We start from the raw sequence: 72,089 nt of genomic DNA, 5'->3' as shown, positions 1-72,089 counted from the left end.
AATGACTTCTTCTACTTCATTCGCTTCCTCTCTTTCCAGGATGAGTACCAATCCGAACCGATGATCTTCCAGATAATCATTTAAGGGCCTACTAGTCGTTATATGCAGCAATCTTTCCAGACTTGGAATATCCAATTGAGTTTGGATTCCTCTCACAATGGACTCTAGTTTCCAATTCCAAACCTCACATCTCCATAGAATTCTCTAACTAGGTTGGGATAAGTAGGAAGGTCAAGTGAACACATAAAGTCTCAACCCATCTCCCTCAACTTGCTTCCAAGCGAGAAGTTCTCTCGCTCCAAGAAATCAAAATCAACTTTTCAGCCGATAGTGACCACTCTAGTGGAGAGAGGAACCTGAGTTAGAGCGGTCTAAGGAGGAGTAGGTCACGTTGCTTTAGTTTGAGAAGGCATATTGTCCATTCGAGCTTTTGTCCTTCTCTCGGACGAAACTAGGGTTTCTATTCTCTTCAACTGCTATGCAACTTGCTTCTTGGGGGCCATCAAGAATCCAATCAACCCAAAAGGAGGAAAAACTAGGTTGAGGGTGGATGAATTTTGGAGGAGAAAGAGACAGAGCAGGGTTTTGAACGGAATGAAGAAGAGATGAGATGAAACAAAATAGGAAATGTTCGGATTTATCATCCGTCTCCTGACACATGGGTCGGCTCAAACTTATTTTCGAGTCGACTCCAGAGTGGTGAGGTTGTTCCCTTATTTCTGAGAGTTGACTCCTCTACTCCCATAGAGCTTTGAGTCGACTCAAAGCTCTTCTTTACTCCGAGGGGTCGGCTCCTCATTATCTGGAGCCGACTCCTCAGGTTAAAGATTGGCACACAAAGTGACAGAATTCAGGATTTTCAATGGAATGCCATTGAAATAGAATAGATTTAATATAATAATCTAGAGTTCAATAGAGAGAAGTAAACACAAGCGATTATAAATTCTCAAATCATCTTTAATCGCAAAAATTTTATTTTTATTTAGAGGTTTTGCAAAGATGTCAGCCAAATAATTTTCAGAACATACAAATTTAATTATTTTGCACATGATGTTTTATGAAGTGATGTCTTATTCCAGTGTGCTTGATTTTTGAGTGCTGATTAGGATTCTCAGTTAAATTTATAGCACTTGTTATATTTTGTGATTGCCAAATACATATGTTCTACATTTAAATGTGATTCTTTTGAATTAAACACGTAAGTAAATATTTAACACAATATCAGGTCTACAAAGAATCTATCAAGCCTCTATAATGCTTTGAATCAATACTTTTATCATGCTAAACTTTCCCTAATTTATAGGAGGGGCTTAAAGGAGTACCGAAATATTTTGCATTCTTCATGCTAAATTTCTTCAAGATTTCTTCCATATGCTTTCTTTGGTTAATGAAGATCCCATCTCTTGTTTGTTTGATTTGAAGATCGAGTAATAATGTGAGTTCACCTATTACGTTCATCTCGAATTCTTTCTGTATGAGCTTAGTAAAATCTTTACATAGCATTTCATTAGTAGCACCTTATCAACATAATTCTATGCAAATAATGTATTATAATCCTCTCAGCTATGAATAGGGTTATATCAAAAGTTTCTTTTGAAAGATCATTTTCAAATAAGAATTTGCTTAATCCTTCATGCCAAGCTCTAAGAGATTGCTTTAAACCAAATAAAGCCTTATTTAATTTAAATGCATACTTGGAAATTTATCATTTTCAATTACCACAAAAGTTTGCTTAGTAATAAACCATTCCGAAAAAGCACTTTTGACAACCAATGAAATACTTTAAATTTCATGGAGCAAGTAGATGCAAATAATATTTAGATATCTTTTATTCTTGCTATAGCTGGAAAAGTTGTTATCAGAAATAATGTCTTCTTCTTAGTTATGCCTTTTAATAATCAAACTAACTTTGTTTCATATGACAACTTTATTTTCATTTAATTTGCTCCTGTAATCCCATTCTGTTTCAATTTTAAGATAGTCCTTGGGTCTATTTCCAAGTTTTCAAACAACCAATGTTTCTTTTAAAAAGGTTTAGTCTTTCTTGCATAGAATTTAACTAATTATGATCTTGTTGAGTTTCTTCAAATGACTTAGGTTCTACTAGTGAAACAAGAGCTAAACAATTTTATGTATCTTTAATGAATGATCTAGTTCTTACCCCATGCGAAGGATCACCTACAATTAATTCTTTAGGATGATTATGTACATACCTCCATTCTTCTAGCTAAGTCATGTCTACCTTGAGGTTGTTGTGGCTAATTCTCTTCTTCTTCTTGATCATTATTATCTTTTTATTCATTGTCCATTGTATCTTGTGTAGATGTGTCCTTTAAGTTGAGGTTCTTTACTTCTTGGCTCAGAGACCTGCCTCATCATTAAAATCTTTTTTCTTTCCTGAAGAAAGATCATTAGCTTCATCAAAAATAACATGAATGGGCTCTTCTACAACTAAAATTTTTTATTGAACACTTTATATGCTTTGCTGGATGAGGAGTATCAAAAAAAGATGTTTTCATAAGATTTGGCATCAAATTTACCTAAACTATCTTTTTTCATTATTAAGTGCAAAGCATTTACACCCAAAAATATGAAAATATTTAATTTTAGATTTTCTATTTTTTCAAAGTTTATAGGGTGTTTTCTTCGAAATAGATCTTATAGAAATTCTGTTTAAAATATGACAAGATGTATTGATTGCCCCAGCCCAAAAATATTTTGGTAGATGGCTTTCACATAACATCTGATGATCTATTGGATTGGAACCGAGACCAATATCAAGAACCGTATGTGAAATCAAGTTGGGTCGGGATCAAGCATGCCCTAGTCCTACCTGACCTATTTGCAGCTCTGAGTTAGTGGTGATATAATGTGTTGCCCAGATAGACAACCCAAGAGGGGGGGTGAATTGGGTTTTAAAATAATTATTACAATTAAATGGTTTGTGAAATACTAATTAATACTTTTCGCAAGTTGATTAATTAGATGCTATGTGCAGTGAATGAAATAAAAGTAAGAGACACAAAGGCAATCACAAACACAATGATTTTATAGTGGTTCGGAGCTAACCCTTGCTCCTACGTCCACTCCCCAAGCCTCACTTGGGAATTCACTATAACCCCTCGGATTACAGCCGGTTGTTTTACAAGCTCACAACCCAACTTGTTGTTTTACGAGATCACAACGAACTCGGTCGGTTTTCCCAGGCTCACCGACTAGAACCACCCGATTATTTTTCCGGGATCACAATCAAACCCTCACACGTTGGTTTCAACCTAGGCTCACCAACAAACCTTTACACCCTTGATTCAATCCCCTGATTGAATCAAGTAAAGATCAAATGGATAGAAGGAACAAAGAGAAAAAATACAGCTTCTAAGAAAGCAGATATTCAGCAATATAAACAATAGAGAAGTTAAGAGCCCTCAAACTAGTTTATGACGATGTAGAGGAGGGCTTCTCGAACTCTGAGTCTCCTCTGAAATGTCTTGAAGACTTGAAGGCTGAAGGAGACTTCTTTAATGCTGGGAAGAGTTGGTTGAATGGAGTTAATGGCCCTCTTCCTTCTTTTCCGTTGAAATTACTTTGTAGATGAAGATTTCTTGTTATCTTAGAGTGGAATGTTACTTCTCTGCCGTGCTACAGTTCTCTGTGGCTATTTAAGCCATTTCCTACGGAAACTAGCCGTTAGACACAATCTTCTAGCCGTTCTACACATTCTGCACATCCTGACAATATTTCCATTGGGATCGGAGTCGACTCGCGCGATCCGGAGTCGACTCGGCTGCAGCAGGAGTCGACTCATGCTTTTCTGGAGTCGGCTCGGCAACTGTTCCGGATTTGAATTAAAGTACTCTTCTCGACTGGGAGTCAACTCGACTTAACCCGGAGTCGACTCCCCAAACTCTGGAGCTGACCTGGCACTTTTGGAGTCGACTCATTCCAAGGAATCCATAGAGGTATTCTTCAACTTTGCTCACTCGAGTCGACTCGGAAATTCTGGGAGTCGACTCAGCGCTCAGAGTCCGAGCTCCCGATCTTCTGTCTTTTGGCTCGTGCAGTCTTGGAGTCGACTCGGCTCTCAGTATCCGAAAATCAGTCTTCTGTCTTTTTGGGGTAGCGCTGCCTTGGAGTCGACTCGAACTGTCTTGGAGTCGACTCGCCTCTCAGAGACAAAAATATTGTCTTCTGTCTTTTTGGGGTCGCGCTGTCTCGGAGTCGACTCGGGCTTTGCGGGAGTCGACTCGGCTCTCAGTGTCCGAAAGTTGCTCTCTGACTTTTGCCTTATATAACACTGAGAGTCGACTCTCGCTACCGTTGGAGTCGACCTGCCAACCATCGGAGTCGACTCGCGTTCCTTCGGAGTCGGCTTGGCTCTCAGGGTCCAAAATAACTTCTCTGTCTTTCTGTCTGTAACTCCCTGGAGTCGACTCATACTTTTCTGGAGTCGACTCGGCAAGCATCGGAGTCGACTCGCGCTCTTCAGGAGTCGACTCGCTGACAGGTTTTGAGTTGGGTCTTTCTGATCGTCTGTCTGTTCTCAGTCGGAGTCGACTCGTAATGTTCCGGAGTTGACTCGAGCTTGTGCCAGTGCTTCTGATACGCTTGGAGTCGACTCGTAATATCCCGGAGTCGACTCGAGTCTCAGACTTTGGTTCATATTGACTTCTTAACTTATCCAAAATGTCTTGAACCAAATCTAGAGACACTTAACCATAAATTTAAGAGAATTTCACTGAAACACTAGATTGAATTCATTAGTAAACATAAGATATACTCAAATGTTTTGAGCTCATCAAAATCAAATAGGGTTATAATCAATCACTCCACAATCTCTCCCTTTTTGATGATGACAAAACATTGAGTATATGTAAAGTGAATTGCTCAACAAACAAGGAGATTTATAATAAAATTTTAAAATGAATTCAAGTGTCTGGTTATTTAATTTATCCAAACTTGAAAGGTGTGAAACAATAAATTTTGAAGTTAATATATAAGCCTTCATGTCATGCAATCAATTGTTTGGCTTATATATATTTAATGATTTTGCTTTCTTAAAAATTCAGATTCTCCCCCTCAACACATGCATTCAACTTTGTTTTGATTCTCAGAATTTTCTTTTAGTGCATTGAAGCTTTTGAACTTAATTTTTTGGTTTTTAGAGAAAAAATCTGCCAATTTGTTCTTGAGTATGATTCAACTAATCTCCGAATATTTCTTGAATAGATTCTGGAGATTACTCCATTAGGAGCCCCAACAGAGAGATAATGAGCCTCGAGGTATCGAATCCACTAAGAACAAATTATTGAGTGTTTTAAAAGTTTTCTTTTTATTGATTTTCATTGATTCCTTTTACATATCTATTAAATATATTTCTCCCCCTTTTTGTCATCGTATCAAAAAGAAAGAAATCACATCACACAAGCAATTAGAGATGAAATTTGCACAAGATTGAAGAAAATTGTCTACTCATTGTATTGATGTATATGTAGGTACACCTGTGAATACAAGAAGTAAAGCAATAAATACATGTCTAAAAACAAAAAAAGTAAGCTAGGGCTTCTTTGAGGAGGATGTGGCTCCCTTGGTCAGTCTTGATTGTTCCATGAGTAGACTGACCCCATCAGTGACGTTCCCTATGTTGGGAACCCGCCCATGCCGCTGATATTTCAAAAATTTTTCAGATGGCAGCGGAATCGGCATACACGGGTTCGACGTTCATCGCATGAACGCTTGTTTCGAGACCTTTCGTAATTAGGTAAGAATTAAAGCTTTTAAAACAATAGGAAGATCAAATCTTCACCTTGCGCGGGTAGACGATCACCGCGAATCTGAATTCGTGGTTATGGGAGAGGGTTCGCTTGAAGCCGTTCAAACGTCCGGCCTCTACGGGTATCCACACGAAGTAGAGAACCGATCAAAGCTTTCTTGTCTTCCCGGGGTGCTAGCTCCCTTGCAAAGACTCCTTTGATGGCTGATCTCTTCTCTTTCTTTCAACTCTTGAAAGTGCTTGAGAGGAGGAAGAAGAAGGTTGAAGAAGAGGAAGAAGAAGAATCCCCACGCAGCCTTCTTTCTTTTCCCTGCGTTGGAAGGAAGAAGGGAGGAAGAGGATGCCGCCAACCTTTGGCCTTGGTCTTCCTTGCTTGCGGCTGATCACAAGAAGAGAGGAGAGGGAGGCTCACGGCAAGGAGAAGGAGGAGTTCTTCTATGCCTAGGGCGCCGGCCTCACACCTCCTTTTATAGCCATCTAGGGTTCCTACTAAGTAGGAACCCTAGACGTCTTTCCAAAGAGGGGGCGCCGGCCCCCTCTCTTGTGCCGCACCAATGGATCAAGGGGGAGGGGCTTGCGCCCCTCCCTCTTGGTAAACCCTAGTCCACATTAGGGTTTGCATTGCCCTAATGTGGTCAAGCCCTAATCCTATTAGGTTTAGCCCAAGGGTGAACCAATGGATCCAATCTAGGTAAGTCCTAATCCAATTAGAACTTGAATCAATTTTGACTCAATTGAACTCTTCAATCCTAATCCAATTAGGAGTCTTATTGATTCATTAGATTAATAATTAATTGTGACTTAAGAAACCCTAATCCATATTAGGATGTATTTAGTCCTAATCCAATTAGGATTAGATTTGAATCCGAAGTCCTAATCCAATTAGGATTCCTAGGAATCCTACTCCAAGTAGGAATCCAATTTTAATTCAAAATTCCTAATCTCATTAGGATTGTAGGAATCCTATTCCAAGTAGGAATTCCAGTCCTATTCCAACTAGGATTCCCAGCCCTAATCCAATTAGGACTCTAGGAATCCCTTCCGAAGTAGGATTTGTGTTTAAGTCTAATTAATTAATTCCCTTTGTTTCTTCTTCAACTTCTTATCAATCAAATTGATTTCTTGTGATTCCTAATCACGATTTCAACCATCGGATCGGTCAATACTTCTAGTGTGTGTGACCCCATAGGTTCTATTCTGACTGGTAGTGAGATATATTGTGATCTCTATCACTATATCATTGAAAACTCCTTTCAATGGGTTGGAACGATTCCAACTCAACTCATTAGGGTTTATCGATCATCAAGATAATCCCTATAAGTCCCACCATCCACCAGTGACACCTAGCAGCATGTAGTGGCTACCCAGCAGAATGGAATGATGAACCTCTAGGTGCAGTTAACATGTGATACAGTCCTACTATCGTGGATCCCTACAGGACGGAGGTCATGGACAACTCGTCAAACCCCATCGTCTGTCATATGTCAAGATTTATTTGACTCGAGTTCGATAGTGAAAAACTCTTTCTCCACTGTGTATACTGCCCCGGCCGAGGTCTTACGAACTCAGTCTTATAAATCACATAGGATCTCTCCTTATCTATCAAGGTCGATAGATTCCATATAGGTGCATACCCTACTCCTACAGTGAACTTACTGCAGCCAATCTACACTGCATGGACCCATATGGCTAGAGACCATGTATGTGTGCAGTCAAACTACAATAACCTCACTGTGAGTAGCCGAAGCACCGCAGGTCAAAGGACCAGTCACACTACTGCAACATCAAGCAAGTCACTGACGAGTGGATAGACATCCAAGTGACTTCTTGTATTGGTCACGCTCAGTACCCTTGTTCTCTAACAAGCACCTGCACTATCACTTCAGTGTCCCTACACTGTGGACTCAAGTCTCGTCCATCCAGAAGGAGAGTGATCTGTGCACTGATCGGATCGATCACCGTCCTCGTGATGATCCTTTGATCAGGAGCATTTAGAAATTAATCACCAATGATACATGGCTCAAATTCTCAACTCTTGAGAATATGTATCATCATCTTATTAATTTCTTGGACGATTCATAGACACATAAACAATATGAATGAAAAAGATGCCTTTTATTTATTCAATAATAAATAGTCAAGTACAAAATTATGTCCCTAGAATCAACAATGTGTCAGCCAAATTGGCTTCTAGGGCATACATCTAACAATCTCCCACTTGCACTAAAGCCAATTGGTCATATATCTTAGGCCCATCTTCTCAAGGTGGGCTTCAGTCTTTTGCTGACTCAGCTGCTTAGTGAAAGGGTCTGCCACGTTATCCGCGGAGTCTACTCTCTGCACCTCTACATATTTCTTCTCCACATAGTCGCGTATGAGGTGAAAGCGCCGCTCTATATGCTTAGACTTCTGATGAGACCTTGGCTCCTTAGCAAGGGCTATGGCGCCATTATTATCGCAGTAGAGTGTTATGGCATCTGATGTCATCACATCCAACTCTGCAATGAATTTCTTGAACCAGAAGCCTTCCTTAGCAGCTTCAGAGGCGGCGATGTATTCGGCTTCCATAGTAGAATCAGCAATGATCGGTTGTTTAGAACTCTTCCAATTCACCGTACCACCATTGCACAAGAACACGTATCCAGATGTTGACTTCCTGTCATCGACATCAGTCATGAAGTCTGAATCTGTGTACCCTTCTACCTTTAACTCTGATGATCCTCCAAAAACCAAGAATAAATCTTTAGTTCTTCTTAAGTACTTAAGAATATTCTTCACAGCTGTCCAGTGTTCTTCACCTGGATTCGACTGATATCTGCTTGTGACACTTACAGCAAGAGCTATATCAGGTCGTGTACATAGCATGGCATACATGAGGCTTCCTATTGCCGATGCATAAGGAATCTTGCTCATGCGCTGAATCTCCTCAGGTGTGTCGGGGCACATCTTTTTGGAGAGATGAATTCCATGCCTTAGGGGTAAAAGACCCCTCTTGGAGTTTTCCATGCTGAATCTCTTCAGCACCTCCTCTATGTACATTTTCTGTGACAGGCCAAGCATCCTTTTAGATCTATCTCTATAGACCTTTATTCCCAAAATATAGGATGCTTCCCCAAGGTCTTTCATGGAGAATTCTTTTGACAACCAGACCTTGACCGAGGTTAGCATGGGAATATCATTCCCAATCAGGAGAATGTCATCTACGTACAGTACGAGAAAAGCGACAGCACTCCCACTAACCTTTTTATAAACACATGGTTCCTCCTCGTTTTTGATGAAATCAAACGTTTTGATTGTATCATCGAAACGAGTGTTCCAACTCCGAGATGCTTGCTTTAGTCCATAGATGGACCTTTGCAGCTTGCAGACCTTGTGATCTCTATCACTGGAAGTGAAACCCAAAGGCTGTTCCATATAGATATCTTCATCAAGATATCCATTCAGGAAAGCAGTTTTCACATCCATCTACCAGATTTCATAGTCATGAAATGCTGCAATGGCAAGCAATGTCCGGATGGATTTTAGCATGGCTACAGGTGAAAAGGTCTCCTGATAGTCAATACCTTCGCGCTGACTATACCCTTTCGCCACAAGCCTTGCCTTATAGGTCTCTACCTCTCCATCCGAACCTATTTTTCTTTTGTAGATCCATTTGCATCCAATAGGTACAATACCTTCTGGTGGATCTACTAAGGTCCAGACTTGGTTGGAATGCATGGAGTCTATCTCTGACTTCATAGCTTTCAGCCATTTCTCGGAATCGATATCAGATATCGCCTCGTTGTAGGTCTTGGGATCCTGTATGTGATCCCTATCTCCCACTAGGAACATTTCCTCGGTATCCTCTTCTAGTATACCTAAGTATCTATCGGGAGGATGGGAGACCCTACTAGATCTACGAGGTGGTTGAGGGACATCGTGTACTGGCTCTGTATGAATGGGTTCTATAGGATCCATGACTCGTTGCTTTTCAGAGACTTTCTCTTAAAGCTCAATTTTCCTCCCACTGCCTCTATCAAGGATAAACTGATTTTCCAAGAAGATGGCATGACGGCTCACAAACACATTGTGATCCTCTGAGACGTAAAAATTGTATCCTAATGACTCTTTAGGATATCCTATAAAACGAGCACTTATGGTCCTAGCCTCTAACTTGTCCGCCTGTAGTCGCTTGACGTGGGCCGGACATCCCCAAATCTTGAGATGACCCAGACTTGGTTTCTTACCATGCCATATCTCATACGGTGTGGTAGGAACGGATTTAGAGGGAACTCTATTCAATAAATAAATCGCTGTGAGTAAGGCATCTCCCCAAAGGAACATAGGTAAATCAGTGAAGCTCATCATGGACCTGACCATATCCAATAGGGTCCGATTTCTCCTCTCTGACACCCCGTTGAGTTGAGGTGTACCCGGAGGTGTCCATTGTGAGACTATGCCGTTTTCTTTGAGATAGTCTCGGAATTCCCCACTAAGGTATTCTCCTCCCCGATCTGATCGAAGAGCCTTAAGAGGTTTTCCAGTTTGTTTTTCTACTTCATTCTTGAACTCTTTGAACTTTTCAAAAGATTCAGACTTGTGTCTCATAAGATACACATACCCATACCGTGAATAATCATCGGTAAAGGTAATGAAGTAAGAATAACGTCCCCTGGCTAGCACATCGAATGGGCCACATACATCTGTATGTACTAGGGTAAGTATTTCAGTGGTCCTCTCCCCATGTCCTACAAAGGGTAGTCTAGCCATCTTTCCTTGAAGACAGGACTCGCAAACTGGATATGACTCGGAAGTCAATGAACCTAAAAGCCCATCTTTATCCATTTTGTTCATTCTATCTTCTCCAATATGGCCAAGTCTGAGGTGCCACAAATATTTTTGGTTTATCTCATCTCTGGATCTTTTGGATCCTTTGGCACTCACATCTTGCTCGGTAACATTCACAGATACATCCATATGTAAATGGTAGAGACTGTCAATCATAAAACCACGTGCGACTATTTTATTTCTCAAATAAATAGAACAGCAGTCTTTGTCAAATGTAAAAACATGACCTTCCTGTGCTAGACATGAAACAGAAATCAAATTTCTGCTAGCAACAGGTACATAATAGCAGTCTCTAAGTATTAAACTAAATCCAGACGGTAGTCGCAGATGGTAGGTGCCCACAGCCACAGCAGCAACTTTTGCCCCGTTGCCAACCCGAAGGGTTACCGCACCTTCCGCCAGCCTTCTACTTTCCTTTAGACCCTGCATGGTAGTGCACAAATGAGCACTAGAACCAGAATCTATAACCCAACTAGAAGTAGAAGAAACCGTTAGATTAGTTTCAATAATGAGCAAGTCTATACCTTCTGAAGGTGTGTCACCTTTCTTGTTCTTCAGGCTCTCGAGGTAGGAAGGACAGTTTCTCTTCCAGTGGCCTTCGACATTGCAGTGGAAACATTTTCCTTTGTCGTTAGCCTTTTTCTTTTGAACTTCCTTCTTTGGCTTCTTGTCTTTCTTCTGCTTCTTTGCAGGCTTCTTTTTCTTCCAAGTAGACTTTCTCTTGGAACCAGAAGTCAACTCAGCAGCGAGGACATTGCCCCTTGAACCTTTCAAGGCTCCCTCAGCAGTTACCAACATGTTGATTAGTTCAGTCTTAGTGCATTCAATCTTATTCATGTGGTAGTTTACTATAAACTGACCAAATGAATCAGGAAGTGACTGTAGGATCAAATCCACTTGCAATTCCTTGTGCATGTCCATACCGAGCTTCTCAAGCTCCTCTAGGTCCTTAATCATGGTCAGACCGTGATCATGGACAGACTGCCCTTTCGCGCATCTTCGCTTTGAAAAGCCTCTTGGACACTTCAAAACGAGCTGTGCGACTCTGCTCACCATACAACTCTTGTAGGTGTGCCAGTATGTCCCTAGCAGTCTTTATATTTTCATGCTGGCATTGGAGTTCATTAGACATAGATGCCATCATATAGCATTTTACTCTAATGTCATCATCCAACACTTTTTATGCATCTCACGCTGAACATCAGTGGGACGTGCTGGTAATGTGGGGGATATCTGAATCGAGTATATAGCCTATCTTCTCACAGTCCAAAACTATTTTGAGATTTCTAAGCCAGTCCCTTGTAATTGGTTCCGGTCAGTCGGTTGGTCTCAAGAATACGGGTCAAAGGGTTTGAAGCCGACATTGTATCTGCAGAGAGTAAAGATTCTAGTTAGACTTTTGTACTTGATCCTAATCTGTCCTAAGGTCTTTTTAGAACAAATGTGACTCCCACTATTTTCTCGAATTCCTCACACTCCCCTGGTAGGAAAACGGAAATCCCACACGACTAGGGTTTCTAGTGGGTACTGCGGTCCCACCAATTCACATGCCACCTCACCTAACAGTTATTGGTGACACATAGATGGATGAGTGTACAACTCTTGTACAATGCTTCTCAAGCATGTTGCAGTGCAACTTGGTCTCTAAGCCATGAAGACCTCACCTAACAGTTATTGGTCCATTTCTTAGTTAAGTCTGACCCACCGTATAACCGTAGGAATAAAGTCGTCATTGGGTCCTCACCCTAACAGTTATTGGTGCCCAACCCCACCTTTACCCTACAACATCTCATGTCTATAGAGAGGTCCAGCCCCCCAATGCAACTTGGACCACTGTATCCAGCCGAGACAAGTCAACATCAGAAAGGCCTTAGCAGCTCTACTACAGTGGAAGACCTATTGACTTAATATTGGTTAATCAGGTCTTAGTGTTTGCAACTTGAGCCTTTCATAAGAGGTAATTGAACAATTGGCCAGGTAAGCAGGTGGGAGGCTCCCCTTACTCAGAGAGTAAGGTCCTAATTAAGTAACCACCTTTTCATGCTTTCCTAGACACCAATTAGATCAATTAATCTAATATGACTTGCTCATGTCGGTTTCACTCTCGACTTGATTGAGGAGGTTTTAATTTAGGTCTCAATTTGGTTTGCTACATCACATGTAGACCTATCTACCCGACTCTCATTCACATCACATGCAAAACGGCGCATTGCAGGCAGTTATAATCGCGCATCAAATTAAAGCTAAACTTTAACTAGGTGATGATCATGGATTCTAATTAGGTCGTATTACAAGCACATGCACATCAATCGATCAAGTGGTCTTCAACTCTTGAATTGGATCCAAGCTTCCTTGATTCGATCCTTGATCAACTCTTGATCCCATCGCCATCAACCGCTTAGACCCCTGTTCATCTCATGCATCGTCTTCGACTTGATCGTTGATGTACATCACATCACAGAAATACAACCAGATGTAAAATAAAAATAAAATAATTTACATCTCCTTTTAGGAGGCACGCAGGCCTCTCAAAACATCAAATAAGATGCATGCAAGCATCTGAAAAATTACATGACATCGCAGATCACATCGCAGGTCATTACATTTGATACCAAAGGGGTTGAATCCTATGATCATCACCGTATGCTACAATTATAATTTCAGATCTGAAAACTAACTGATTATATCATGACATAGGTCGCTGATCATGCTAATCATGATTCTAAACTTTGTAATCCCATTAACAATGCAATTAGAATCATCTTTTTATCACATAAAAATCAGCATGTAAAAAATCAGCACCCCTGAAAAAATCTGCATGCAGAATTTTTCAGCATGCATGATCATTTAATTTTCAGATCTAATATGCCTTTAGATATTTAATTCTTACCTTAATCTACGAAGCCTAGGCTCTGATACCACTGTTGGGAACCCGCCCATGCCGCTGATATTTCAAAAATTTTTCAGATGGCAGCGGAATCGGCATACACGGGTTCGACGTTCATCGCATGAACGCTTGTTTCGAGACCTTTCGTAATTAGGTAAGAATTAAAGCTTTTAAAACAATAGGAAGATCAATCTTCACCTTGCGCGGGTAGACGATCACCGCGAATCTGAATTCGTGGTTATGGGAGAGGGTTCGCTTGAAGCCGTCTCAACGTCCGGCCTCTACGGGTATCCACACGAAGTAGAGAACCGATCAAAGCTTTTCTTGTCTTCCCGGGGTGCTAGCTCCCTTGCAAAGACTCCTTTGATGGCTGATCTCTTCTCTTTCTTTCAACTCTTGAAAGTGCTTGAGAGGAGGAAGAAGAAGGTTGAAGAAGAGGAAGAAGAAGAATCCCCACGCAGCCTTCTTTCTTTTCCCTGCGTTGGAAGGAAGAAGGGAGGAAGAGGATGCCGCCAACCTTTGGCCTTGGTCTTCCTTGCTTGCGGCTGATCACAAGAAGAGAGGAGAGGGAGGCTCACTGGCAAGGAGAAGGAGGAGTTCTTTCTATGCCTAGGGCGCCGGCCTCACACCTCCTTTTATAGCCATCTAGGGTTCCTACTAAGTAGGAACCCTAGACGTCTTTCCAAAGAGGGGGCGCCGGCCCCCTCTCTTGTGCCGCACCAATGGATCAAGGGGAGGGGCTTGCGCCCCTCCCTCTTGGTAAACCCTAGTCCCACATTAGGGTTTGCATTGCCCTAATGTGGTCAAGCCCTAATCCTATTAGGTTTAGGCCCAAGGGTGAACCAATGGATCCAATCTAGGTAAGTCCTAATCCAATTAGAACTTGAATCAATTTTGACTCAAATTGAACTCTTCAATTCCTAATCCAATTAGGAGTCTTAATTGATTCATTAGATTAATAATTAATTGTGACTTAAGAAACCCTAATCCATATTAGGATGTATTTAGTCCTAATCCAATTAGGATTAGATTTGAATCCGAAGTCCTAATCCAATTAGGATTCCTAGGAATCCTACTCCAAGTAGGAAATCCAATTTTAATTCAAATTCCTAATCTCATTAGGATTGTAGGAATCCTATTCCAAGTAGGAATTCCAGTCCTATTCCAACTAGGATTCCCAGCCCTAATCCAATTAGGACTCTAGAATCCCTTCCGAAGTAGGATTTGTGTTTAAGTCTAATTAATTAATTCCCTTTGTTTCTTCTTCAACTTCTTATCAATCAAATTGATTTCTTGTGATTCCTAATCACGATTTCAACCATCGGATCGGTCAATACTTCTAGTGTGTGTGACCCCATAGGTTCTATTCTGACTGGTAGTGAGATATATTGTGATCCTCTATCACTATATCATTGGAAAACTCCTTTCAATGGGTTGGAACGATTCCAACTCAACTCATTAGGGTTTATCGATCATCAAGATAATCCCTATAAGTCCCACCATCACCAGTGACACCCTAGCAGCATGTAGTGCTACCCAGCAGAATGGAATGATGAACCTCTAGGTCAGGTTAACATGTGATACAGTCCTACTATCTGGGATCCCTACAGACGGAGGTCATGGACAACTCGTCAAACCCCATCGTCTGTCATATTCAAGATTTATTTGACTCGAGTCGATAGTGAAAAAAACTCTTTCTCCACTGTGTATACTGCCCCGGCCGAGGTCTTACGAACTCAGTCTTATAATCACATAGGATCTCTCCTATCTATCAAGGTCGATAGATTCCATATAGGTTGCATACCTACTCCTACAGTGAACTTACTCAGCCAATCTACACTGCATGGACCCATATGGCTAGAGACCATGTATGTGTGCAGTCAAACTACAATAACCTCACTGTGAGTACCGAAGCACCGCAGGTCAAGGACCAGTCACACTACTGCAACATCAAGCAGTCACTGACGAGTGGATAGACTCCAAGTGACTTCTTGTATTGGTCACGCTCAGTACCCTTGTTCTCTAACAAGCACCTGCACTATCACTTCAGTTGTCCCTACACTGTGGACTCAAGTCTCGTCCATCCAGAAGGAGAGTGATCTGTGCACTGATCGGATCGATCACCGTCCTCGTGATGATCCTTGATCAGGAAGCATTTAGAAATTAATCACCAATGGATACATGGCTCAAATTCTCAACTCTTGAGAATAGTATCATCATCTTATTAATTCTTGGACGATTCATAGACACATAAACAATATGAATGAAAAAGATGCCTTTTATTTATTCAATAGAATAAATAGTCAAGTACAAAATTATGTCCCTAGAATCAACAAATGTGTCAGCCAAATTGGCTTCTAGGCATACATTAACACCCTAGCTGTGTGATGATCGCCGAGGTGGCCCTATTGTGCATCGTGGAAAGCTTCAGTCAGAGCGTCTCCTGGACGTTTGTCCAACTTGGGCGATCAACAAATTCGCCAGTCCTCGGCCCCTGACTCTGAGTGCCCATGTCATGTCGGATGTCATCTCGCATCTTCGTGTGTTGCTTGTGACATCGCTCATGCTTGAGAATTGGGCTTGAATAAGGCTTCTGACAATTGGAAGATCTCTCTCCCTCAGATGAGCCGTCATCTCGGTCACGGCTGATAAGGAGGGAACTAATGCAGAAGATGGGCAGTGGCTGGACCTCGGAGCTCCCTCAGTAGGTCGTCCGAAGATCCCGTACAATCTCTTGCGCAACTTCCGGAGCTGCTCAGGAGAGATCCTGACCTCTGTCGGCTGAGTGGTGGTGCTGAAGAGGAGGGGTTCCGGCTGAGGTGGATGGTGCTGAGGTGGAGGGATAGGTGGGATAGTCAGAATCAGGATCAGGACTGGGGGAGCGTCGAGTGGTAGGTGTGGAAGAGGATTTTCTAACCCAGACGCCCTCTACCTTATCAAAACCCATCCTGTGAAGGGTTTCCTCTCCCATGCGATCAGTGTATCGCAGTGCGCGAGAGGATTCCCCCTCAGGAATGGGGATCTCAGACTCTCTAAAAATCAAAGTGTATAGCATCCCATATAGAAGGGTGAGCCTAGGTTTGTCTAGTGGCTCACATAGGTATTTGTAGATCATCTTGGAAAAGTTAATAGGGGTGTCTTGGAGAATGTAATACATGAGGGCTAGGTCCCTCTCGGACACAAAGTCAAACGGCCGGTTTTAGGAAATAGGTCCTAGATATAATACTCAGGAGGAGCCGCATCTCAACAGAGAGTGAACCAGCGGACACCTCATCTAGTGGGACTGGGGTGGACTCCCTAAAATGGCCGTAAGGGCCTCAGTCCTATCCTCTGGGTGTGTAGGAAATACCCCAACTTGGGGAAGATGTAGGATTTGTGCTATTAAATCCTCAGAAATGAATAGAGGACACCCGCTACGTTTCCTGTATTCCACCATTACCCCTAGACACAGTCCCATAGAACTCTCTGACTAGCCCTGGGTATGTGGGGAGATCTAGTGAACAAAAGAACTCTAGGCCTTGGGCCCTCAACCTATCTCCTATGGTGAAGCCTTCCCGGGAGAGATAGTCGAAGTTGACATATCTCCCGGTGGAGACCGCTTTCCCGGCGCACGGTCGCGAGGGAACCGGCCTCGGCGGAGAACGAACCGGAGGTTGTGGCCTCACGGGATCGTTCCGAGCCTTGGATCGTCGCTCGGCACCGCTCGCGGGTGGGGCCTCTCCGGCTTGGGACAACCATCTTACGGGCATTTTGACCTAGAGATGGGGTAAAAACCTAATGGACGGAAGAAGGTCGACGGAAAAACCCTAACGACGATCGGAGACGATGTCGAGACGGCTCTAGGGTTTGTGAACAGTGGAGTGGTGAATAAAGTGTTGATTAAACGTTGGATTAGGGTTAAAACCTCGGATCCCGACCGCGAGTCGACTCCAGTAAGTCGCGAGTCGACTCGACCTCGAGTCGACCCCCCTATGCTGCCATTGACCTCGATCGACTCCCGTCTATGTGCGAGTCGACTTCCCGTCATGACGACCTCTGAAACGTATCCGAGTCGACTCGAACTCTGGCATGCACCTAAAAATTATGCTATTTCGTACCAAACAGGGACAATCACTAAGTTATAATCTGATTTGATGATCATAAATGAGAAACTCTATCTTTACCACAATCTAATCATCAAAATCAATGAACTAGAAGAGAACATCACTAGGATGGATCAATCACCCTAATCCTCTCCTAAGCACACTAAATCGCTCTTCACTCAAGGATTTTGGAAGATGTCTGCTAGTTGATCATCTGTGCAAATAAATTGAAGTGTAACATCACCATTCAATACATATCTCTTATGAATGATGTCTTATTCAATGTGTTTGGTTCTTGAGTGCTGAATTGGATTCTTAGTTAAGTTAATAGCACTTGTTATCACAATTAATGAAAATTTTATCTTGTTAATTCCATAATCTTCCAGTGTTGTTTGATCCACATGATTGAGCACAACAACTCCGGCTGCAACATATTCAGCTTCAGCAGTAGATAATGCAACCGAGTTTGTTTCTTGCTAAACCATGAGATTAAATTTCTCCTAAGAATTGACACGACCCGCTGGTGCTTTTTTAATCAAGTTTACAACCAGCAAAGTCTGAATCTGTGTATCCTATTAAGTTCAGGCTAGATTCTTTAGAATACCATAAACCTATATTTTTGTTCCTATTAGGTATTTAAAGATTCTCTGACTGCAATTAGATGAGATTCCTAGGATTAGACTGATATCTAGCACACATGCATACACTAAACATGATATCAGGTCTACTTGCAGTGAGATAAATAAGGATCCTATCATACCTCTATACATCTTTGATCTACAGATTTACCTGATTCATCTTGGTCAGTTTGCATGATGAGCTAGGGGTGCTGATTGACTTGTTTCCCTCCAATCAAACTTCTTAAGCATCTCCTTGATTATTAGCTTGATTGATGAAGATCCTCTCAGATGTGTTTGAAGCCCAGGAATAGTTCAGCTCTCTCATCATGCTCATTCAAACTCACTCTACATCAAGTCAGCAATCTTCACAGAGGTGATTGTTAGTAGCACCAAAAATAATATCATCAACATAAATCTGCACTACTAACATATCTTTGTTTTTCTTTTAAAAAACAGTGTGTATTACATTTTCCTAGGAACTCATGTCTAATAGAAATTGCTAAGCTTCATACCATGCTCTAGGTGCTTGTTCAAACCATAAAGTCTTTGTTCAATTAATACACATGATTAGGATTTGATGATTTTCAAAACCAGGAGGTTGTCTACATACACCCCTCATTAATAACCCATTAAAAATGCACTTTTACATCCATTTGAAATAATTGAAATCCTTAGAGCATGCAAATGCTATAATAATCTAATGCCTCAAGTCTAGCTACAGGAGCAAGGTTTCATCAAAATCTATACTTCTTCTGATTATAGCCCTTGCTACTAGTCTAGCCTATTCTAATACAATCCATTTCATCAAGTTTATTTTATATATCCATTTGGTAACTATAATTGAATATTCAGAGGTCGTCAACTAGTCCATACCTTGTTCTAGTAAATTGGTTTAATTCTCTTGCATTGCATTATCCAATTACATCTTTTCAGCTTCTTCTATGTTGGGTTCAAATGTGAACAAAAGCTAGATGATTATTAAGTTCCTAAGGATGCCTAGTCCTAACAGGTTGAAAGGATCATCTAAATATTTCTTAGGATGCCGGAGCATACCTCCAAGCTTAGCCATCCCATGATCCACAATAGCCCTTGGCTTGATGAGCATTCCAATAATTTTGTTCATCATCTTGTAATGCATCTCATCAATTTTTCTCAAGAATTTCAGCATCACATCAAGATAACCCTGCAAAGAGAATCACAGAATCACAAAACAATATTATAGATTCTCTATAACTAAGTTTTATAAAAACTCTATAGCTTACATTTAAGTACCCAAAAATATACCCTCATAGATTAGAGTCAAATTTTCTAATATCTTCCCATATTATGAACAAAACACCAACACCAAAACATGAAAATAGTTACTTGGTTCTGTTTTCCAAAGTTCATAAGGTGTTTCGTATAATGGGTCAATAAAACTCTATTAATAAATGACATGAGTATGATGGCTTCTCCCCAAAAATACTAGGAAGGTTACTTTCACATAACATGTTCTAGCATTCCTCTAGAGTTCTATTTTTTCTTTCTACAACTCCATTTGTTGTGGTGTCCTAGGTGCAGAAAATAATGAGTTATTCCCTTTTTACTACAAAACTCATCAAATAAATGATTTTCAAATTCGGTTACATGGTCACTTCTAAGGCTATGACGAATATCTCTAGCATTGTACTCCTTATAAATTCTTAAACACTGAAAATGCTGACTTTATGAGCTAAAACATGACCCAAGTATACTAGAAAATCATCTACAATAACTAGACCATATTTATTTCTCCTAGACTTGTGGTTCTAGTTGGTTCGAATAGATCCATGTGTATAGTTCTAGAGACTAGAGGTAGAGACACAATTTATGGATTTAAAGGATTTCTGATTGTTTGCCATAATTGACAAGCTCACAATTTTTTCTTTTCAAACTTAGTTTGGCAAACCTACACGGAATCTCTTAACTAGTTTGATATTGTCCATACTTGCATGACCTAACTTACGGCGCCATAACCAACTAGCATCATTACCTTAGTTTCATAACAACTAAACATGGGTTATGTTTGGCAAGATCCTCAAGATCTACTACATATACATTCCACGTCTTATTCCTTAAAAACTAAACATTGTCATTTGAGTTGTTATGATGCATAAGATGGTTGAACATAACATCAAAACCTCTATTACACAATTGACTAATGCTAAGTAGATTATGTTAAGACCATCAACATATCGAACATTATCAATAAAGTGAAGGAATAATTGTACTTTACCTATACTAATGATGTACCTTGTATTGTCTCCAAAAGTCACAGTACCTCCCTTCTTAGCTCAAGGGTGAAGAATTGATCCTTGTCACCCGTCATGTGTCTTGAGCAGCCACTATCCAAGTACCAACAATTTTGTCGACCTAGCTGCAAGACACTCCTACACAAGTAAATCATACAATTTAGGTACCCAATTTTCTTGGGTCCTTCATGGTTAGTAAGTTGGTTCCTTTTGGAACCCAAACCCTTTTAATTTTTCTTTAGTTTTTCTTTTCTATAATCACACACATTTGCTTTATGTCCTAATGTTCCACAGCAAAAACATGTTATTTCTTAGTTTACTTTTCCCTGCTTAACAAAGAAATTACTAAGAGTTTTTGCTTATTTTTAGGTTTATACCCTAAACCAGCCCTATGAATACAGCTCGTTGACTATTAAGTATCATCTCTAATTTTTCTGAGCTATATGTAAATTTTTCTACAAAAGGCTTGTACTTTTCAAGTTCTAGTGTCAATTTTGTTTTTCTGTTTTAGTTCATTTAGGTTTTTTATGAGACTCTCTTAAGATATGTTTTATTTTTAAGTTCTAATATTTCTTTGTTCAGCCTTTCGTTATCTTTAGTTAAGGTATTAGTCTTTTGAATTAAGATTTGGTTCTTGTCTTAATTCTGAATTTCTTTACTAAAAACATCTTTATCCTTAACTAATGTATCATACTTACGGAGGTGAGTTGTTAGTTAGTTTTAATTCTTTATTTTAAGGTTTATGTCTTGTACTCGTCCATTAACTCATTGAAGGCATCATATAATTCATCAAAGTAAAATCTAAATGGTTCCAGATGTTACCTCATTGTCGTTAGCCATAAAACAAAGGTTGGCCTTTCTTCTTGTTCCTCATCCGATGATGATGATGATATGTCGGAGTCCGATAGGTGGAGACAAGGACTTTTTTTTTCTTGTACTTGCTCCCCTTCTTCAGCAAAGGACACTCAGCTCTGAAGTGCCCCGGCTTCTTACACTCATAACATCCGATCCCCTCATTTTCCCTTTCTTAACTTTATCCTTGTGATAGGAACTTGAGGGGCCTCTCCTTTGATGTGAGGACTTCTTCCGGTGATGAATCTTCTGAATTTCTTACAAGGAGTGCCTCATCATCATCTCCCTCATTGTCTTCTTCTTCACCGCTACTGCTGCAAGACACATCTTGTTAGTGAAAACCGATTTTAGTGCTATTACCTTTTTCTTGTGAGAAGATTCTCTTCATGGTGTTGTTTCATTGTTAGCTCATGCGTCATGAGGATCCAATAGCTCCTCGAGTGGCAGCTTATTAAATCCTTAGCCTTTGGATTGCCGTCACCTGGCTTCCCATGACCTTGGTAACACCGAAGAATCTTCCTGACAAGCTCACTGTTATAATTTGCCAAGGCTTTTTAGGCCATGACAATATCAGTAAATCTAGTGAACATGCAAGTGATTGTTTCGTTAGAGTCCATTTTAAATAATTCATACTTATGAACTAATATATTTATTTTGGATTCTTTCACTTGATTTTGCCCTCGTGGTCACTTCAAGTCTATCCCAAATCTCTTTTGCAGAATTGCAAGTAGAGACTCTATTGAATTCATTTCTATCTAAAGCACAATAAAGACACATTCATCTGCTTTGGCATTTAGTTGTGCCTTCCTAATGTCATTGTCATCCCAATCTTTTCAAGTTGGGTACAGTGACACCCTCTACATAAATGGATGAGATGAATGGTTCCATTTATATTAATGGTCCACATCTCATAGTCTTGGGCTTGGGATAAATATTCTCATCCTAGCCTTCCAATATGAGTAGTCGGATCCATTAAAGAATGGGGGTCTTTGGGTGGGACTGGCGCCTCAAATGTGGGAAGATCCAAATGGGGTTTGTCATTTTGATCTTTTTACTCTTTTGGGTAAACGAGTTCCGGCTCTGATACCACTTGTTGCCTCAGATAGACAACCCAAGAGGGGGGGTGAATTGGGTTTAAATAATTATTACAATTAAATGGTTTGTGAAATACTAATTATATACTTTTTGCAAGTGATTAATTAGATGCTATGGTGCAGGTGAATGAAATGAAAGTAAGAGACACAAAGGCAATCACAAACACAATGATTTTATAGTTGGTTCGGAGCTAACCCTTGCTCCTACGTCCACTCCCCAAGCCTCACTTGGGAATTCACTATAACCCCTCGGATTACAGCCGGTTGTTTTACAAGCTCACAACCAACTTGTTATTTTACGAGATCACAATGAACTCGGTCGGTTTTTTCAGGCTCACCGACTGAGAACCACCCGATTGTTTTTTCCGGGATCACAATCCAAACCCTTACACATTGGTTTCAACCTAGGCTCACCAACAAACCTTTACACCCTTGATTCAATCCCCTGATTGAATCAAGTAAAGATCAAATGGATAGAAGGAACAAAGAGAAAAAATACAGCTTCTAAGAAAGCAGATATTCAGCAATATAAACAATAGAGAAGTTAAGAGCTCCCAAACTAGTTTATGACGATGTAGAGGAGGGCTTCTCGAACTCTGAGTCTCCTCTGAAATGTCTTGAAGACTTGAAGGCTGAAGGAGACTTCTTTAATGCTGGGAAGAGTTGGTTGAATGGAGTTAATGGCCCTCTTCCTTCTTTTCCGTTGAAAATCACTTTGCAGATGAAGATTTCTTGTTATCTTAGAGTGGAATGTTTACTTCTCTGCCGTGCTACAGTTCTCTGTGGCTATTTTAGCCATTCCCTACGGAAATAGCCGTTAGACACAATCTTCTAGCCGTTCTGCACATTCTGCACATCCTGACAATGTTTCCGTTGGGATCGGAGTCGACTTCGCGCGATCTGGAGTCGACTCGGCTGCAGCAGGAGTCGACTCATGCTTTTCTGGAGTCGGCTCGGCAACTGTTCTGGATTTGAATTAAAGTGCTCTTCTCGACTGGAAGTCGACTCAACTTAACCCGGAGTCGACTCCCCAAACTCTGGAGCTGACCTGGCACTTTTGAGTCGAACTCATTCCAAGGAATCCAAAGAGTATTCTTCAACTTTGCTCACTCGAGTCGACTCGAAAATTCTGGAAGTCGACTCGGCGCTCAGAGTCCGAGCTCCGATCTTCTGTCTTTTGGCTCGTGCAGTCTTGAAGTCGACTCGGACTGTTTCGGAGTCGACTCGGCTCTCAGTATCCGAAAATCCAGGTCTTCTGTCTTTTTGGGGTAGCGCTGCCCTTGGAGTCGACTCGAACTGTCTTGGAGTCGACTCGCCTCTCAGAGACAAAAATACTGTCTTCTGTCTTTTTGGGGTCGCGCTGTCTCGGAGTCGACTCGGGCTTTGCGGGAGTCGACTCGGCTCTCAGTGTCCGAAAGTTGCTCTCTGACTTTTGCCTTGTATAACACTGAGAGTCGGCTCTCGCTACCTTTGGAGTCGACCTGCCAACCATCGGAGTCGACTCGCGTTTCTTCGGAGTCGGCTCGGCTCTCAGGGTCCAAAATAACTTCTCTGTCTTTCTGTCTGTAACTCCCTGGAGTCGACTCATACTTTTCTGGAGTCGACTCGGCAAGCATCGGAGTCGACTCGCGCTCTTCAGGAGTCGACTCGCTGACAGATTTTGAGTTGGGTCTTTCTGTTTGTCTGTCTGTTCTCAGTCGGAGTCGACTCGTAATGTTCCGGAGTCGACTCGAGCCTGTGCCAGTGCTTCTGATACGCTTGGAGTCGACTCGTAATATCCCGGAGTCGACTCGAGTCTCAGACTTTGGTTCATATTGACTTCTTAAACTTATCCAAAATGTCTTGAACCAAATCTAGAGACACTTAACCATAAATTTAAGAGGAATTTTACTGAAACACTAGATTGAATTCATTAGTAAACATAAGATATACTCAAATGCTTTGAGCTCATCAAAATCAAATAGGGTTATAATCAATCACTCTACATAATGGCTATCTCCTTTATACATGTAGTCATAAACAGTATTAGGTTATGCAACACATCAGCCTTAGAGCTAGAAACGTCCGCAACTAATATTATTTGGGGAGAATGACCAAGCAGGCAAAGTTGTCTTTTCTTTCTACACATATAAAACCTAAATTGGTTTAGATAGGAGAGGAAAAAACCCAACTAAATAGGGGAGAGAGATACGGAGAAGGTTTTCTTACTAGTTTTGTGCACAAAATTGTGGAAGATGGAAAAAGAAGGGCGAAAAAGGCTGCATTAAGAGAGATGACAGAAGGGTGGAGGTGCTAGGATGCGTGAGTGAGAGAGGGAGAGGAGAGAAATAGAGATACGAGGAGGTCGGAAAAATGTCGATAGGAGGAAGTAAGAGGTGGTGGGTGCCGGGAGCACTCGAGAGAGGAGAGCATGAGAGAATGAGTTGGTGAGCATCAGGAGCATGTGAGAAGGCAGAGAGAATGTGAGAGACATGAGGCGGTGGGGAGAGAAACTCCAGCTAAGTTGTGGAGAGGTGTGTAAAAGATAGTGGCAGGCTCGAATAGTGCATTTTATTTATTTTAATCTCGAGTAATAGCAACACTTTATAGGTAGACTTTGACGAAGTCTATTTTTTAATAAAATTAGATATTTCTTTATATTTAATTATATAACTACTTTCAATATATTATGTATGAAATTTTTTATAATTTCTGTTTCTAAAAGGGTGCTTCTTTTCTTCTTTCTTTTGATTGTTACAACGAATTATGATCTTCACAAGCATTTATTTACCTTGTGTTGCTAGTTGCTACAGATTCTCTTAAGCAAGTTGAGTGAAACTTTAGAAGAATTGAAATTGAAATCTTGAAAATGCCATATTTTGATTATTGTTTAGAACGAGTAGGTGGGTACGGGAGATAAAGTCAGCAGCCATATATGGTGTAAAGATTCTATTCACAGGAGTTACACAAGATAGGGAAAGCACAAAGGGAGTGGGATATAAATGCTGCTATGGCAACCATGGAGCCCAAAAGTTCAGTATGACGGAGGTAGGGATACACCTATGGATTGGTGGTAGAAGAGACAGAAGTTCCAATCTAACTTGAACAGCCGCAATTATCTCAATTAAGCCAAAAAAATTTATGTGCGCAAAAAGTTAGCAAGACTCAAAAAAAAAAAAAAAAAATTCTCTTGAACTTGAAAAGAAGAGATTGGCCAGAAGGATGGAGCTAGAATTTTTTTTTCTTTCTTTCTTTTTGGTGGTGGGGCCAATAAATTGCATTATCACAAAACATGACAAAGGTTGAATTATACATGTAAAAACTCATAAAATATTATATCTACAGTTTGCGAAAAGCATGCTAAGTCTTTTTGAAAGAACTAACGTTCTTATATGTCATTACAGATCATGTCAAGATATTGTTATACAAGTATGATGAGGATTCTGACATGGAAATTTGTGTTCTCCAAGGACTTTGCGGAGATCCCTTTCGTTATTTATACCAAAAAAACAACACATTATAAATATAGTTTGATTTGTCGTATTACATGCAAGATCCCAGATTGGTAATATGGTAAAACTTATTTTTGGGAATACATGGCTGTCTCAGGGTAATTCCCATCGTGATTTTCTCTGGTATCCTTGTTAATGATCTCGTCTATCTTTACTTACCTATTATGGAGTTTAGCTACTTATTTAGTGGGCTGGGTGGCGTGAGTACCCTCCATCAACCATTGTTGCCTCAACTCTTCTCTTTGAAGTTGTTACTCTGATATCCTGTTGTCCCGTTTGAACCATGGAAGGAGGGCAACGCAATACGCCGGAGAACCAGAAAAAGGATTCACTTTGGAATTTCTCTGAGGTGCTCCGAGAAGCCCTTGAAGCCCCACGACAAGGCCTGCGAAGGGTGCCGGCTTCTCTCGATCTGGCGGCATTGATCAAGGAAGAAGAGAGCTCTCGGATTGCGCCGCCGATGGCTACAGTGGAGGATAACGTTGAAGGATGCCAGAAGCTCCTAGGACCATCGAAGTAATAATGATGATCGGATGAAAAGGGTAAGAAACGTCTAGATCCATGCTTTTAGTTGGTTTTGATCTTCTTTTGAACGCAGATAATAAATCAAAAGAGACTTTCTTTATTTCTCATATTTCACCAAAACAAAACTTTCCAAAAGTCTCCTTGTTTCTAGATTTCGTTAACAATCTGCTACTTTATAATTCAACGATATTTCTTTTGATCTTCTCGCCGAGAATTCATAGCATAACTAGTTGCTGTTGCAGCAAATATTTCTGATTCGTGCGGTTGGATAGTACTGTTACTAGAATAAAAACAGTCATCTTTCTTGGCATGCGGAAGAGAAGTTCGCGTGTTTATCTAATCTACATCATGAAGCAACCAATTGCAGAATCATAATCACTTTGGCCATACTTACTGTATTTAGTCTTTTATATTCAGAGTAACTACATGCAAAAAGCTACTTTTATCTTGGAGCAAAAGCCTACATACTACATTAGTCTTTATTGCAAGTCTGCAGTGAATACTTTCAATTTTCAAAACCAACTACATGCAAGAGGCGACTTGAGTGAAAACCAGGAAATTCCAGTCTATGACAATTATAGCGACAAACTTCTCTCTGTTATTTTAGTTTGGAGCAAAAGGCAGGAACTACCAAAACAAGAACTAGTTCTGAATTGATCTTGGCACCTAGAACAGAGATAATAGTTGTGCATTTGTTGCCTAGAACAGAGAGCTCGTGTTCATTTATTGTGGGCCAAGGGGAGAAAAAAAAAACCAGTCCTTGACTCTCTTTAATTGAGTAGGCTTAGATTTCTCCTAATGGTCGACCCGAACAACTCGGACCAGATCTATGATCAGGATTAGACCAAGACTTGGATCGAGATTCTCTCTCTAAATCTCTCTCTCTCTCTAAGCCAGACCTAGAGATCTTAGTTCGCCCTGGCTTTTTTTTTTGCTCAGATCCAAATTGACCCCGAGGTAGAAGCCCTGCACCGCCTCAATAATCAGGAGATAGACCGGCCCATTACTTCAACTCCAGCTAGATTTAACCATTTTTGATCTTCACCATTGAATCCTCCTTGCTCGGACCGACCTAGGCAATCAGGCACAATGACCTGACCGAACTAATTTAGGGGCATGAGACCGTAATATTTAATTTTGACCTATGGAATGATGTTAAAGTTAATAATATTTTAATGATATTGAATAGATGCACTTGACCTATTGGACTAAAGTGGGATTAAAAGTAAAAAAGGTAAGTAACGTAATGCTTCAAAGTGTATTTTTCAAGTTTTTTTATAAAATAATAATTAGTTGATTAAATTCTAATATTTGTTTTATATTTAGTAAAATAGGCGAGGCATGTTAATAATCATTTTAAAATTATGTTATATGTTATGATATTCGAAAAATATGACTACGTAAATTATGAAAAATTTATTTTGTATGCATGTGTTCTCAATATTGCTATGATCTAGCTCCGTCAATGGGGATTATTCGTTGGCCCATCGATTTATAATCTGTGATAAATTAGTTTCAACACCACACCACTGGGATTAAAATAGTGGTATTTGGACACTGTTGCCATCAGTGGTTAATAATAATAATTTTTGGCATTTTGTACGACCTATGCTACTAGGTTATGTGGTCATAGCCTATTAATATTGAGATTCTAGTATTAGTTTTATAAAAAGAATAATTAATTTCAAAACAAAAATATGTTTATTCATGATTTATTGCCCAGACAATATTTTATATTTTAATTAAATATTTGGCATGCTTTGACCCCACTCTGGGGTATTATGTTGCTTACTTGGCTGGTATAGCTCATTACTATATTTTTCTATTTTTCAGATCCAGATGCATAGATGCATGATCGCTTGGGACTTGGAGAGTGCGCTTGGTTTCTTAAAGATTCTTTCACTTATTAGCATTTTAGTTAGACTAGTTAGAATATTTAATTTATGTTAACACATGTTACATTGAAACTATTGTCAGAATAAATTAAATAAATTATTGATTAAATAAATTTGTTATTGCTTTGATGTGATCTATAGCGTTGCATGCTTGTATGGTCCGCCATACAGGCATGCGGCGTCTGTCGCGCTCCGAGTTCAGGGCGTGGTAGGGCTAACAACCGAAGCTTTCGGGTGTGTCATCCAAGAAGAAGGGGGAAAGAAAGAGGTTGGGAAGGGAGTAGATGTCACGCCTCAAACTCAACACCCAGGTCTAACCACGTAAGATGGATGCATACTCCCTAGGGTAGGGCCCTAAAAAATATGCTAGATTTGAAAATTTATTACAACCTTATTACTCATAATAAAAATGATCTCAATTCATAACGAATCAGCAAAACTGATCCAATTACAAAATTTAATTATCCAACCAGTATCAGTGATACTCTATCTATTCATCCCTTTCTCATGTGATCTCAACCCTATCCAAGTATTAAACCACTTGCAACCTGTAACTCTGAAAAAAAGGAAGGGTTGTAAGCTTTACATCCCAGTAAGAATCTGGAACCGCTACACCATAAATAATAAAAAAATAATCCATTAGCAATACCAGATAAAGTAAATATCATATCAATACTCAGAAAGCTCATATAAAAAATATGCACATTATCATTTTATCATAAAAATAAAATATACGTATATATATACGTATATATATACATACGTATATATATACGTATGTATGTATATACATACGTATATATACGTATATATACATACGTATATATATACGTATATACATACGTATATATATACGTATATATACATACGTATATATATACGTATATATATACATACGTATATATATACGTATATATACATACATATATATATACGTATATATATACATACATACATATATATATACGTATATATATACATACATATATATATACGTATATATATACATACATATATATATGTATATATATACATACATATATATACGTATATATATACATACATATATATATACGTATATATATACATACATATATATATACGTATATATATACATACATATATATATACGTATATATATACATACATATATATATATACACGTATATATATACATACATATATATATATACGTATATATATACATACATATATATATATACGTATATATATACATACATATATATATACGTATATATATACATATATATATATATATCTATATATACGTATATATATACATATATATATATATATCTATATATATACATATATATACATATATATATATATATATATATATATATATATATACATATATATATATATATACACATATATATACATATATATACATATATATATATATATACATATATATAACAATGTATCTAATTGTCCAATAACAATTTCTTATGGTATTTCATCCATTTCTCATTAACTTGATTTTTATGTTTCTTTAATAACTCAAGCTAAGATTGACAAAATTCCATGCATAAGTCCGTGGAGGCTATCCTCATGCATCGTCCTCTTAAAAATCTTACACTCGAGGTGTATTGGTACGAATCAATGTGGAATTAGGGTAGCACATGGGCTACAATGTGTACTAGTAGGAGCCATTGTGAAACTAGGGTAGCAAGGGGCTGCAAATCTACTATAGGGGGCAACACAGATTAGGGGCTCCAAAAGTCAAATTGGCATAGTCTAATACACTTCCTCCTCTTCGGAACTCTGCTTCCTCTAAATTTCTTAAATCTTTAAGCTTTCTAAATATTAAAAAATTGAAGAAGAAAAAGATCCTAAGCTAAAGCAAGAGAGTTGAAAGGGCTTATAAAAGGGAAGCAACCCCAAAAGAGCTAAGAGGGGATCAAAATGGGAGAAGGCACGGATCCAGTTTTCTCCTCCAGGAGCGCATTTATTGATGGAGAATGGATGATCAATGGCTAAATTTCAATATGTTTAAATTAAAAAGGGTTGAAATGATGCCAAGTAGCATCCGATCATTGGCTTAAGAAGATAGCCATAATCAAGAGTTGGTTTGATGACTTGAATACTTTGTCCTAGATGTATTAGCTAGGAACGCTTTTTTTCCTTTGAATTTGGGGAAGGAAAGGCTTTTAGACTTCAAAAACTATCACATTTAATTGATATCCTCGCCCTCTTTTCATCTTTTGATGACTTTCAGGTAGATTTTTAAAAATTGGATTGATCTTAATTAGTCGGGTGGACATGTCTAAAAATTACGAAATTTAATTAGGATACCTAGGGTACAAGGGAGGGCATGGTTTAATTCTCAGCATAACCTAGGCTCATTTGACCAAGTTTCAAAAACTATCAAATTTAGGCTCAAAAGTTAACCTAGTCGGGTCTAATTGGCTTGCATGCATGGAATTTAGTCAAATTGTGTACGGAGAAGTCTACTTTGGATTAGCAAATCACTAATCAAGATAGAGAGAACACAGAATTGATTGGTAATTTGGAAAGTCTGGCAAAACGAGGTGAACGTGGGTTAACCCTTTCAAGTTAATTTGATGAAATTAGTTTACTTGGATTAGCCCTTTCCAAACTAAATGACTCAATGCATCCAATCAGCAACATTGGGAGACCTCACCTCCTGGGTCAACGTGTAGAGTTTGCAGTCACAGTCAAAGTTCTGACCCTACCTTATCCCTACAAGGACTATGATGGAAGTCCAAGGCTCCACCCTATTATCAAGGCTGTTAAAACCCCTGCTCCATAGCTCCGTGGAACCCAAACCCTTCTTCAACTTGTGTATGCAGTACTTTCTTGGTTTGCTAGTATAGTTAGTCTATTATTTGTTTATTTTTTGGTTTTCTTTTATAAGTTATTGTTATAATACTTGGGACTTGCTAGTGATACTGGCTATTGGATCCGTGCCCAAATGCACCTTATTGAAAGTGGTCTTGGGAAGCTTCAGTTCTGTAGTTTGGATTCTTATTCTTTGTTATTTCTTTTATTACAAATTAGATACAGCTTTAGAGGCACCCAGTTAATTGATATGCAGAGACTCCGCTTTCCCTCGAGTAGGCTTAAGATCAGTATACTTGAAAAATTTTGATGTTGGGTGCTTTCTTTCTTTTTAACTTTTCTATTTGGGATGCTCCTTGGTTCTAAGGTTGCTCATGATCGGTAAGTCCTCCAACCCCCCTAGCACCCCACAAACAGTAAGTCTAAAGTGTAAAATATGAGTCCACAAGCCTGTCACCATCTGGTGTTTCCATAATCTTTTCGACCTCAGTTTTTTTAGCCTTTTTTGATTCTATGACCTAGGTCAGAGTCTATTTTTCAGAAAGAGTGATTTCTTCTCATTTAAGCTATTTTGGGATGACAAAATTATTTTTGGAATGAGCCATAAAAACCTAGAAGTCCCTTAGGAGTGACTCTCCTTGCTCTAGGGCTAATTGTTGTCATGGTCTCGTAATAGACTCTATAGGTCACAACAACATTTTCTCTTCCTGGTTTCATCCAATAATCTGATGTTTGCAAGTTTAAGGTCATGCAGTCTAAGATGTTAGGGTCAGTCAGAGAAACTAAAAAATCAGAAAAAGTATTGAAGGATATTGGCTTGTCCCTCAAACTAGCTTCTATTAATCTTATTAGTTAGCAAAAAATTTTAAATTTCTACAATCCCTTAGGCATTCAAGAACAACAGTGTTAAAACCTTTTCTGCTTAAAGGTCATACAGCCACCTGAACAAGTCCTATATATATGTAGTTATATTTTGCCTTAGATTGGACATCTTTTAGATCCTTTTATCCCAAAAGCTGAATAGTCTTCTAGGTTGTATCAATAGACAAAGTTTTTTCTATTGTCTTTATATAATAATTTGCTCTAGGTAAAATGGTTCCTTGGTGGTAAATTTTTTTATTTGGAATTTTCCAGTTTGCAATACTCTGCTTTAGCTGTCAAAACATATAGATGAGGAATTTTTTTATAGACATAATCTTAAAAAAACATGGGTTTTTCTTGGCTATCAAGCCTAGTGTTACTTTTAGTGAGGGCTCTAATAAATCTAGCCACGATTTGAATCCAGTTCTGATTCTTTGAGAACAATGGCTTGTCAATAGTTTATTAGCTCAACAAAGGCCCTAAAATACGCCCTCTCAGCTCAAACGGGTATAACTAACATCCACTACTGAGGGCCTTGGACTTGTCTTAAAGTATCTCAACTTCCTCTTTATCAATAGCAAATACCATTATGAACATTGGAGGAACATTTTTTGATGAAGAAGCTTTATTATTATTATTTTGAGATTGCTTAATTTGCTTAAATTAAAGTATTTTTTTGCTATTTGGGATCTTGTGTACTACCTTACCTATCTTTTCCCTGCTTTCCAGAATAATAGTTTCTATCCATTCTCTTTATTTTCCTATCAATTTTAGAGATATATTTGTAAATTATTTTTGCCCTATAATCTAATCCAGATATTCAATTTTAGTATTTTCAATAAGACCTTTGAAAAAAATTTAAAAGGGCTAGCTTGTATTCTTCCCTCTGTAGTTTCATAGGGTGGATGTACAGATTAATACTACTTGTAAGTACTACTTTCAAGCCTTTCTAAATATTCATTTTTATACTAGAAGAAGAAGATTTTTCTTTCTTCTGTCCTCATTTGGCTATACCATATTTCTCTAATGAAGTCTTGTTTTTCTTTGTCATGGTTCTTAAAAAAATCATATATATACATACATACATACATATACAAACATACATACACACTCATGCATGGATACCCATAAACACAGGCGCACATATGCGTATAGATAGATATGGTAATATATATGGGAGAAGTCTCATTCTCATTCCCATTCCAAGGAGGAATAAAAATATCCCAATCCTTCAAAATATAATCCCGGCTCTCCTTTTAATATTTAAATTCCATTCCGACAAATTTACTTAAAAAATTAATTTTTTAACAATATCCTTCTATTTTATTAATTTTTCAAAAATTTAAATAAAAACTTTCTATTTTCGATCCAGTCATGAACCAAACATGTCTTTAATGTGAACAAAATTAGCAAGTCTTCATCTTCTCTCCTCATAATGAAGAAAAGCACGAATCCACAGAATATTTTGCAGTTGTGGATGGCTACTATCAAGAGATGGACGATCATCAAATAAGGCAGTTCATGAGAGTATGCCATGTCAAATATAGCCATGTTGTTTGATGATCATCCATTTTCTTATGGTGGCTATCTATGAATGTACAACATTCTGTAATGCATGGGCCGCACCGTCGAGGATCATGGTTGACCGAAGAATCTGCTCAGTGGTCGGTCTTTTTATGCGAGACAGCTGATGCTGAAATTAGTACATTTTGGATTGGTCATGGTGGGATGGGGTGGAATCAAAGAGGGTCCAAAACACATTCAAGAGGGAACAAAAATCATATAGGGCAGGCACTAAAGAAAAAAAAATGGAGTGAGCTTCTTATTTTGCCATATTTCCTCTAGTGTTCATCTTAAAGAAGAAACCTAAAAGTCATAAATTTCTTTTACTAATTGAGTTGTCAGTCCCGTAATTATATAAAAAATCATGGTATATACTACATGGGCAAGTAATACACACCAAGTAAATAAGTTATGCAACAAATCAATATATACATTTAGATAAATCAATACATAGTTTGTATAACATAATGTTCATCAGTACACAATACACGATCAGATAATACACAATAAGTAAATTAACCATCTAGCAACCAAATACATACCTCAAAGCAAACTTGTACACAATTTCTAGAAAATCATATTCACCAGTACACACTACATGGCTGATAATACACACTTGTCGACTTTCTGATACATACTGTAAGCTTATTTGATAGACATCTAGTAGTGATTCGGTACATATCTCTAGATAAATCGATACATAATCTTCAGAATATATTTTTTACCAATACACACTACATGGTCAGGTGATATATATCAAGTAAATTAATCATCTCGCAGCCAATACACACCTTTAGGTAAATTGATACATAGTTTTCAGAATATAGTGCTGATCAGTATCGATACACAGTTTCATAGTTTTGTCTAACAGAAGAAATTATATACATATCATTCGGTAGATTTTATAAACTCTTAAGTGCAAAGATACTAAAAAAAAGAGAGAGAAATTTGTAGGAGAAAAAAGAGACTTGGAAGGAGAAGGAAGATTTCACGGATGGAATAGACAGCTCGATAAAGAAGAAGATAGATTGTAAAGGCTGGATAAGGAAAAAAAAGGATATGGATGGTCTTTCCCCGTAGGCAATCTCTCTTGGCGTATGTATTTTTTTTCTTCTAAGTTTCAAGGCTGATGGACACTTTTAGTAGGAGGAGTCCGATTTTTGGCCTTTTTCTTTGAGATGGATGTCAAAGAAATCTATGGTGAAGCAAAAAATTCCATATATATGATATTCTATGATGCTCACTCTATATGATTTTTGGTCTTCAAAAGGCTTTGGGAGGCAATTGGGTGGACGGATGGGATCGGGGAGCTTCGGACAAGGCGAAGGGGGGTTCTCGGGACGATGAAGTTAAAAAAAGGAAGAGTTTTATGATAAAAGATAAGGAAAAAAAAAGAAGTAACGGGCTGCCAATCGATTATCTATTATTTTACTTTAATCCCCCCGGCAAAGCAAGTCCCACGTTCCATTTTATTTTTTTTAAAAATAATTAAAAAATATAAGAATCAAAGACTCCTATCTTCTTGATAGAACAGTTATAATAATATTCGTGTTCTCTGAAAGCACTCAATTACATAAATACCACCTCGCGCGCTGCATCAGATGGATGAGTTCGGGTTGTATCTTCCGCACAAATGAAATAATTAATCTTCTTTTACAATGTAGACCGTTGGATCTCTCCTCGAACGACTCGTCATTCATCCTCTGCACATATCGCGAAGCGACATTTCGCAATCTAACGTTGGATTCTCGGGAAGGAAGGTGAATCCTTCTTTCGCATGAAGGATACAATCCGTATCCTGCGTGGAGATCCCTTCTAATCAGTCTAACAACGAGTGACGGCGTGACGTGCCCCACCACCACCACCACCACCACCCCGTCGCCCTGACACCATCGCGTCCTCGCTCCCCCTAGAATCCAAACCCCAACCCAAAACCAAAACCCTCTCCTCCCCCACTCAACCGCCCCACCCCTTCGGCTTGCAAACCCTAATCCTTCATTCACCGGAAACCCTAGTGCGGTTGGTATGGAGCAGGAGCAGCAGCAGCAGTTGGTGGCGATCCTTGGGGCGGCGGACCCGGCCCCGTTCGAGGCCCTGGTGTCCCAGCTGATGTCCTCCGTCAACGAGCAGCGATCGCAGGCGGAGGCCCTCTTCAACCTAAGCCGCGACCGCCACCCGGACGCCCTCGCCCTCAAGCTCGCTCACCTCCTCCACTCCTCCTCCCGCGTCGAGATCCGCGCCATGTCCGCCATCCTCCTCCGCAAGGTCCTTACCCGCGGCTCCTCCTCGTCCGACGCCGCCACCTCGCCCTCCTCCTACCTCTGGCCCCGCCTCTCCCCGGTGACGCAATCCTCCCTCAAGTCCCTCCTCCTCTCCTCCGTCCAGCGCGAAGACTCCAAGTCCATCGCCAAGAAGCTCTGCGACACCGTCTCCGAGCTCGCTTCCAGCCTCCTCCCCGACGATGCCTGGCCGGAACTCCTCCCCTTCATGTTCCAGGCCGTCACCTCCACCGACTTCCCCCGCCTCCAGGAGTCCTCCCTCCTCATCTTCTCCCAGCTCGCCCAATACATCGGCGACGCCCTCCTTCCCCATCTCTCCACCCTCCACGGGGTCTTCCTCTCCTCCCTCTCCCACCACTCTTCCCCCGATGTCCGCATCGCCGCCCTCAGCGCCACCATCAACTTCATCCAGTGCCTCCCCTCCGCCTCTGATCGTGACCGCTTCCAGGACCTCCTCCCCGCCATGGTGCGCACCCTCACCGAGGCCCTCAATTCTGGCCAGGAGGCCACTGCTCAGGAAGCCCTCGAGCTCCTCATCGAGCTTGCCAGCACGGAGCCCCGCTTCCTTCGTCGGCAGCTCCCTGATGTTGTCGGTGCCATGCTTCAGATTGCTGAGGCCAACCGCCTCGAGGATGGCACTCGTCACCTCGCTGTCGAGTTCATCGTCACACTCGCTGAGGCCCGTGAGCGTGCCCCTGGCATGATGCGCCGCCTCCCCCAGTACATCGGCCGCCTCTTTGCTATCCTCATGAAGATGCTGCTTGACATCCAGGATGAGCCCGCCTGGCACAGTGCCGAGACCGAGGATGAAGATGCCGGGGAGACCAGCAACTACAGTGTCGGCCAGGAGTGCCTGGACCGGATCTCCATTGCCCTCGGGGGGAACACTATCGTCCCTGTCGTGTCTGAGCTGCTTCCGGCTTACTTGGCTGCACCTGAGTGGCAGAAGCACCACGCTGCCCTAATCATGCTTGCCCAGATTGCAGAGGGATGTTCGAAGGTACCAAAATTCTACTTTTCCATCTTTTGATTAGCTGTCTCCTTTTTTAGCTCTTGATTAGTTGTCTTCTCATTGTTTTTGCTAATGAAATTTCAAAAGAATTCATTAAAAATAAATTAGATGCATAAAATGTCATGCTAAGTTAATGTTTGATATTCCAATGTATGCTTATTGCAGAATACAAGGTTTAATTAATTTCGTTATTGTAGTCTTGTGTCCTAGATTTGCTTGATGGGTTGCATGCAATTTTTCCTTGATTTGAATATTTGCTGAAAGGAAATCTGGTTTTCTTATGCAGGTCATGATCAAAAACCTTGAACAAGTGATAAATGTGGTCCTGAACTTGTTCCAAGATCCCCATCCTAGAGTACGTTGGGCAGCGATAAATGCTGTTGGGCAGCTGTCAACTGATTTGGGTCCTGATTTGCAAATCCAGCATCACCATCTTGTGTTGCCTGCACTGGCATCTGCTATGGATGATTTCCAGAATCCTCGTGTACAGGCAAGAAATTCCAGCTTTGCAGTAGTGGTTTATGCAGTTTGCCTTTTACATAGGACAATGCTATGAGTCTATAACGGTGAATGTGATGGCAAATTACCGTTGCAACCCCTATGCATTTCACGATTCTTCACATTTGAAAAGAAATGTCCTGACATGTTAGAAGGTGCTTGCAAGATGCCATAGATGTGCTACTTCACATTTAAGTGAGGAAAGTTGGGAGGATTACTGACAATGATTTGGCATACACTAGTTATAGATATGACCAATCTGAACTCCTAATGAATTAGAATAGTTTATGCTAATCGAACATCCTTTTACATGGATATATACATAGACATAGGAAATTATTACATATTTATATGAAGGATATCTATGGCATTGTTTGAACATATATCCATGGATGTCAGTGCCATAATGATAAGCTCATTGTCAAGACCTTGTTAAATTGGTTTGAAAAGGAAAACTTGATATTGTTTGGTATTTGCTTTCTTGGATAACATTTGTTATACCCAAGTAAAGGCAGGTTTTGGTTGGAAGGTAGCTGATAACAGTGGTTTGTTGTAGAAAATCATGGGTTCTTATGTAGCGAGGAAAGAAAATTAGATCATGTGATGGTATCATAGGCAAAGTTGTTATTACAAAGATTGAAGGCCTTGGTGGAAGTGAAAAAAGCATGTTAGGATAAGATAGATGATAATCAAGCAAGTACTAGAAATGCCATTTATTTGTTATTCCAAGCTGGTGTTGATATTGAAGATTAGGTCTTGTTAGTAGGGGATGAGAGTAGTTCATGGCACAAGGATGTGGCAATTGTTATGTAAGGTGGTTATGATGGGTAAGATGGTGATGATGGTGGAGATGACAAGGATAGGAGGAAGAGATTAATGATAAGCATGAGAAACAATAGGTTTTGCTTCTTGCTATTTTGGGGCATAAAATTCTGTCTTACAAAGGGTTTCTAGTTTTCTACTTTGGGGCATAACTCTTTTTTGAGGCCAAAAGCTAAAGGAATCTATTTTTCTATTTTCTAGGTTCAGTAGGATATTCTTGCAACTGCACACTCCTAATGCATTAGTGATAAATATAACAAAACTACCTTAAGATCATGATTTTATGCCATTTTATCAATAAAATGAAAGAAATCTGATAGCTTCTATTCTAGAGTATGTTTCAGTCCAGGATACAGAATATACATGTCTAAGCTAAAAGTTTGGACTTTGAATATTCATGAAGTTTTACAGGTATTTATATGTATTATGAAAGTTTTTTGGAGTAGGAGATGGATCTAGCTTTGTAATATTTAAAATAACGTTTATTCTAGTTGCTTCTTGAGCATATGTCATGCAAATGAATGTTTGTGATTTTAAATCCTGGACTGTTGATCAAATGAAGAAAGCGATTGAGTTATGGTTTATTGGTTTAATTCTGGATATACTAATTATGAATCAGCTATAAATAAGAATAAATTAAAAATATATCTGAAAATTGTAAACCTTTTTTTGGCATTTTTTAACAATCAGCACTCTTTAAATCATCAAACATTACAGTAGTGCATTAGCCATGATATCATAGTATCGTTTTGTTTCATTATTTTATCATCGTATGTAATTTAAGTTATCGTCAAGTAGTTATTAGCAAAAAAATGTTGAATTTTAGAAACTCATTATGATAGAGAAATCATACTAATTTAAGGATTCTTATTTATTGCTTGTAGAAGAATAGGAGAAAATTAAAGTCTTTACTAAGTTTGTACATAATAGTTACATGAAGTTTGTCCTTAAAAACCTTGATTTTGTTCCTATTTTCTCACATGGATCAATTCCTAATTTAAAATCATAGTATTTTGGCTCGGGCACTCCTTTCAAGTAAATAGAATGAAAATGAGGGAGAAATGGCTACTCCCTAGGTTTTATCTGATATTATGGTTAGGAACTAGAAAAAAATCTATGTTAGGGTATTCGGTTACAACGTGAACTTTAATCTTGCCTTCCATTGACTCCTTAATGTGAAAGTATGTGGTGGTGCATTGAATACCTTCATCGTTACTCGACTCTTTAGTTGAACATGTGATACAAACCTTTAAGATATTCTGGCAAGTTCTGACCCTATATATAGAGACTGATTCTTAAGTAGATGACCATAATACATGATTGACAACTTTTCTCCTTTTTTTAATGCCTATTTGAGTTTTTTTTTTTTTTTTTTTGAAGTCTCTCGACTTTTTTTTGTTAACAAAATCAATGAAAAGCATTTTGTTGAAGTTATATTTATGACAGCCCTTCTTTTGTCTATATTACTTCTAATTTTCAATAAAATCTGCACTAACTTAAACGTGAAACCTCAAAATTTCTGAGATTGTATGTCTGGCTAAAGAAATTTAAATGGAACTCTTAGTTTTTCTCGAAAGAAATGATATTCAGAATTTTGACCAGGTTTAGAACTTTGAAACTTAAAATAGAGTATGAAATAATGAATTTCAATTATATTAAGTTCTATAATCTCTATATTTATAAGTATGTCAATGCGTAATATTTATCTATAGTTTCGACTCATCAAAATTCAATTAAGTTTGTTACATAATCACATTTCAATTATTAACTCTAACAGTTGCTTTAGATGTATGTCTTTAATTTCAAGTTACGTGGTTTTTTGTGATAAGCATGCATATCAGTATATCATTTACTTCATTGTACACAAAAAAAAAAGGCATGACTGAAGCATTACAATTGTTACGCCCACCTTATTTCTTGCAAAAGCACAGCATTAAGGTAAGAAAACATGATAAAAAGACAAAAACTAGATTTTAGAAGCCAAAGAAAAGGCTACCAAGGGTGTAATAGCGATACCTTTCATACCCATTTATACTTTTTGTTGGCATGATCCTTGACACAGCACAAATCATGTTATAAAAATTAAACAGGAAATTAAATTAAATAAACATAGTACCAAATGGCCATACCAGCAGATTGAGGCACATCCACAGATGCTTTCCTTAAAGAAGATTGCACCCTCTTGAGGTGCATGGGCTGCTGGAGGTCTTCTTCCAAGATACAACAATCTCACTCCCTCGAATGAAGCACTCTGGTGAGGTAAGTCGATCTAGATGGTGTGTTTAGCGGTTGCCTCAAGAAACAGATTATTGATAGTATTTAGAAAAATAGGAAAGACCATTCAGGTTGGGAAGCCCTTTTTCTGATATTCTCTTGAAGGGGAGAGTTGAGATAAATGTAGGCCCTGACCTTAAAGTTCCAATATCCACTCCCCATTGAATCAAGAGGTTGGTACAAGCATGTTAGGTGAAGTTAAAAATATCTCAATGGGAGAAAAGACCAATAATAGTCAATATGATAAAATAAAAAAATAAAAGAATTTTAAAACAACCAAAACTTGTTTTATAAGAAACGTATAAAGTATAAAATATAAAACAATTTTTAACAATCACCCTCCAATTTTAAAATTTTGGTAAAATAAAAAATAGGGCAACATTGTATATTATGTTTTCGATGATAGGTGTCTTACCGGAGTTGAACTTGCATCTAGGATTGACAAGCTTTAAAATTGGAGGGTGATTGTTAAAACAGGTTCTAAGTGACTTTTGTCTTGAACTTGGAACCTTGGAGTGCACGCTTTGTCAACTCAAGCACATGATATGAGGATACAAGGTCTGGATAATTCAATTTTGTGCTTTAGCAGTCATGTGCATGTATCTTGATCTTTACATGCACTCTGGGGTTTTGCCTTGACTCCCATAGGCTGCAACTTCATAGCAACACTTTCATAGGTGAGCTTTCAGGGATGTCCAGCAAAAAGTTATAGGCCTAGCATTCATTCAGAGCTTAAGGTCTTCCTTTATTTGTTGAGTCGAGCAATAACATTATAGGGATGGGCATCTGAAGTGAAACTCCAACTTAGTACCAATCACTCTGATAGCTTGTTTTACCCATTGAAATTGGGATTGCAGTCAATAGGTTGGGTTGGTACTATTGGTGACTAAATGTGGGCTTTGATTCCATCCCTCTTTATGAATCTTGGGTTAGCCTTTTGCGCTAACCTTGAGTAAGAGGATCTACGTAGTTTTTAATAGATTTATATAATTCAAAGCAACAATACCATTTTCCCTGAGAATCTTAACACAGTCATTCCTCAATTCCACAAGCCTGTTACTCTTTTTATTATGTTTATCACTGTTAACTTTTGCTATATTTGCTTGGCTGTAAAAAGTGGACTGATAGCCAATTAAAAATTAATGGATATTTTGAGATTTTTTTCAATAAGTTGGAAATATAGTGACCATTTGTCAAATTAGATATCTCGATTCTCTATCTATGAAGTTTGTTCAATGAGATGAAGCTGATTAATCTAACATAATAAAACAGTTAATGGAATTGACAAGGAATTCTACTGGACTTTTCCCTAGGGCAAGGGCAAATAGATGAAGGAGCACAATCTAGACTACAAAATTAGGGTTCCATGCTTGTGCAAGTAAACTATATAGTTCTTTCTTTTACCATATCAGACCTAACCGCCTCTTCCTAACTTAATGTAGCTTAAGCACAACATGAAATGTGGACATGAATAGTGATTTCAAAACTCTTTGAGTTTTTCTCAGACTTGAGGAATAAAATATGCTTGCCAGACCATTGAAAGCATATGGATATCTTCAAACATTAGGGTGAGAGCACTGGTCTTAGGGAACTTTTCCTTAATATACTAATCCTAGCACCACACATCCTTCTAGAACCTTATCTAATCACTGCCAGCAACAATATTGTTGACCTCAATAAGGAAAACCTCCACTATAGTAAAGATATCTTTACTAATTACGGCGACCTTTTCATTATTGATTTCCTCCTCTTTTACCTTTTGCTACACTATCACCTTAATAATGCCTTTATGTGAACTATATTTGTTAAGTCTCAAATGCTGTTTACTCAACAAGCTAATATAATTTAATTAATTTGATCCATGAAGCTGAAAACCTCACTAGTTTCTTTATATGCTTTATTTGAATTTGTTGATATCAAATTTGAGGATAATTGACAAATAAATGCCCTAAGTATATGAAAAATAAGATAAGGAGCAAGCCCGAGTTGGAGAATGTGAAAAGGAGAATGAAGGGAAGGAAAACAAGGAGTTGATTTCTTATAAATACCTCATTTAGTGATAAATTTTCAATTACAAACTCAAAGCTCCTTAGAGCCCTTATAGATTCTAAAACACTATGTCAAACATGATGGTATTGATTTGAAATTTTCTTAAACCAGTCATATAACAGTAAGTTAAGACATTTAATACTAAAATTCTAGTTCATAAACTCTACATTCCTAATACAAAAAATTACAACTTTAATAACTAAAAATCAAAGTCTTCAATTAAGACTTCAGCTTCCTAATATTAATTCTGTTAATTATATTTCTAAAGTTCTAGAAAAATAATAAAGAATTTTCTCTAAATTCTTAGTTTGCATTGTTACTAATTTTTTATGACAAAGTATTGCAATTTTTTCATGCTTCAACTTTGCTTCGTAACTTCATTCATTCAACTGTCATTACCAGTTGAGCTTATAAATTACTTTGACATAATTGTTTACTAATTATTAGAAGCGACGATGTGGTTCTTGCAAATCCTGATATTTTCTTATTGTGTTACTTAATCTACGTACATAATATGATCTGCATTCGTGTTTGTTTTCATGGAAATCTGAGTATATCTATCTGGGAGGAAGCAACTGACCAAATCTTACTTGGAATGTTACCTTTTCTTTACGTTTTGGTACTTGGCCGTACTCATTCCTTTAATGAAAAAGTTTTGAGTAGTTTCTAAAGAACTTTGATATTGGATTGCCTTTTTCCTGTTGAGTGTAAATTTTAAAGAATCATTTGTGAAAATGATGTAGTATGTAGTCATTTTGCTCTAATCTTTATTTTCTCCTCATTGAATCTAATATCCCTTCTGTTTATCTCTCTCTTAAAGAGCCACTAACCAATTCCCATTTTTTTAACTTCATTCGCAAGTTGACTCTTAATGGGGCTCTTTGGAAACAGAATAAAATTGAGTAGTATGTAAATGGTGAATTAAAAATTAACTATTTCATGACTTGGAATGCAAATTAAGCAATCAATGAGCTAAGTGCTCGACCTTTTTGTTTTTTTTTGTTTTTTTTTTAGGGTGGGGGGTGGGGGTGTGGGGGCTCTGGGAGTGCCAAAAGCGAGCTCACATCTCAAAAGCTTAGTTAGGAAATGCAACTTCTGAAAATCGAGTGGGAGCTGAAAATGGGATGCAGTGGACTGTTTTCACTTTTACATTTTTATGGGGTAAATTGTCCATATGACCTTTCTGACTTTTTCTGGTGCATAAGTCGTACTTTAAGAAGATAATTTTGCTGTTCTCGTTCACAGTTCCATTCGTACTATTGATTTTGTTATCATGCACACTTACTAGTACCTTCAGTTCTGGGGATTATTTATTTATTTATTATTTTTAATCTGAAACTTTCGTATGTGCTTGCCTTGAAATCAGATACTTAATCTGTAATTTGTCAAGTCTTCTTGCTTATATAGGCTTTTAGGTCATATTCTCTTTACTTTTCAAGTTGTCTCTCAGTAGGAAGTGCCTGATCTATATTTTGATTGATGTTTCAGGCCCACGCTGCTTCTGCAATCCTGAATTTCAGCGAAAACTGTACTCCAGAAATTTTGACACCTTACTTGGATGGAATTGTGGGCAAATTGCTTGTGCTGCTACAGGTTTGTCATCATTATTATCTTTGCTATTGCAACATCTTATGCTGCATGGTTTCTTATTGAGAATGAGACTACCAAGGGTTTGTGAAATGTGGGACATGTTATATTCAGAATGGGAAGCAGATGGTGCAAGAAGGAGCTTTGACAGCTTTGGCATCAGTGGCAGATTCATCACAGGTATTTGTTGAAGGCATTGTTAGGCTGATAAAATTATATTTGCTTTGATTGGATATTTTTTTTTGACATCATATTATCTATGCAGGAATACTTCCAAAAGTACTATGATGCTGTTATGCCATACCTGAAAGCTATTTTGATGAATGCTACTGACAAGTCAACTAGAATGCTCCGTGCCAAATCCATGGAGTGCATTAGTTTGGTTGGAATGGCTGTAGGCAAGGATAAGTTCAGGGATGATGCTAAACAGGTCAGATTTTTAAAATGTTACTTACTTTTGATGCCTTTACGCTTCTTTTTTTAAGGCACTGTGAGTCGATTCCTAATGTAATATGCTGCAAATGTCCATTCTGTTAGTTATAGTCATTTATGGTGTGGATTGATTTTTTTATGTGCCCTATTTTATAAATATTCTTGAATATAAATCCAGGTGAAGCTTATTTTTTATCTAGTTAAGTGATTTAATTACTAATACACACATATAAAGTCCTCACCTTGAGACAGCACATTGTTGAAATATAAATGCTTGTAAGCCATTAGGGGAATCTATTCATGACTGACCTTTCACAAAGCATGGCAAAACTTGAACTTTGTAATGGACTGGCGCATTCATGATTGACAGGCTTAAACTGCAGAACATTTTCTGTTAACAGAGTTCTTGGAACATAATAGGTGCCTCAGAAATAAATGTGGTTTCGCTATGTCGGAAGTCATCTTCATTTGACCTTGCATACATTCCTCCCAAGTCTGGAGAAATCTTGCAGGATTGCTTAGTTACAGCATGGCTCAAAATGTTATGTCAATTTATCTAATTGTTTTCATGCCAGTTTATGTAAAGTGGGAGGTTCTTTTGGATACGGGGAAGTAGATCTTTCAGGAAAAATTGAAATAGAGAAGCATTTAGAAAATGTTGTGCGAGTGTGAAAATTCTGCACTTCATGTAGATATTTTATTTTTTTTTTCTCTATTTGGTGAAGCCATTATTTAGTTACTCATAGCAGCACCTTTTCATAGAGGAATGACATCTGTTCTAGTTTTGGCTCAAAAATGTTTGTGACCTTCATTGGACAATACCCTGATACGTAACGTCGGCCCTACAAAGGGAGAGACAGAGTTGGTTTACACAAAGATTTGTAGGAACATCTTGTATTCCAAAACTGACACAAATAGCCTAGCAAACAGCAACTTGCCATTATTGCGCTTCTTTTTTTACTGTTTTACATATATAACTTTACTCATAGATTTGCCATCCATTGTCACTCTTCTTATTTATTCTTTCCCGGGTTTCTTTAGATGCGGTATTAAAACTCTCAGTGGTTGCAGCTGGATGTATCTGGCTGATGATTTCAGTAATTGTCAATGACAATCTCATGCCTCTAGCTGAATATTTAATGCTAGGTAATGGAAGTGCTGATGACATTGCAAGGATCTCAGTTGGAGACGGATGATCCTATAACAAGCTACATGCTGCAGGTATGTTTTAGTTCTCTGAGCTTATTATGTGGTGTTCTTGATGTCTGCTCTTCTCCTTCCCTAAGTTCCTATTTTATGTCATAGGCATGGGCGAGACTTTGTAAATGCCTAGGCCAGGATTTTCTTCCATACATGAATGTGGTCATGCCCCCATTGCTTCAATCTGCTCAGCTCAAACCAGATGTTACAATTACTTCTGCAGATTCAGATGATGATATTGATGAATCCGATGATGACAGGTTTATTATCAGTTTGACATCTTAAATATTTGCACTGGTAGATACTCTGTGGAAGTATAGTTATGCAGTCATTTTCTCATTTTTTATAAGCTGTTTAACATGAGAAGCATGTTGTAATTTGTATGTAATTGATGATTTTCTCAATTTTTTTATTCTAGAATTCTAGTAGTTATTGTTTCTTTGGGCTTTTGTTTGTGTCCTACTTGGCAAAGTTATGATATAATTTTAGCTCATACCTCACCTTTTCCAATTATGAATCTGCTTTTGGACCTGCCACAACATTTAATACTCCAAACAATGTTGTCCCTCTTGTTTTTTGGTATTAAGGGAAATAGTTTGCATAATTGAACTATACAAGTTTTCCTCGCTGATTTCCTTTCCGATGCTTGGGCATTTCCATGTTACTCTGTCTCAACCTAATCATGCTTAGAAATGAATGTGACTTGTCTCTATAGGTTATGGGTACTGATATGTAAGGATTTATAAAAGTATTCTTTTGATTTATTATGAATCAACCGACTTGATCATGTTACATATAAAACTTAAAACTGTGTTGGAGTCAAATTTCTTTGAACTCAATTAATTTGATCATGTTACACTAATAAGTCTTAACATGTAAATTTAACAAGCCTGTTAGTCTTTTTAACTTCTACAAAGTAAAGAACAAGAAATTTTGGAGATTATGAAGTTAAAAGCAAGGGGCAAACCAAGGTTCGCCGTCTCGGTATCAGACCCCATACCGGCGCTACACTAGCATAGTATCGGTACAATATAGTATGGAATTTTTTGGTGTACTGAGTATCGGTAGGCCATCCGTACAGGATACCGGTACTAAAGCGGTATGGTTCGGTATACTCTGTACCGCCCGATTTGGTATACCCTATACCGCCCGATTTGGGCCGGTATGGCCCTTGGGACAAACTTTTGTATTTCTAGAAATTTCTTTTCATACCTATCTCTCTTTTTCCTAAATTTTTTTAAAAATAGGTGGTTCAATTGGCAGGTAGGATGTATCTTGAATACCTAGATATGATGTTTGTTTGACTAGACATGACATGTCTGGGTTTTTGGAAACTAGATGTTGTATAGAATGACTTTTTATTCTTCATCCATCTAGTTCATGATTGACTCAGTTCTTCTCATCTTCCACATTTTTATTTTTCAAAGAAACCAGGACAACATCTTAGGATCCACGATTTGATTAATGACTTAATCTAATCTAGCCTTGTTATAATTTCTAACTAGATCCCAATAATGGCAACATTATTGGTGTCATACTTCTATTTTGTTCATTTGGAAATTTAGTATAAATTTCAAGTTTTTCTGCATATCTTGAAAGTGTTTTAGTTGTTTACATTCATGATGTACGCCTTAAGGTGTTAAACTGTTAATTTATAGAAATAGTGTGAAAATCTGCTAATATAAATTAAGTGGCTGATTTAAAGAATGAGTGACTTCCAGCAAGTCTCTTGCCTTTTCAACTGCCAATACAATAGACTTGGTTCATCACCTGGCTCTCTTGATTATTTGCCAATTCTGGGGCTTGCGTAAACATTAACCTCAAGTTGATATTTCTTGCTCGACATAGATGAACTGACTGCGCATGGTGGAGAGGTTGTCCAATGATATTGTGTTTGTAGAAATATATAGGTAAAAGTAATGGTGAATGCTAAACTGGTATTCCGGATAAAATCTTTGAACAAACTACATGCTGCCCTAAGAACGATTTTTCGCCCCTCGTGCAGGTATCCGGCGATATCGTCCCAAGGTACAATTAACCTAGCCCAACCTGTATCAAGAGAGAAGAAATAAAGTAGAAACACAGGAGAATGGTATTTCTTGCAAAGGCTCTTCTTCCTAACTTTTTTGTTCTGCCTTGAGAGCTTGGACCTGATGCCTTTATATGGTGCTTGGTCTAGGCAACCTCCCAGACAAGCCCATTAAGGCCTGTCAACAGGTAGTAACCGGCTGGTCCATTAAGGCCTACTGCCAGTTTAGCACCCCATTGATGAACTTCCGAAAAAAATGTTTTGCATGTAGGATTTAATAAAGCTTATATTAAGGAAAATTTTTAGGATGAATTTAATAAAGAATGCATTAAGGATGGATGTGGCATGTTCAGAATGAATGTTAAAGGAGTCTTAGGCTGACAGAAAAATGGGATGAAGTTGCAGCTTATGAGGTCTATTGTTTTTCTTAGGTTCTTTATATGTTCTTATTGTTGTAGTTTGTGTGTGCTGGACTTAGTAAAGCTTTCTTGATCAGGGATTAAATTTGAAGGAAATAATTTTCAGGATACATTTAATAAGGCTTGCATTAAAATGGATGTGGCATGTCAAAATGAATGTAAAAAAAATCATGGGCAGGAAAATGAAATAAAGGTGCAGCTTATGATGTCTATTTCCACCGCATTCTCTTTTCATCATGTAGCAAAACAATAATGATTTTTTTTTCATGTTTTTCAAGGATTACTATTCCTAGCTTTCAGTTTCTATCGTTACTCCTTTGTTTAGATTCATGAGTTGTAGTGGACAAACAAAAAGAAAAGCTTAGTGGAGGAGACATTCATTGAAGGCTGATAGCTTAATAACTTGACCTAAATTTGACCAAATCTTAGGGTTAAGTCTAAAAGGAGGGGCTGGTTGGCTACTGGGTCATGTTTGTGGATCCTAGAATTGAATTCAGAGTTCATTGGATCTGCTTTCAGATGTAGGTGAAGTGGAATCTGAAAACCTGAAACACCGACAAACTTTTAGATTTTACATTGGTCATATGTTGGCATGGACAATAATCGGATTTGATCTGATCAGCTCTGGTTTCAGTTTTTTCTTGTATGGATTTCCTTCTTCCTCCAAGTATTTGATCGCTCTTATGAGCACCTTACCATCTAGGTTTTCTAAAGGGTGTCTCATAGATTTGTACTGCAAACCCATGTTAGTCTAATGGCTTATATATATATATCCACTTAAATTGTTACGGGTCTAACTTGTATCTTGTCAAAGAGCTAGCCAATCATGCAGTAAGTGAAGTCCAGCAGTGTCCTGAATCTTCATGACTAAAGATTATGAAGCATGTCCAAAATATTCTGATTATTTGGAAAGGTATAGGTTTTATTGGGCTTAGCATATGGGACAAATAGTAGGCACCAAGGTCCGCCGAACTGGTATTGGGACCCGTACCGGTCGGCGGCCAGTACCAGTTCAGTACTGTATCGAGGCCGGTTCGGGTAGGGCGTTGGTTCCGTACTGGCACGTCCATTTTTTTGGGAGGGAGTTTTCAAGAATATTTAATTGGTAATCACTCTTTTTGAATTTTTTTCAATGATTTTAAGTCTAATTTGATTTTTTTTTGATGTTTTCTTGATGTTTTTATAATCTCAGTTCAATCTAAATGATGCATCTTATTGTTTTAAAATGATACAAATGATAAAATGATTAGTGAGATATTGCATGCTACAAGGAACAACATAAAATATCCTCAAATCATGTAGTGACGTGAAAATTATAAAATAATACAATCAATTACATACATTTAAAGTACAATATACATACCAATATCTAAATCTGGGTCAAATGGTGATGGCTCTCGTAGATATCCGGATCATTAGCATAGTCAGGAAGCACATCAACTCGCCTCTCTAATTTGCAATTTTCGAGCTATTTTTTCAAGCTCCAAAAAAAATTGAGGGAATGAGATAGGGGAGAGGAAGAACACCTGATTTAGGCTTGGATCTTCCTTCTGAGCTGCCGAATCGGTGATTTTTTTGATTATTTGGGAAGGGGAAACGGTGAAGAGAGCCGCTGCAAATTATCTGCTGTTGGGAATGCCTTCTGGGGCCTACCGGTTCCGGCTGGCTCGGTAGAGGTTCCGGCCGGTACGGGGCCAGAGCCGAATTCATAACGGGAACCAACCCGGTTTTGCATCGGGTCGGCTCGGCACTGTCCGAATCGGACGGTTCGGCCTGGTTTAGCAGACATTGGTAGGCACTATGCCCAAGACAGTCCAACAGCATATCGAGTAACCACTGATGCAGTATGTGGTATAGATCTAACCGTCACATGAAGTTAGATCCTGCTTTGGATTTCAGGAATGTAGTTTGAGTTTGGCCTGGGACAATGGCTGATCGGACTTGTACCCAACCTATTGTTGTGGCTAGTTATGGGATAAGTCCAAGAGAACTCTTACAAAAGTTATTAAACATGTTCTCTCTCTCACCCTCTCTCTCCCCCCTCCCTCCATCCCTCCCTCACTCCACCCCTCTCTTTCCAAGTAAAGATGGTAAGGAGTGAAAAAGGAAGAAAATGGAGAAGGCAGAAAGGAGTGAATAATCCCGATCTGTTGTTGAGCTCGGAACAAATCACCAGCCACTTGAGTTATTAATTTTAAAGAGAACATATACTTTTATTTGGTAAATTGCAGTTGCAACAGAGACTAATTGATGAGAAGAAAATCTCAAAAATTAATTGTAATCAGTGTTAAGCACAAACCATGCACCAGACAAACTGAAATGATTGTTTCTTGATTTCATGTTGCTTGAAATAATTTAATTAAAACTTGAGATCGATCATAGTGGAAGAAAGACCAACACTATGATGCTATCGTGGCTCTGCATTTTACACATTGTAGAGTTGAGTTTTTGCCTAAATTATAGGTCTGACAAAGCTTTACCCTCCCTCTCACTGGGGACTTTGATTTATGCAACTATGGATGTGCTATAGAGGCAAAAAGTTACACAACCTTTTCAACTCATTGGACTCTAATGTCCTATTTTTTGGGATCAATTTTTTGTTTGTTAATTTACAAAGCCCAGTCTGTATGAAGCTCCTTAGCATGGAACTGACCTGGGGGATAACCTATATGTGACCTAGCTTCTATAGCGTGCAAGTTGCAATGACTTAAAATTTAATTAAGTCAGAATGTATGCAAAAGAACAATTGACTAATGGAAATATGCAAGAACTAATGGAAATATGCAAGAAAGGCTTAGTTTAACAAGTCCTGTATGTCAAGGATTGCCACAGTTAGATGGCGAACCGATGCTTCAAGATCCTCGTCTTCACCTATGGAATCTGCTGCTGCAGGGAAGATCTTAAAAAGCAGGGCCTATAGTAGTCTTAATTCCTCTTAAGTGAGTTTAAAGAGCTAAGAGATAAGAGGCTGGAAACCTACTATAGGCTTCAATTATAATTTAACCTACATGGATTTGAAAAATAATTTAAAGCTGCAGGTTCTGGTTTTCAATATGGGAAGGAAATAGGTCATACATATGTGGAGTTTAGAGGCTAGGGTTAAAAGTAAATTGAAGAAAAATGGATGATCTCAGTTTGCAAGGCTTAAAGGTACAATGTCCACTTGCTAAATAGTGAGTCGACTAGATTGGAGTAACCAGTTATTTGTTCTGATGTCAATGAAGGGTGATTTGGGTTGAGAACTACAGAAGAGTTCCTTTTCTTTTCTGCTGATCAAAAGACAGCAGAGATCGAGGTTTATAAGAGACGAATATTGGGTTAAAAGGGAAAATTTGGAGGACTCAGAGGACTGGCTGATTCTGCAATGGCAGCAAATCTGATCAGACATATGAGGCCTGGGTTTAGGCTGGCTGAACCTAAGGTGTCTGGCGGCTGTCCTCAAGGTCAATGAATTGGTCTATCATAGATCAGTGTGAGTGATGAGGACTGTAAGTCGTTGAGGATTTAAAGTGCTGTGATTGGTTTAGGATAATAAAGAGAACTGTCCAGAGCAGCAGAAGTACAGGTAAGCAGAAATAAAAGAAAAAATGTGAAGGGGAAAAATAAAGGAATTTTGTGGTTCTGTAGAGGCATTGCATCTCAAACAATATCTCATATGTGGGAATCGGAAGATGAAAAGCTCAACAATTTATTTTTCATTTGATGTATACCATATGCCCAAAAAAGGGGTTTGGACTTCATCAGATGAAGCAAATTTTCATTTGTTGAAAACTTCTCACTGTAATGGTTGTTTACAAATAGACCCCTAATTATTACATAAGAATCCTTTGCCCCAAATAAACTCGAAATAAAGGGGCTCAAACTGAAATAGAATAAAATATCTCTTCTAGTGACAGACTAATGACTTGAATGATTTAATGCTTTTTCCGTGTCAAGACATTTGCCATTGTCATTTTATGGTCGGTCTCCTTATGGAAAATTTAAAACCAAAATTAAACTCGTGCTCCATAACATAGAATTTTAATTCCTTTAACTAGTGGTTAATTTTGTATTGCCCTATAAAATCTGGAATGTTCCAGGCATAATTTTTAAGCCATGTTATGGGCTCTTGGTGCTTGACTGTTGGAGCTTAGAAACACCACATGTGCCAGATTAATTTTTCCATCATCTTTGAGATATTCCCAGTAAAACTTTTTAAGTATTAAAAAATTGCACCTTACATCTTCCAGATATGAAAAAGATAAAGAAGTTGAAGGGGCTGGTTCTACTTTGTTAATATATCCCTCTTGATAGCAATGTTAAAAGAAAATGTGACTTTCCACAAGCTTAATAGCATCCCTCTTGTGAGGCAATATGATCATTTTTGTCTTCAACTCCATGTGAAAATTTTGATGCCAATCTTAGATATATGTTCCACATGCAGTCTACTTGGCCTCCCATCAGTTACATGAACTAGAGAATGAAAAAAATGTTTCAACTGAGAAAACAAAATTGGTGAATATCAATTACATGTAAAATGGGATATTTGCTTTGCTTAAACTGAGGGTGCGTTTTGGTGCAATGGTAAGTTTGCTCCATTGTGATCTGGAGGTCACAGGTTTGAAACAACTTAAACTAAGAGGACATTTGCCTTGCTTAAACTAAGGGTGAGCTTTGGCACAACGGTAAGATTACTCTCTGTACACGGAGGTAAGGTTGCGTACATTTGACATTCCCTAGATGTACCAATGGTGGGAGGCTTGTACACTGGACTGCCTCTTTTTTTTCACTCGGCTTAAATTGGTTTGAGATGATTCCAAGAAAAAAAGTTTCCTCCAAAGCTTTGAATATAGAGGAACAACCCTCCAAATAAGTACAAATATCAAAATCAAGGAGGAATATAGAAATTAGGGGGAATTGGCTTGTTTTCATGTTATGTTTACACAAATTTATGTGTATATGCATATGTTTGTATGTTTACATGTGCATGTATATCTACAAATTGATTGATATTACTGAAAATTCATTAATATTATAATGTGATAGGTGAAACATTGATTGACTTAAAAACCCACTAATAGCAAACATCTACAAACTGGATGCAGCATTGAAACAATCACTCTTGGGGATAAAAGGATTGGTATTAGGACTAGCGTCTTGGAGGAGAAAGCTACAGCGTGCAACATGCTTTGTTGTTATGCTGATGAGCTCAAGGAGGGGTTCTTCCCATGGATTGATCAGGTTGGTAATGATCTATAATCCAATGCTTATTCATTTTTTATTTATTTGCTCAAACAAATATTGGTAACTGAATGAGATTTAACTTAGTGCAGGTTGCTCCTACTTTGGTACCACTGCTGAAATTTTATTTCCATGAAGAAGTTAGGAAGGCTGCAGTTTCAGGTATTACTCCTAAATCTTTCTTTTATAGTTATTTCTCTGAGGACATCTGAAATTCTGTGCAATTCCTGTGCCGGTCTCAGCCATGCCAGAGTTACTACGGTCAGCCAAGTTAGCAGTAGAGAAGGGGCAAGCTCAAGGCCGTGATGAATCGTATGTTAAACAGTTATCTGACTATATAATTCCAGCTCTGGTTGAAGCTTTGCATAAGGCAATCCTAAAACACATTATCGAGCTTTTTTTTTTTTAATTTATTTTTGCTTTCTGTATCACCTGAATTTTTGTTTTTTCAGCATGAGATTTTATACTTGGAACAAAATCTGTTTGTAGGAACCTGAGACAGAGATTTGTGCAAGCATGCTGGATTCATTGAATGAATGCACACAGGTTTGTCTTTTCGATATGGTTAGACTAGTTGCAGTAATTGAAGCTTCATTTTTCCTTTTTACGAATTATGTCACCAAGGTTCTTGCTTGCTTTTGAGCATATGGTACTATTGTCAATGCTTTGAAGAACGATCTTGGTTGTCTAGATGGCCACTTACAGAAGAGGGGGCTGGGGAAGGGGGGCACTTATTTAGGTGTACATGTATGTAAGATATGCAGCCAAGCAATGGGAATAACCAACGTGGCGCAATTCAGCAGTACATACACAAAATATAGAAGTGGGTGCTCCAAAATAGGTCCCATGGCAGCATCTGACACTATTGGATATGGATAGGGTTCCAATGCAGCTGTAACACTTATTTGATATCGGAAATAAGTGTTAATGAAAAGAAAACACCAGATGCATTATTGGTATAGGAAAACCGAGAGAAAGAAGAAGTTTTATTAAGAGAACTCACCCTATCAAGATTAGGGGGGAGAGTGGACATTAAATATCGTAGAGAGAGCAGAAACTATCACTCGCTGACAGGAACTGTGGAAAACAAACAAAAACCATGACAAACAAACACTCAGATATTCGAAGGTATGTTTTGCATACACTCGATAGAGCAGACAGGGAGATAACGAGTAGAATTGATACGGGACAGATTTTAGACAGAATACAGAAGTGTTTTGGATGCCTATCCTTTATAGTCGTGAGGGAAGATCACCAAGATCAAGGATACCATTTTCTTGCTAGGATCAAAAACAACAATGCAAGAAAAAGCAACGCCCCTAAGATCCTTAGAAAGGCATTCCCAAAATTCGATGGGGTACAAATAAAAGTCACCTTTCACAAAGCTTGGTCAACCATCTGTGAGTATGTTATTAAAGAGGACAAAGAACCCCTAGCATGGGGGGAAGATTCAATTGAAGGAATCAATGAAGTTGTTTGGACTATATATATATATATGCATATATATTTCTCCATATTCATGCATACTCGCACACATAAATATGTGTATATGCATTTTTGTATGTACACATGCATGTTATCTATATACGTATTATTTATGTGCATACTTTTTCTCCATATTTATATCGGTTTTATAAGTTTATTTTTTAGGGCTGCCTATGATGTGTGTTGCGCCTGCCTAGGCACTCATCTAAAGCGCAGGTGCTATGCAACACAACTCCTCGCAATCTGCTTGCATCCTACAGCCTTTTGGCTTAGCTAAATTTTTGATTGCCTTGATAAGTTATTAATGCTTTTTTGACAGTTCTGTGTTATCTTCTTTACATATCACAATTAGTGGACTGTATATTAATAGGTCAAATTAAATTGGAATGCAAGTTGGCATATATATGCCTTTTTGTGTCACCAGTGACACTTGTAAGTGATTGATCATCCAAAAGAAAGGATGCATAAGAGTTTATGCAAGTTTTCACATGGTAGGAAAAATCAATGACTCAACTTAGCAACTTCTTACTCTCACAAAATTGGTAGCTTTGGCTTCACTTTTTTTCTGAGCATAGAGATTATAATGTGATCACATGTGATTTGTGTCTCTGAAAATATTAATGAGATTATATGTGATTCGTGTCTCCAAACCGAAACAGTGAGAATTGAGCTAGATAATAAAATGTTGTGAAGAAGTTTAGATCTGATTATTTTATTAGATTATGAGGAGAAGTAGGGGTTTGGTATTCTGACCGAGTCCACTATCAAGTGCAAGGATGAATTCTCAGGGCTGAAAACCTATTCTACTAACAAACATGGTACACACACCAAGCTCTGAGGAAAGTAGAAGAGAAAACAGATTTTTTATTGTAATTATTGTTAGATGTTTAACTCGTGCAGTACTTATTATATATATCAATTTGAATGAAAACATGCATATATTCAGGTATTTTTATTCTTAGGATGACAACCAAAACAGCTCTGAGCCTTAACGTTTTCTGTGTTTGTTGTATTCATTCAGCTCTCTGGAACACTTCTCGATGAAAACCAGGTCAGATGCATAGTGGATGAAATCAAGCATGTGATAACAGCTAGCACAACTAGAAAGAGAGAGAGAGCAGAGAGGACAAAAGCAGAGGACTTTGATGCTGAAGAAGGGGAAGTACTCAGAGAAGAAAACGAACAAGAAGAAGAAGTCTTTGATCAAGTGTGTTTTCAGTCACAAAATATATCATGTTTAACATAGAAATTTAATTTGGTCACTGCTATCTGTTACAAGTTATGACAGTTGAATTCTTTAATTTTTTTTATTCTTTTGATGCAGGTTGGTGATTGCTTGGGCACTTTGATCAAGACATTCAAGGCTTCTTTTATACCATTTTTTGATGAACTTTCCATATATATAACACCCATGTGGGTATGTTCCATAGCTGACATGCTACCTTTCATATGTTTTCTCTAGCTGCTTGTAGTATGCATGTTTTACTTCAGAGTATTGGACCTGTATTATTGAGATAGAATGACTTGCGGCTTGGATGACATTGGTCTTTGATGCACTTTTTCATAATATCATCGTTTTTGTTGTTTTTACTCTTGAAAGCCAGTTCTTGTTTTGCTTGCCGATGGGGTCAACATCAAGGATAAAATCTTGTTTGTGATATTGTTGATAAATTATGTCCATTTTCATGCAAGTATTGCTATGAAACACCTTTAGTCATCAGGCAGGAAAAATCTTAAAACAATATTCGTCACATAAACCTCCAAACTGAAGACAAGCTTAGACAAAGGTGAGTGTGCTGAAAGACCTTTGCTAAATTTTAGAGAAACTACCTAGCTTTAAAAATAAAGATCCTGCACAATAAGTTCAGTTGATAATCTTCCAGTTAAAACCTGAGGTACTTCTTCCTTAAGGTTAGTGTTTCAGGTCATCCATATGATGCGAAGTGGTGGCTGAGATTCATGTTTTGCTACTAGTCCTTTGCACTTAATTTGATATTAGTAGACAAAAATTTTCACAAGACCTATAATAATTTCCTCTCTTATGGCTCACCACAGCTGTAAAATAGACTGTTAGGTGTTCCTTACACCGGTGAGAGCTCTAATTTCTCAGAGACTAATGTTTTGTCTCTTCTAATGCATTTGAATGAAACCACCTCCTTCAATGAAAAAGATAACTGAATTACTTATATGTGGACTACAACTGATATTTGCAAATTATTTTCTGCTCTAGCTTCGCAACAGTTTCCTGCATTTGCTTTCTTTGACTTCCACAATCTTTTATTTTTAGGGTAAGGATAAAACAGCTGAAGAAAGAAGGATTGCCATTTGTATTTTTGATGATGTTGCAGAACAATGTCGAGAAGCAGCTCTTAAGTAAGAGTTTTACATGAAATTTGATTTTAATGTGATTTTATATGCATTTTTGTATTTAATAGTTTTTAATCTGTCTGTATGTCAGGTATTATGACACATATCTTCCTTTCTTATTAGAAGCTTGCAATGACCGAAATGCAGCTGTCAGACAGGTGCATATTTGGATGCCTCCTCTCTTTCTCTCTCTCTGCCTGTCTCTATCTTCACGAACACATACTTCCCATCTTCCTCTTTAAGTCACCATGGATTGATTTCAGTGTATGTGTTACTTTCAGGCTGCAGTGTTTGGTGTTGGGGTTTGTGCAGAGTTTGGTGGTTCTGTATTTAGACCTCTAGTTGGAGGTAATTTGTGTATTTCTGATATCTGCTAGTCTTTGTGACCTTTTATCTAATACATTATATGAAATACTGTCTTTCTGCAGAGGCTCTCTGCAGGTTAAATAATGTGATAAGACATCCGAATGCACTTGATTCAGACAATGTAATGGCTTACGACAATGCTGTTTTAGCTCTAGGGAAAATATGCCAGTTTCATCGGGATAGTATTGATGCAGCTCAGGTATTTCAGTATTGCTCTTGTATGTGTAAATCTACTCTAAAGAAAGAAGCATGAAATATATTGAAGGTGCATCCAATACAGTTTGTGCTTATGAGATCTGACATTCTTGGAACACTCTCTCTAGGGGTTCCCTTTTGAAAAAGCATATTAGATATTTACTGGTAGGAAGAAAAAAATAATTGAGATTCATTATGTTGTGAGTTTACATGAAAAATTGGTTTCAACTTATCTTGGTTAATTGCATATTTCTTTATTTTCTGGTGATTCTGAATTTCTTAACGAAGGTAATGGTTAGTGTGCATATCATCTTTTTTCATGAAAACTTATCTAGCTTCTGATGTCATTAACAGTAGTCGAAGGTCCTTTTGCAGTTCTCATAGCATATTTTACTTTGTGAAGACTGAGTGATCAGAATTGCATGGATATTTTAGTAGCTAATGCGGAAAACTTTTCTGCCTGTTAAAGTACTCTCATTGTTGCTAAACCTCCTCAGACCTTTCAGTGGCTATTTGTAGTGGTGATGAATGCATGGGCTTCCCATCCCATTTTCGTGAGACTTAATTTGAGCTGATCTGCTATGATATTGTCTGGACTTCCATCTTTCTTTTTGCATGCTTTGGCTATCATCGTTCTCCTGCTGTATTTATCTTTAGTTTCATGACAATATTCTTAGTTATACGGAGAAGGCAATCTAGCATATTTAGTCCTCTCAGTTGTGTGAAGTTTACATCATCTTATTAGTCTGTTATTCTCTTCATAAATGCATCTTTAATGTCATTCCATAAATTGAACATAAGAATGAAAGTTGGTTGCATTATGTTTGGCGAAAAGGCCAGCATATGATTCATACGTTGGTTTTTCTTGTATCACAAAGTTCTCTTTACATTGGGCAGGTTTTTCCTGCTTGGTTAAGCTGCTTGCCTATAAAAAATGATCTGATTGAGGCAAAAATTGTACACGACCAGCTCTGTTCAATGGTTGAAAGGTAAATTTGTGCTATGCTTTGTTATGAGACTGATCAATGGTGCTCTATTTGGTGAAAATATGATTCTCCATGCTTTTGTTGGGGTGAATTGTTTTTACTTTCTGTAAGCTGCATAATTTGAGAAGTATATGAACAGTACTTTTTTGCTTTTGTTCACAGGTCAGATAGGGAGCTTTTGGGTCCTAACAATCAATATCTCCCCAAGATCATTTCTGTTTTTGCTGAGGTATTCTTTTATTTGTTAAGCATTTGTGTTTTTGTACCCCTGTACAACCATTTCTGTTGTCAGCCCATCACATTCTCATTTCAGATATACTTTAGACCTAAAATAACTAATATTCAATTGTCATTTTGCAAATTATAATCTTTATTATCTGTTTCTGGCATTTGTATTTTAGTTATATATATAACCGTGATACTTCATTGAGTTTTATGTATGCTTACATGTGTAACAGCAGGTATACATTCTTGTTTCTTTCTGGCTCTTGGTTATGCTTTCTTTCATAGGTTCTGGAAGAGAGGGGAACACCGATGTCTTCTTTTGGTTTCATTGTCAATCTTTTGCAAGTGGAATATGTTATCAGTTACTATCTGACAGCTTAGCTGTCATCTGGAAACTGAACATTGAAAGAGTCAACCTTGTTAAGATTATCACAGTCAACTATGTTTTCTGGTTGAAGGGTCTGGTAGAAACATCATAGCTGAAACCATAGGCCTACAGAGTCCAAGTGCATTGTCAATTAGCCTACGTCAGTGCAAACTCATTTGGCAGAGTTCATAAACTCATTTATGGACACTCATAAGTCTGAACTAATTACATTTAGGAGTACATGTTAGATAAGATTCTTCTCTTGGTTAAGCTTTCTTTCATAGGTTATGGAAGAGAGGGGAATACTGTCTTCTTTTAGTTTCAATGTCAATCTTTTGCAAGTGGAATATATTATCCACTACTATCTGGCAGCTTAGCTGTCATCTGAAAACTGAACAAGGAAACAGTCAACGATGTTAAGATTATCACAGGCAAGGTTCGCCGTACCGGTACCGAACCCCGTACCGGTGCCATACTAGTATAGACGTACCGAGTGTCGGTACGGTATGCGGTACGCCAAGCATACGCGTACCGATATCGGTACCCATCGGTACGGGTACAGTACGTCTTGTATCGACTGGTACCGACCGGTACAGCATACCATTCACAGGCAACCATGTTTTCTGGATGAAGGGTCCACTAGAAACATCGTAGTCCAAGCCACCAGCCTGAAGAGTCCAAATCCCATCGCCAACTAGCCTATGTTAGTCCAAACAATTCAGCAGTTTGGCAGAGTTAATAAAGTCATTTTCTGGATACTCAGATAAGTCCAAACTAATTAAATTAAGGAGTATATGTTAGATAAGATTCTTTCTTCCTATTTGTTTCAGTGGTTTCTAGTGTTCATTTTTGATATAGATGCATCTAGGAGAGTGCCAAAGAGTTGTTGGGGATCAAATACATAATTAGAAGGAAAGTGTAGGGATAAGCTAGTCAACATCAAGAAATTTACCAAGGAAGAAGGGTGCTAGTGAGAAATTTCGTGATTTTTCATCCAATGGTTCAATAAACTCCTTGTAGTAATTATGAAGGACTCTTTAGCATTCAAAATCAAGTTTCTAAATTCAGACGGAGTTTTTTTTCTTTTTCAGAAAAAAAAAGCCCCAAGCATGAGCAATTAATGTGAGAGATTACACCAAGACCTCCTCTTGTTTGTTGGGCTCCAAAGCAGAGCTGTCTCTTATTCACTAGAGAACTAATGTAGTATTTCGGTGAAGTGGAGACCAAAATGGTGGAATGGAACCTGAGGGTCAAAATGCAGCCCTAGAGTTTCCATTTTACTGGTGGAAGGTGGAGTGTAATCCACATTTTAGATGATTATTGTAGTCCAATGATCAAGTATAAGATTAATAATGAGAATTAACTCAAGCCCCATAATTAAATATTTGCATATAATAGAGGAAATTCACGTGCTAAAAATGTAAGAAGAAGAACCAAGATTGCTATCTTGCATTGCTGAGTGATATGGAGTCAGGGTATGCATGGTAGCGGTTCACTGCACAAATTGGACTCCTAAAATTGGAAAAGAAGCTTTTGACACTAGGAGCTATGGTATATATGAGTGAAAAAGTAAAAAGTGCTCTCCTAAAATTGATCTTTGGATCTGCATATGTGGCCACATATGTAGCTCCCTAGCCATCCTGGATAGGGCCTCCAGCTATCTTGATATGTGGCTGGTCAGAGTATTAGCCTGGGCACCTGCGTAGGCCTAGGAAGTTCGTATTGCAGCTTGGATGTTTTGTAATTTGCATGGACAATGAGTCAGATGCTATCTGGTACCTTGCATTTTCTCCTTCCTTGTGTTGCTTCATCTCGTCCTTTGCCAATTTTTCCTCCTATTCTCATATTCCTTCCTCTCTACCTCTTCATCTCCCACCTCTACATCCTCTGCTTCCATCTTGGTACTTGCCTAGGTGCTTTCATGCTGCCTATGTGCTATATAGTCCCTATACAATCTATATACAATCTACATACTGCAATTGCTTTTTCAAGCATTGTGAAGCATGACAAAGGCAAAAGCAGCATCGGAGTTTCAAGATGTTTTGGCTTGTTGAGGAAGGTTGAACATGAGGTGTTTTTGCTTTTGGATCTGACCACCCAAGTGATGAGGAGCACCATAAGGAGAAGAACCACAAAGAGAGGCAGAAGGTCTCGAGCTCAATTAAGCTCTTTGCTAGTAGACTTCTAAGCCATTGTCTTTATAGTTCTAGAGGAGCGAGGGGAGGGGGGGGGGGGGGAGAGATTTATGTTACATGGATTCAGATGTAGCATCAGATGTGGTTATGAGGATAGAGGGATATGCTGTATATCACCTAGTATGCTTATCCCTTGTTTTCTACACAATTATGCATGTGTTTCACTCTATTGCTTGTTTTATACACGTGTGTGCCTTGTTTGTACATAGCTAAGGTCCATAACTAGCTGGCCTTCCGCTATTGGGACGGGAATAAGAAGTTCTTTCCAATAGTCACTATTGAGTAAATGATTGGCAAAGTAGGGACCTTTTGTTAATTTGCCCATCAAACTGATGGGTTGTACCCATCCATCTAATGCCATCCACTAAAATAAACCATGTGCAGAGCACATGTTGGCTACTTGACTAAAATCCCACCTAACACTAATGGAACTTTTTTCATTTTCAATGCTGACCAGTTGCACCTACCATCAGGGTCTTCCGACTGGTTTAGCCTGTATCGGACCGGTACCAGCTAGCACTGGTATGGTACAGCCATTGAATTCGATTTCGATCCCTTTAGGGTTAGAACCGAACGGCTCCTTGCCCGTACTGGTGCGAACCGGTACAAGCCCAGTACTGGCACCGGGGAAGAAGAGGAAGAAGAGGAAAGAAGAGGAGGAAGGAAGAGGAGGAAGGAAGAAGAGGAAGAGGAGAAGAAAAGAAGCCTACTTGTCGCCTCGGGCCGATGAGGATCACCCGTCTTGCTCGCGGTTTCGGCCCCTTCTTTGCTCGCGGTTTCGGCCCTTTCTTTGCTTGCGGGAGAAGGGGGGAAGAGAGGAGAAGAGAGGAGAGGGGAAGAAAGGAGAGGAAGAGAGTTCGGGAAGGAGGAAGAAGAGAAGGGAAAAGAAAAAGAAAAGAAAAGAAAAAAGGGCTCTGCGTGTGGGGCAGCCCGCGCGCGATTCCGCACGTAGGGAACCGCGCGTGGGGCAGCGAGCCCATGCGGCCGGCATGGGCATTTAAATGCCACTCCGTGGCCGAAATGCGTGCGTGTCGCGATTTTTTTTTTTTGCGGTTGGCTGGTTCGGTACCGGTTCCTACCGGTACATCAATTCGATCGGTTCTGCGTACCTTGCCTACCATGGCCTTCATGTTCAACGTTGCTCATTACCTTGCCCATTGCAGTGGTCATCCTACTTGTACCGAGTTTCGTCATTCCATGCTGCTCTCATTGCCCGATCTAGGCCCTGATTGGCCCACAGTATGCTTGGCAGGTACCTCATATCCCCTTTTCTGATCCTTCTCTTGCTTGAACTCCTTTGTGTCTTTCTCTCCCTTGTCACCTGAACTTCCTAATTTTGATGTTTTTGAGAGTTCTAGTGATAGGTCAGGTTCGTGTTCTATACTCAATCCTTTTGTCATGTCAATGTTAATCCAGGTGTATCGGGGAAAGGTGCTGAGTTCAGTTATGATAGAAATAGGTGCAAGAGGGAAAAATTGAAAGGGAATATTGAGGGGGAGGTGGGCGGCAGTGTGGTTCTGATTGCTTATAGTTGAATTAGATCAAGCAAGCAACATTCATTGCCGCAATATTTTGTTGTGTTAATAGAAACCTTATTGGTCTTCACCATTATTCATGCCCTAACCATAAAAGCAAGGAAGCCTGTAGAAGAGCGGCTTAGAAATATATAAATTTTTAAGAATTAAACATTAATGTTTATTGTATGTGCACAAGACGCTTGTTTACTGTTGCTGTTACTGGCTTTCTGCACTATATCTTTTTATATCTGTATATTTCTGTGTCTACGCTTCAAAAGTGGGAATCAAATGTTGCACTGTAGGCTCTTGAATCTTGAGATAGAACAGGAGAACTAGGGTGTAATACAAGGGTACTTTTTTTTAATCTAATGGATTTTTTTTTTTTTAATCTAATGGACTTTTTTTTACCATAAAGAAAATGACAAGAAGTTGAGTGTGAGTAGAAAATGAATGAAGCATGTAACCTTTTTGGTAACGTATCTTGGAGGATTTGTCACTCTTTAATCATGTCTTTACTCTTTAATGTACACCAACTTTGTCTCAACAGACTGATGGAATATTTGAATAGTGGGAAAAAATAAGCCTTACATTTACAGCACATCTAATAGTGCCTATGGAATTAGTTTGGATTGGATCATGTTTTCACTTAGCTCTTGGGCGTTCATAAACTTGGGTGCTCGTTCTCTGTATAGATTTTATGTGGGGGCAAGGATTTGGCCACTGAACAGACTGCCAGCAGGATGATCAATCTTTTGAGGCAGCTTCAGCAGACATTGCCTCCGTCAGTTCTGGCTTCAACCTGGTCTTCCTTGCAGCCCCAGCAGCAGCTTGCACTGCATTCTGTCTTGTCATCGTAGTTTCTTCAGTTGCTGAGGCTGTGAACTGCAAATCCTGCCCTAATTTTTAACTCTGTATTTATCATCATTACTCATTCTTTGTCTCCACATAGTTTGAATGGACTGCGTGTGATCTGCATGTAACTTGCGGAATGTCAAGGGTATGAGAGGATGGTTGTGATTTTGCTGTAAAATATGTATATTATTTGTTGGTAAGTGCATTGTGCGACCGATCTGTTACAATCGAGAAGATAAAAAAAAGAAAGAGTGGTTATTGGTGGCTTTTTCTTTTTCTTTTCTTTTTTAGCTGGGTTCTAAAGCTCTCTCTCAATAAAGAACTCTTGAAATGCTCGTGTTGGTCTTGGTGCTTGTTCTCTTAAAATTTGGAATATTAAGCTCAAATCTTTCTGTTGTGTTTCCAATTGAATGTTTCTGTCTTTTCTTAATGGGCATATTATTTATTGATATGTGTAATCTAATCCGTGTTACATTCAAACAGATTCAAAAAAAAAAAAAAAAAAAACTGGCCTTAGTGGCTAGTTGTTGAGCTGTCGTTAGATAAAGAACCCAAAAATTATAGCGTCGGTCTTGATGCTGGATGCTAGGAGTGTGAACAAGCCGTCATGAGCAAGCTCGCTCGAGCTTCGCTCAAATTATACATTACCAATTTGAGTTCAGCTCCGGTCGAGCTTGGCTTATTTATTTTTGAGCCAACTCGAGCTAGGCTTGCTCAGATGCGAAACTGACGCCAGGTCAGAAAACCAGCAGAGAATGTGAGAAAGGCGAGCTTTTGGGTGGGGAGAGGTGCCAGCGTAACAAGAGGTCCAAATGCCGAGATGTTATTGTCCCCAGTTGCTGCAATTGTCTCCGTCGAGATCACTGACTGTAGATCACACCGTAGACTGTCATCATCAAGCAGAGGGAAGTGGGTGAGCTCGATGGTGTGGTGTTATGAAGACGCCTTAGAGAAGAGTCTTTAGAGGTCAAGAAGGGAGCGGGATGGGAGGGAGGCATAGGCGACTAGCGGTTGAGTGGCCCTTATCAATTGAAATAGCGAAAAGCAATGAGTTCGGTTTGGCATGAATCGCTATGAGCGCTAAGCAACTACATCCAAAATCTAGAACGAGTCGCAAGCAACCATAAAAACCACCGTATTGATATTGTATCATTGATGTACACAATACATTATATAAAATTTATTAATATTTTGCAAGGAAATATAAAAATTGTTTTAAAGTATAACAAAATAGTGTGTAAGATGTAGATATTGTGTGTCATATATAAATATGCATTCTTGTTATGCTTAATTATATTAGGAGCTCTGTGAAGCAGAACATGAGATGTCCATGAATAACTTGTTCTTTTACCATTTAGCTCGCAATCTTTCTGTGTGGTTTCTATGTTTTTTTCTTCTCTCTCTCCCTCTTCCTCTCTTTATTTTACTTTTTTTATGTCATTGGACTGGAAAAAGTGATACGCAAACGTCAGAAGCTAAAAGTACGGGCTCTTTTTAAGCACGGAGGAATCTTGGGTCAGGCACAAAGATCCATAATATAGCATGCAGAAGCACAGAATATTTACATGTTCAAAAAGAGTCTCTCCTTGGAGCAATTTTTGAAGGTTATTGAGGGTCACGAGTCCATCAGAAGAGAAAAAAAGGATTGGGGGTCATGAGTTTTTATAAGTATAGCAACATTCTTGAGCTTTTATTGCTATGAGTAATTAGACTTGACTCATTCTCAGCACATCATCAATCATTGATTATTTAATGGATGTATTATAAGCAAAACTAGCAGATTCCATCTTGCTTGTTCCAGAAGAAACAGAATATTGTAAAAAGGAAAATATTAAAAAGGAAATATTAAAAAGAATAAATTTAACTTGAATGTTGTACAAGATGTTGAAATATTGTGAATTTTTGAATGGGATATGTTAAGCTATACGAAGAACACAAAAAACTATGAAATAATTTATTTATTTTATTTTTTGCACAATCAAATCAAAACTATGAATGAAATAAACTGAAAACAAAAAGCAAGAGAAAAAAAAAGAAGAAGATGGAACGAGGTTACCGCTTTGACGAATTAATTCAGCAAACCTATTTTTTGAAGCGCTTCTTGTACCATTCTCCCCGGCAACGGCGCCAAAATTTGATTACGCCCAAAGAATAACGCGGCTATCGCAGTATATATTGAGGTGTCGATTTCACAGAAAGAAGGTAGAAACACTAAAAGAAAATACAAAACTAAGGAGAAATATCAAAGCGGTAAAATGTGATGTGAATGTTTAAAAGTAAATTGACAATTAGATTGTAGTAGTAAAAAGATATGACCAGAATTAATGGCAGCAAAACATCGGAAATTTCTCACTATAATTCTATTCATATTTGATCCATTGAATAACTCAATTAGAGATCATAGCACCAGATTCTCTAATCGGAAGATATAGCATTACAATCAAAATATTTAGTGGTAATTCTAGAAAATCATTCTCCTCTTTTAAAACCAAGAATTGTTATCCTATTAGACTCAGATTCGAAGACAAAAATATACCTAATGATAATATTTCAATAAAAAATCACACTAACTAGATAAACAATCAAATCTAGATATAATCAAGTACCTCAACAATTCTATAGAAAAAGACATGGCTGAATCTATGAAAAGAATCAGTTCAAGATTATCCCAACATAAGAAAAGATCTATTGAAGAGAGATGATAAACAAGAATTGTATCAACATGAGAATCTATTACATAGATCAAATATAAATAAAACTACCATCATCCAAGCGAGTTCATCCCTAGCTTCACCAAAGAATTAGCTTTCCATGAATTTGTGGCCCCTCTTGATGATTTCTTTGTAATGCAGCCTTTTTGTTCCCAGAACGACGTGCTCCTCCAAGTATATATATGTTTTGGGGCTAAAAACCCTAGGAAACACAACTTAGACACGTTTGCATGCGTTTTCCGACTTTACCCTCGAGCACCAACGTCAGCATGAAGTTCATGTTATAAGTATGCCCTAGAAGCCAACGTGGCTGATGCATATTTGTAATCTGGGACATAAATTTGTAATTTGACACTTATTAATAAATAAGATTGGGCAATTTATTTTTCATTCATGTTTGTATGTGTCCATGAATTGTCCAAGAAATTAATAGATGATGATACATAATTTCAAGAAGTTGAGAATTTGAGGCATGTTTCATTATAGATTAATTTCTAAATGCTCCTGATCGATGGATCCATCACGAGGGACGGTGATCGATCCGCTGAGATTAGTGCATAGATCACTTAGTTAGATGGACAAGTCTCAAGTCCACGGTGTAGAGACACTGGAATGATTATGCAAGTATTTGTTAGAGAACAAGGTACTGAGCGTGACCAAAGATAGTAGTCACATGGATGTCTATCCACTCGTCAGTGACTACTTATGCTGCAGTTGTATAACTGGTCCTTTGACCTGCGATGCCTCAGCTATTCACTGTGAGGTTGCTGTAGTTTGACGAGCATGTGAACTTGGGCCCTAGTCATTCGGATCCTTGTAGTGCGAATTGGCTGCAGTAGTTCATTTTGGAATAGGGTTGCATCTAGATGGGATCTATCGATCTTGATAGATTAGGAGTGATCCTATGTGATTTATGAGACTGAGTTCGATAAATTCCTGGCCAGATATTTTGGAAAAAGAGTTTTCCATATCTCAAACTGGAAGTCGTATAAATTTGATATATGACAGACGATGGGGTTTGACGAGATATCCATAACCTCCGTCACGTCGGGATCCATGATAGAGGGACTGTATCATACGCTAACTGCACCAAGAGGTTCAGATATTTCATTCTGCTGAGTTGCCACCACATACTGCTAGGTGTCACTAGTGGATTGTGAGACTCGAAGGCATTCACTTGGTGATTAGTGAACCCTAAGAGTAGAACTGAAATTGTTTCAGTCCACTGAAAGGAGTTTCAGTGATATTGAGATGGAGATCTCAATATTTCTCACTACCAGTCAGAATAGAACCTACGGAGTCACACACATAAAGGATTTAATTAGTCAGACTATCATAATTATGATTTGGAATCATAATAGAAATCAATCATCAATATGATTGGTGATTGAACTAACCCATTAAGTGTTAATGAGTTAATGGAAGAAGAATTAAGTGGAATTGATTGCAATTGGATTGCAATTGGGCTGATTTAATGAGCCAAATCAAATTGGGTTCGACCCAAATTGATTTGGGTTCATGATTGGGTCAATTTGATTAAACCAAGGTTTGTGCGGATTTTAAAGACCACATGTCATCGTAGGATGAATATGACTTAAGTCATGTTTATACTATGCGGACTTTAAAGTCCACATGGCGTCGTAGGATGCATGCTCCCAAATCAATTAATTCTTCTAATGAGATTAGAAATCCTAATGTGATTAGAAAATTAATCAATTGATTAAATAGACACATGTCATGCATCTATGAGCACAAGGATTGGATACTTGGCATTAATCCAAGGGTGGGTTATAGTCCCATACTCCTAATAAGATTAGGAGGAGCCCTAAAGTCAATCTATAAAAGGGTAGCAAGGAAGAAGTTATGAATTAATTCTCTCCTCTTCCTCTCCACGCCTCCTCTTCTTTCTTCCTCCTCCACGGCAGCAAGGGGTCTTCATCCTCCTCTTCTTCCACGGTAGCAAGGCAAGAAAGATCCACGTGCAAGGTTCCTCTTTCCTCTTCCTCCATCGCGAGCAAGATTGAAGAAGAAAGGGTTCTTCTTTAAGGAGGTATGTTGCAGATTTTTATCTTCTAATATATATGATAGTCATGAGAGGTCTTTGCAAAGAGCTAGCACTCCGGTAAGATCCTATCTCAGATGATTAGATCCTTGTGTGGATACCTGTAGAGGCCGGACAATTGTGTGGCTCAAACAGGAACCTAAATAGATCATCAGGCTGCGGTGTTCTTCACCTGCAGAATTTTTGAAAATGAGATCTTCAAATTAATTTCTTCTGATTTTAGTTTCAGTTTTATGAATCTTAATCAACCTTCCTTAGATCCTAATCTTCCCTCCCTAATGAATTCAAAGATCTTCTAGATTCGGATCCAGAAAAAATTTTGAATTCAATGATCCGAGGTGCGTTCATGAGATGAACGACGTTCCGTTCGAATTTCGCTGTGAACGTCGCATCGAACGGAGCATAACTTAGCAGTTCGGGAGGCTCTCCAGATCACATCTAATCTTCAAATTTTGCATTCTTATAGTCATTAGAAAGCCCTAGAAGTCTAGTTTCCAACAAAATTTGAATCATCTCAATTGGACTTCTGTAGCTCCCGAAATCATCAAAATACTACACAAATATTTGATCTATCAGGGCCCAAGCTGGCGGTTTAGGGAAACCTAACTTTGCAACCTCATAACTTTATCTCTGGAGCTCCAATTGACCTGATTCTTGATGCATATGAAACCTCAACATGTCTACTTCATCCTCACCAAGTTTTATTTCATTCGTATTGCAATGGAATATTCAATCTTCTTAACTCCATTCCTATAATAAAATCACCAAAATCAATTAAGACTTGGACACTTTGTGAAGTAAAGTTCAGATTGAAAAATATCATAAAAATACCCAAATCATGCTTAAGTCTTAACAATTTAGCCTAAAGTGGTAGTATTAAAAGGTATATTTTCATGCACCTATCAAGCGTCATTAGTCTCAAGGGTCATATATGATAGCTATTTGATAACTGCATTTGAATCCTCTTCTAGAATAGTAGGGGATGCCCTCAAGATCCTTATAGCATAGAATTTTTCACTTTCATTGATGCCCTGAAATATTTGTTTCCTTGCTTTAAAATTTTTGAGCAACATTATTTCCATGAAAAGCAAGCTTTCTACTAGAAATAGAATCAAGAAAGAGAGTATGATTTTAAACATAGATCTTCAAAAACAAAGAGAATACCATGAATGTTGATCACTAACTAAAATAGAGATGAAGATAAAAATATAATTCACTCATGTTACTTGAAAGAAAATAGAAGGAAATATGCTATCTAAAGCAAACATAATAATACTTTGATTACATGATTTAGTAAAAGTGGAATGGAAAAATAGAACCAAATTGTGCTAACATGGGATTGTGTTTAATTGTGGTAGTGATGTAGAATCATGATTGCATGCAACATGTATCCCTAAAATAGCATCTAAGAACCTAGTCAAAGGCAACTATATAATTCTTTATAGGATATGAAATAGCCTTACTCTTATAAATACTAATGCACTCTACTCTTTGCCTACAAAATTGATATATAAAATTTAGGAGTTTTCCTTTTATTTTCTTAATTGGTTCGATTCCATGCAAAAGCTTGTGGTGTGAAGTCAAATCTATTTTAAAAGAGTTTGACGAGAGTTTAAACAATTAGAATTGAGTTTTAATGAAAATTTTGGTGTGAGATTGGGATTATTCTATCATACCTTATGAAACTGGAGGCACTAGTCTAAAATTCCAAAAGGAAATATACATGACATTATGATTATCTTTCTTACAATAGTTTATTCTATCATCTTAGTTCATTGTGTTCACTTTTGCATATTTTGTAATACTTCTTCTTAATTTAATATATGCATTACTCTTGATATCCATGTTGGAAGAGGTGGATCCTCCCATGTGCGGTACTAGAGCAAATTTTTCTTGATGTTAGCCTTAGTTATAATCCCTTCTCCTAGCTAGTCTTATGAAAGTAACTAAAGACTTTGATTAGTTTCTATGATGCTTGTCATTAAGGTGGGCATCTAGAAGTGTCTATCAACTGTAGATGCCTAAACCTATACGTTTTGGACTTATCTAGATCTCAACATAACCTTTCAATAATTGATGGATGTGTAAATGATTGCCAATGATTGGTAGTACACTTAGACTGATTTTTCAATGCCACTAATCTCATTGTTCCACCAATATATATTGACTTCCACCGACTACTACTCGATGCTGCCCTCTTGCACTCCATTTGTTGCCCCTTATGTTATGATTTCTCCTCCACCATAATGCCTTGGCCTCCTCTATTGCTAGATCCATGAGTCAATGACCCTATCCATGGTAGCAAACTTATTATTTTCTTTTGCTTGCCGAGAGAGAAAGAGATCATCAAGGGACACCTTCATGACAAAAGAGAGACTATCAATATCGATCCCTCGATCTCTGCCACTATTGATCTCAATCTCGCTATCGCAGCCTCAACCTAAGGAGAGCTAGTGACATTGACCTTGTGGTTCTCAATGTTAAATTGGTACTCAATCATCATTTCGATCTTGTTCTCATTGTGGTCCAGCACCACCTATGGCAGTAGCAAGAAGGCAAGGTGTTGCTATCATCCTTATCGAGCTCTCTCCACCAAAGCCTATGGGGGTAGGCATGTGCACTTCCTTCGTCTCTCTTCTCTTTAGAATAAATACTAGTCCTCGAGCATAAATCCAAGCCCAAGATCATGCTAACAATCCTCTAATGAGATACTCACCTAGCATCTCCTTCATGAAAGCATCATTAATTTTTTTCTTGGAATTCTTCAATCTCTTGCTTGGAGTGATTTCTTGCATCCATCACGTGAGATTACAATCACATGAGAGATGACCAATGTGAGCTTGGAAGCTTCAAGTGATCCCCAGAGAGATTAGAAGTGTGAGGTTGAAGATCCTCAAAGAGTTGGCAAGTGGCCATCAATTATCCCTTTCAATTCTTTGCCATGGATTCCATATTCTTGTTTGGCCTTTCCTACACCAAATTTGGTATTGGAGGATGTTTATGAAAGTATGATTATAAGGTTTCTTATGTTGGGTTTTGAAGAATTGTTCACAAGTATAGCAGTTAAGGAGCTTCTTGGTTTTGTCGAGAATAGAGTGAATAGATTAAGAAGAAGCCTCCATTAAGAAGCAACCTCTAGTTCCTACCAAACAGCCTCCAGTCCTTGTGATCAAATGATTCGAGAAAGAAAGAAAGAAGTTAGAAGTTGTTTATGCAATAGTGGTCAAAGAACAAAACTCTTCCATTGAAAAAAGAGAAGTTTCAGTATCTATCAAGGACTTATTGAGTGACTTCAACAGCACTAAATGGTCTACCTTCCATTAGAGACATCCAACATACGACCTAGTATCAGGTTCTATACTTCCTAACTTGCC

At 38.4% G+C, this 72,089-nt stretch overlaps 1 protein-coding gene across 1 annotated transcript; it reads left to right on the top strand.

Annotated features, from left to right (window-relative positions):
• The first annotated feature begins 35,398 nt into the window (after positions 1–35,398).
• LOC103716983 (importin-5-like) lies at positions 35,399–64,289 on the top strand. Its single transcript, XM_008805206.4, has 20 exons — positions 35,399–36,845; positions 37,144–37,347; positions 43,989–44,093; positions 44,202–44,267; positions 44,353–44,517; positions 45,666–45,740; positions 45,825–45,979; positions 53,252–53,387; positions 53,480–53,549; positions 53,630–53,757; positions 53,877–53,933; positions 55,894–56,079; positions 56,197–56,289; positions 57,160–57,245; positions 57,331–57,397; positions 57,521–57,587; positions 57,668–57,804; positions 58,698–58,789; positions 58,949–59,015; positions 63,783–64,289. The coding sequence occupies exons 1-20, from the start codon at positions 35,592–35,594 to the stop codon at positions 63,945–63,947; spliced, it is 3,375 nt and encodes a 1,124-aa protein (XP_008803428.2). The 5' UTR covers positions 35,399–35,591; the 3' UTR covers positions 63,948–64,289.
• The last annotated feature ends 7,800 nt before the right edge of the window (positions 64,290–72,089 follow it).

This window comes from Phoenix dactylifera, unplaced genomic scaffold (assembly GCF_009389715.1).
Source record: "Phoenix dactylifera cultivar Barhee BC4 unplaced genomic scaffold, palm_55x_up_171113_PBpolish2nd_filt_p 000051F, whole genome shotgun sequence".
Lineage (NCBI taxonomy): Eukaryota > Viridiplantae > Streptophyta > Magnoliopsida > Arecales > Arecaceae > Phoenix > Phoenix dactylifera.
The sequence above is the reverse complement of the archived record's forward strand: the minus strand, read 5'-3'. Positions and strand labels throughout refer to the sequence as shown.

Excerpts from the sequence above, each read along its gene's own strand:
- LOC103716983 (XM_008805206.4), top strand. The coding sequence starts at position 35,592 with ATGGAGCAGGAGCAGCAGCAGCAGTTGGTGGCGATCCTTGGGGCGGCG. Across the intron at positions 57,398-57,520 it reads GAAATGCAGCTGTCAGACAG|GCTGCAGTGTTTGGTGTTGG; the intron begins GTGCATATTTGG and ends TGTTACTTTCAG. Across the intron at positions 59,016-63,782 it reads TCATTTCTGTTTTTGCTGAG|ATTTTATGTGGGGGCAAGGA; the intron begins GTATTCTTTTAT and ends TTCTCTGTATAG.